The 71095-nt window shown below is 52.8% G+C and overlaps 1 protein-coding gene across 1 annotated transcript; it reads right to left on the bottom strand.

Annotated features, from left to right (window-relative positions):
- Positions 1 to 53075: 53075 nt before the first annotated feature.
- On the bottom strand, positions 53076 to 63453 carry Ackr3 (atypical chemokine receptor 3). Its single transcript, XM_010626121.3, has 2 exons — positions 63362 to 63453; positions 53076 to 54614 (listed from the first exon to the last, which is right to left on the bottom strand). The coding sequence occupies exon 2, from the start codon at positions 54563 to 54565 to the stop codon at positions 53477 to 53479; it is 1089 nt and encodes a 362-aa protein (XP_010624423.1). The 5' UTR covers positions 54566 to 54614; positions 63362 to 63453; the 3' UTR covers positions 53076 to 53476.
- Positions 63454 to 71095: the final 7642 nt, after the last annotated feature.

Genomic DNA, 71095 nt, shown 5'->3' with positions numbered 1-71095 from the left:
CAAGAGACAGAGGCCCAGGCTCCGCTCAGCTCAATGCAGGATGCGCGGTGTTTTTGTTGCAGGGTGATCCAGAGTTTCTGGGAGAGTGAGCGATATCCGCCAACCCTCCCCACAGGCACCGTCCTAAACGTCTCTTAATGGCCTCCTGCTCCTTCCCCAATCAGGAGGATTCAGTGGTTTGGCTGCAATCGCTTGTCCCCTGGCCGGACCTAACGCTGATCAACCTGGAGCAGAGCCAGAAGGCCGAGGTCTTGGGCTCACGGGTCTAGGGCTGCTCCTGGAACCCCAGCCCTCACCACCCCCAGTACTCCTCCCAGCCCAGTGAGAACTGCCCTGGGGCCAAACATCAGCCACCCCACAAGAAGAGTGAGCAGGAGGCTGGAGACAGGAAGAAGAGAAGAGTGTGTACAAATGAAACCTCGGGTTTTCTTTTTGTAAATGCAATAATATATGTTATTTATTCAGTATGTCCAAAAATTATCATTTTTGGCATATAATCAAAGAAAAATTATGAATGTGGGATTATAGGTGTTTCATGTTACTTTATTATCAATTTTATAGTATTTGTTTTGGACTAGAAATGATGATTTATTTATGGGGTACAAAGTGTTTGGCTGTATGTATTTTGATTAAATGAAGCTAGTGAACACCTCCATTACCCCACTTATGAGTTCTGGAGCTGAGACATTTGAAATTTACTCTCAGATCTTTGGCAGTGCCTGTCATTGCTGACCGTAGTCTCCTGGGCTGGCGGCTGTGCAGCTGGGATCAACACTTGCTCTTCCTGTCTGGCTGAAGTTTAACCAGCAGCCCCCACCCCACCCCGTCCACCTCAATCAACCATTACTGGCACTCTCCTGCTGTGAGTTGGTCTTTTTTGCATTATGGGATGTCTTAGCCACATCTTGCCTTCCACCCGCAGGATGACAGGAGAACCCCTCCTAGCAATGACCACAATGTCTCCAGTCATTGCCAACTGTCCCCAGGTAAGAAAAGTCACCCCAACCAAAAACACCAGGTGGAATGTATGACTAGGGTCCCCTCTGATGGGAAGTTCTGACCGGTACTGATTCTGTGAATTTCTCAACTTTTCCCAAATCAGTGGCTGAATCCAGAATGTGAAACCACTAAGATCAGAGAGCCGGTTTAAAAATAAAAAAGACCCAGTATTTGGAAATTCCCTGTGAGTAAATACAAAGGTTAGGATGGTGAAGATGAAATCCCAAAGATGCCCCTTGAAATGGTGGAGTTGGAGGGGTGCACAGATAGGGAGGATTTACGAAGGGCAGTAATTCCTTGTGGAGTTCCCTTTTTGGCCAGGACTGTTCTTAGCAGACGGCTTAGTAAATGAACTTTACAAAATGTTCTTTCCACCTGCAAATGATGATTTCCTATAATTGCAGCTGGCAAAAAGAGAAAACGTAAGAGCCAATATTTAAATGAAATGCAATAGGATATGTGGTGCTTAGGTGCACCAAATAAAGAGCTAGTTGGCCGAAGCAAAGCAAGTTTATAAAAACCTCAGAGCCTCCCCATAATGAGTCATAATGCAGCCAGAACTATGAGCTGGTAAAGGGTGCAGGGGAAAGCCAGCCTTGGGATTTCCAAGCATCTGAGTCTGATTTGTAATTGACTCAGAAATCCACAGCAAAAACACTACTCACACCACGAACCCAAGTCTCATGCTTTGTGAAATTTTATTCTTGGCGTCCAGTGTGGCTGTAAACCCAAGGAGATGATTTGCTTTCCTCCTGCCCACTGGAGTCCTCTCAAAAACATCCCTTCTGCTTGATTTTCTTTTAGTTAGGTAAAATCAGTGCTAGAATGAAAATGTGAGTCTTTTTATTTCCTTGCAATACTAGGGATTGAACCCAGAGCTCCATGCAAAGCCCTTTCTTATTCTGAGTCAGGGTCCTGCTAAGTTTCCAAGTTGCCCTAGCTGGGCTCAAACTCAAAATCATTCTGCAAAACTGAAGCTTTAAAACAAGCTTCCAGCTGCTTTTATTCCTCACATCTTCCTACCTGGACCTCAATGCAAGGGCTGCACTGGTCTGGGCAGCAAGAATGGATGCAAGCTAAGTTCTGCACCCCAACCTCCCGGGGCTTCCAATTGTCCTGGGGCACGTGTCCCGGTCTCAGTGCCAAATGCAAGGTGACACTGAGCACACAAGAGTCACTTGGAGCATGGAGGCTTCTCTGGCCCCAGAATGCAGCAGGATCCTGGGTCCAAATGTAATGCCCAAACCACCCCAATCGGCCCCTCCACACAGTGTTCACCAGTGCATTTTCTCAGGGTTAGCCTCTGAGACACTAGGAACCGGGAAGGGCTCTGGATCAAGGACGCGGTCTTCTCTCACCAGGCGGCCATGTGCCAGGCTAACTGCCTCAAGCGTGGCTGGGGAAGGGGCCCTGATGGGCAGCAGTCACCAGTTTCCACAGTGAAAATACTCCCGTGATGGCCAGTTTCAGGGCTTCAGGCCATCAGCGAGAAGTCAGGCAGCTCTCATGGCCTGAGAACGTGCTGATCAACCCTCTCCAGTGATGCAAACCAGCTCCGGCCAACTTCAGGTCTGGGGCTCTCTCCTACACCACCTTCTCTGTCATACCTTATTTACCCTTGTCTCATAAATGCCAAAGACTTGAAAACATTTTTGGCCTGAGAACCAGACAAGCTGGCTCTGTAAAAAGGCAAAAGGGGGTTGAGTATATTTGAAGGGTTGTTGTTTTTTGTTTTTGTTTTTTTTTTAAATAAGAGAAAAAGTAACTGCAAAATGGTGCAGGAAACTCAAACCCTGTCTACAATAAAGAAAACACACCATGCCCAACATCAGACATCGCTAGATTTTTATCTCCCTCAAGAGAAACTAATGATTTATTTTTCTTCAACATTTCTCAACCAGGCAATGTCCTGCCTCATAAAATGAGTCTAATCTTTATTACTTATCAGGGTTGCTTTTACCCATTAATTTTTTATTATAGTTGAATATTGTTAATGTCCCACTCCAAAAAAAAAAAAAACTGATTCTACTTTACCTGCCTTCATGAAATGCTTTCTTATAAGTTTAAATTTATCTTTAGTGACAAGAAGGACAAAAATAATAAGTAGCTTTGTAGCTTGACTGAAAGCATTAGTATCTCTGCTTCCCTAGCATTTTAAAAAATGACTAATTTGATGAAGTTATGGTCACAGGTTTCCAGTGTATGCGCCAGGAGAATTCCCAGGGGCAAAGAGAGAAACTGAGCAAATGGAAAACCCAGGACTAACCATCAGGAAGAGAAATGGCTTAATAAACATGAAAGAAACTCAGCAAAAACCTAGTAAGCCTCAGAAACGGTCTTCAGTGTGACACATCAAATAGCTTAAAACAAACATTCAATTCAACTCAGCTGCCATCTCATTCAAGTTCCATCCTGGTGCGCAGTCCAGATGAGAAACAGCTGGAAAGGGAGGAGACAGAGAGAGAGAAAGAGAGGGTGGGGGAGAAAGAAAGAGAATGTGCATCCATTCTCCAGTGCTTCTGAGAAGACCACGCACATGGCTTTGTCCTGATGGTCAGTGGGGCAGAACTGGGTTAGGTTTTCATCTGTTCACTCAGCCCGGGACTCCAGGTCAGGCAACAGATGACTTCAGAGTTGATTGCTGGACTCCCTCTCCTGCATCCTCTCTGAATGCTCAGAACTTGGAACCCATTCAGGTCTCTGCACATCACTAGAAGTATCCGATATTATCCATAGCTTAACGAACGAAGGCCATGCCAGAGCCAGGACAGCCGGGCGGTGCCCGGACTGGATCCCCATCAGCGCACAGGAAGGTCAGGGGCTGCACGGTTCGGCAGCCCACGCCGTGATGTGTGATCATCTCACATAGCCCGGACTCCCCACGACAGCACATAAAGCCCTCACAACAGGGCTGCTTAGGAAGGTTAAGCGGAGAGCAGTGATTACTGCCGCAGAGTTGACACACGTGATTAGGTTAGGAAAGCTCTCTGAGTGAAACTGAAGACGGAGCCTTACAGAAGCAGATGCTTATCCAGCTAAGGCCATTGGCTGAGTGCCGCTTGGTCCCTTCATGCTCCCTGCGCCTTCCTGCCCCAGAGACTCTGCCTGGTATAAGAGCACAGCATTGCTCCACACCCTCCTCCTCATGCCTCTTCTGCAGCCCGGGCAAGGGACAGACTGGAGTCACCTGCAGATGGGACTCCGGTGGTCCTGCCGTGCCGTGCCGTGCCACCCACCCACCCACCGAGGAACAGCCACGTGGCAGTCACTGCAGAGCTCAGCTAAAGTGCCACTTCCTACTGTGTGACAAGGGACAGGTCAGGGGACAGCACACAGGCTGCGCTCCCCTTCTGTCCTCACATCAAGAAGGAAAAGAAAGGAGGGTTCCACAGCATGCAGCCAACGCCTGCCCACCTCCTGCCACCAAGTGCACTCGTCTTGGGTCCCAGGGGACAGAGGACACCTACCCTCCCTCCAGCTGCTGACGGGTGCCTGATGGGACATCAGTTCAGCACGCATCCGTGCTCTCCCAGAGAAGCGCGAGCGCCTTCCCCTTCTGGTCTACCTTCTTCCTTTCTCTGCAGTTTCACAGATGGTACTTTGGTATTTTCTCATAAAAGGGGGCACCTGGGCCTTTCCCTCCTCCCCTCAGCTACCCAAACTTCCTCCCTGTGCTGCATTCTCTTCCCTCTTTACTAGCCAGTTGCCAGCAGCTGATCCCTGGACACATCCTCCACTGCCCGCTAGCCCAGGCCTCTGCCACCGTCCTGCGCTGGCTCTCTCCCCAGTTCTACCCCCACTCTGCTCCATCCCCCATGGGACATGGGATGGCCAGGATGATCTGGTCGAAGTCCTCTTCCCTGCAGTCTTCTCTCCACCTCGCCCCTTTACGACCTCCTGCTGCCCTGTGGAGAAAATCCAAAATCCCTTCCACGAGGACAGAGAGCAAATTCGTTCTTAGGTGGTGAAGACATCAGAGCCTCTAAAGAAACGGGGAGCCAGCCACTGGGGACCCTGCAGAGGATGCAGGGTGGGGCCCGCACAGGAGAAGGACAGGCTCAGGGGGAAACAGACCTTGTGAAAGAGCATCGAGAGCTCCCTGAGAGCACGGGTCAGTGCAGCCCAGATAGGCACCTACTTCAAATTCTTAGAGAAGGAAGGCCAGCCACAGGAGACAGAATGTGTGCCCCTGACTCACAGGAGAACCTCAGGCTGGGAAGGCTTTGCCACTGTTACAAAAGCACAGGAAAGACTGGGGCGTCATGGCCCTGGGGACTGTCAGTCACATCAAGGGGACTGTCGTATCCTCAACCTGCACCAAGGAGCCTGAAGAATGCCCAGCAGAATCCTGATCAGGGACGAGGCCCTGCCAGGGCAGAGGAAGGCACAGAGCAAGACACTGAGGAACAAAAGCCTGAGTCCCTCTGGAGGCTGAGAAGGGGCCTGGCTGGCATCGAAGGCCTCTTACCTCCCTGGGGCAAAGCTCCTGGGAGTGGGCTGGGAGCACTTTTGTCCTAAACCACTGCCCGGTTTGAGGAAAGAGAACACACAGAGATGCACTGTGGAGGAGTGATGTGAGGATCTCCAGAGTGTGCTGGTGCCCTGCTGCTCATATGGGCACCTGGCCTGGCTGGCAGGATGGCAGGAGCACTGGGCAGGTGGAACCCAGGGTCCAAGACACTCAGAGCTAGGAGTGAGGGTCTCCTCAGGTCCCCAGCCCAGTGCAGTGGCTGCACCAAAGCACAAACTGTCCCTGCTGCTTCCACACATCAGGCTACCCTGATCCAACACTGCCACCAGATCACAGTGCCACCAGGGTCACTGTGATACAACTGCACCACAGGATGGTGATGCCACGGAGGCCACTTTTATCCAGCCTTGCCTGGCTCCATTTTCTCCTTGCCCTCTGTCAGGCACCAGAGTGACCCCATAGGACCTGGGACACAAGGGAATCTGGTCTGTCTTCTGATCCCAGATGAGGAGGTAGGCAACGCCTCGGAGGCTCCCCAAGGATCCCTGCCCACACCCGAGGGTCGAAGGAGTCCTCCATCTACACCAAGGGCTGGCCACACACCTGACCCCAGCGAGAGTCACCAAGACACCCACCCACCAACCAGCAAGCCTACTTATGCATTCTGGGGCCACAGCAAGTCACTTTCTCTCTACTAAAATAATTCTGATTTTTCTTCTTCATTTTCTTGCTGTTTATTTTTATTGGTGCTAACGAAGACTTGACGAGCTTCCCTTATTCCCATTTTATAACTCGTTATAAAGAAATAATGAATGTAACTCATACAAACCAATTGATTTCTCTGTACATAATGGGATGACAGTGTCTCTATTGTGCTTAACAAGTCCACTCAAACAATCCAAAACCACAAGAAGTTTATTCATCTTCCTTCTAAAATACTGGTGGCGAAATTTTAATTTGGGGGATTTACCCATATTATTTAAGTAGTTACACAACACTGTAAGTGGAGACTTGCTAAGATGAAAACGTGAGGCAGCAGCTTACAGATGGACGCCCCAGAAATGTGAACTTGGAGGCCAGAATCTCTGTCTTGTCTGACTTCTAGGTGGCACAATCCCAGTTTTGTTATGACGGATAGCAGTGCTTTCTATGGGCCCAGGAACAGTGCATTTTGCTCTCTTCGGATGTAATTTTGAGTTTTCTCTCATTTGATTTCGATGGTATTGTTGAGTGATTATTCAAACATACCAGTGGAGGCTCAGTAGAACTGTAATCCTCAGGGTGGTGTTCTACAAGTACAGCTTACTTGGAAGCAGATTTCCTGGGGACACCACTTCCTCTCCCACTTCTGGCTGGTATGAGGATCACATTCCAGCCTTGCTCTTCCCAAAGCCCCAGAGCATGCATTCAGGTGAGAATGTCATGTGAACTGTGGCACAAATGAAAGTACTTAAAACTCCAGGTTTATTTCCATTTGCCATAGACAGAATGTACTCAAGATACAAAATTATCCCAATGAATTTTAATCTCAAAAATGTATTTTTGCAAACACTAGATAGGTCCAAAGACCCCTCGCTTCAGTATTCCTTATGAGTGTTAGAGTGTTCACACGTCATGGGGTGAAGCGAGAGTCAGGCTAGGAGGGAATTTACAGCTGTAAGTGCATGCGTCAGAAAAGAAATATATTGAAATTGATAGTCTCAGCTTTCACTATGGGGAAGTAAAGGAAGAAGAAAAAAATTAAACCTAAAGCACCAGCCAAAAGAAATAATAGTTGGGGCAGAAACCAACGAAATTTAAAGTATGAAAACAGTGAAGAAAATCAATGAAAGCAAGAGCTGTGAAAAGCTTCTAAAATTGATAAAGATCTAATCAAGAAATAAGAGAAAAGGTACAAATTATCAGTGTTGGGAATGAAAGTGGTGATTGCTACTGATCCCAAGGACACTAGAGGGCTAAGAAGAGAGTACCGTGAGAAAACCCACTCTCTCGGGGTTGGTGATTTAAATGAAATAGACAGATTTCTTGAAAAAGTATGCATTACTAATGCTCACTCTTGGAGCCATAGGTAGACTTTTAAAAATAAAAATAGATATAGGGCTACGTCCAAAAAAGAAAGTAGCAGGGTCGGATGGTTCCACTGCTGAATTTTATCAACCATTTGAAAAAAAAAAAAAAAAAACCACCAATTTGAGGACTGTTGGACGACACAGATTTTGCAGTCTCCCAGCAGGGAGATGATGGACTTGGTCTCTGTTCTCTAAACCCCCTCTCCAGGGCAGTTGTTGGCAAAGCACAACATGCAGCCCAAGTCCTGCCCAACACCTGATTTTTGCACAAGATTTTATTGGGATGCAGTCAGACCTGTCCCTCTAGACATGAAGCGTTGTCATGGAGACCTTGTCATGCAGGCCAAATCTAACACGTGTACTACCTGGCGCCATACAGAAAATCTTTGCCAATTCCTACTGTGAGTCTCAAGCTTTATTTTTCCCAAAATATCTTTGCACGGACTATTAAAGTCATGCTCTGCCCAGAAGCTTTAATGGGGTAGGTGTGGGACAGGCCAACAGTCTGCAAATTCCTGCGTGATCCCAATGTAAACCACGCTGGCCCATACTTGGGTAAAATCGTCCCAGAAATGCAGGCATTCGGCAAAGACTCACAAGTGAGTGAGTTTTGTAAACTACAATTCATGCATTAAACTCTGGCTTGACAGCCTAGGCCCTTTAGCAGTTGCTTCAAGTATTTAAAGGCGGCACCCACTGGGTAAAACAATATTTGGAGAACAGATACTTCAGAAGAATTATGGGCCAGGGGTTATTTTACTCACCTTATCTCCCATTATGAATGCTTATAAAACCCTTGCAGAGGTTGGTAATTAAACCACACATTATTCTAGTTTCCACCCCAGTCCAGCCCAGCCAGGGTTCAATGGCAAGACAGTCAGCGCTCCTCTGTGAGGAAGCTGCTGGTCACCTACACTGTGATCCTGAAGGGCAGGTGGAGGACAGGGCACTTTGAAGAGAAGATCTAGAGGTACAAAGAATGGCTTCCATCTTGTAGATCTCTCCCCAGAAACCCACTCTGCCCCAAGCTCGTCATCCAAACTTCCCCTGCTTCACTCCTTGGGAGGATAAGGGCTAAGTCCTAGATGGCCCTGGTGTTCCCAGGAGCAGCCATTAAAGACCACAGCACAAGAGACATCACCTTAATGCAGCAGGGGAAACTGAGGCAAAGAAATTACCACCCACAAACCCCGAATCTGGCTGCATTTCCTAAAAGCTAGAGAGTTAAGTTAATAATCAAATCTCAAGTGTGAATATTAGAAAATGCCCTGAGTGTAAAAGAAGAGTGAGTCAGAGAACGGGGAAGGGGTGGCAGGAGAGGTAGGGAGCGCTTTTCTGTTGTCCAAGCTCCTGCCTCAGCCAACCCCCAGGGAGTCCGCCCGCCATTGTTGACAGCCGTCTGCCTCCTGTGGCAATTTTGGCTGTCTATCAGAACATGCTGTCAACCCAGAGTAATCCAAGGAATTCATCGGCTTTGGGGTTCCAATAATAGCTTCTCTAGAACACTGCAAGATGAGGGTATAATTGTTTTAATTAGTAATTAAATGACATCATGGCTGGGAAGATTTTATTTTGAGACTGACGCTTCCCATGATGTAAAGTGGAATTATTTTGGGCTCTTATGGCACCTCCTTGACAGCCCACAGTCCTGAACCCGAATAGAACACGAACTGTTTCTGACACCCAGGCGCAAACGCTCCCTTTTAAAAATACTGCTTTGCTTCCAAATAGGCTTAGCTTAAACTCCACATCTGAAGCCAAGATGGCCCTACTCTGTAATTAGGAATGGATTGCCATCTTCCCTCTTTCAATTAGTTTCTCCCTGGTTATTTTTTGACAAAAGAGGTATGTCCAACAGGTGTCCCATCTGACCTCCCGCATCAGGGCTGGCCAAGGGAGCATTCCTCCATGATGGATGGGCAGGGAGATGAAGAGGATTCAGAAAGCCAGAAGATGAATTTCTAGCTGGAATGAAAAGAATCCCCACTGCCCTGTGGACGGTAAGGGCATAATGAGGCCAGTGCTGATTCATCCTGCCGCAAATACAACTCCACACAACATCACAAAGACACAGAAAGGGTGGGAACTCCAGACTTCTCTCTCCAGGAAAGGCTATGAACAAGTTAACATGGAAATTAAAAAAGAGAAGAGGTAACCATGGGTCATCTGCCACTTGGGACAATGTGCATTACTTACTGGCCTCTTTAAAGATCTTTAGAAATGTTTGTTTCATATGGGACTGTTATCAAACACTAAATAAAAAGAAAATGCCATTTTAGGGAGTGTCTATGGGTTAACAGATAAAATAGTGACAAAAATACGAGAATTGTGTATTTCTGAAGAGTATAACTATATACCCGACACATTTATAGCCACTGTAAAAATTTACTTACACAGAATGAATTTGGAGTTTTTACCCCAGAGCTATGTGAATAATGTATTGCTAGCAGGGTTTGCGTGCCAAAAGCCTTTGTGTGAAGAGGGACACACCTGCTCCAGGTTCACCCCTGCTCACATGGGGAAGGACCCTGAGAACTCAGAATAGCTTGGGTCATCTCCAGTATCCAGCAGGGACAAGAGGGTTCACAGACGCAGAGTATTTCAAAGAGGGGAAGTAAGAAGTCTTAGTTTGGGGGCTTGTGGCAGGGGTGTGGTAGACTCTGAGGTATGCCCAGAAGTGGGGTGGGCTGAGCTGGATGGCTTGGGCAGCCTGGATGGCATGGGGCAGACAGCAGAGGCAGCCTGCAGCCTCGAGTAAGGAGCGAGTCACCCCAGGAGGCAGATGTGTGACCCCATGGTCTGCAGGGAGCACAGAACACTGCTACCTGGAGACAGAGGGTTGGGTACGGGGATGACATCGGTGACATCAGCTGACAGCCCTGTTCAGTGCAGGTACGGGGGTGTAGAACTAAGAATGTAGTGTTCAGGGCAGAGGCTGGTGGCCAGGGCTGGATGGCAGAGAACTGCTGGGCAGAGACCCAGGGCCAAGTGGCATCATGTGGGCACAGAAGGTGGGCGTGATTCCTGGAGTTCTGAGAACTGTGCTGCAGCCAGCAGAATCCTACTCCATGGCTTCCCTCTGCCTCCTTCAAGAGTCCGGCCTGTATGCTGACAGCTCGTCCTGGGCAAGGGTGCACATGTGCGTGTGTGTGTGTGTGTGTGTGTGTGTGTGTGTGTGTGTGTGTATGTGTGTGCATGAGCGCTTGTGTGCATTTGTGTTGGCAACACACATTGATTGGTGTGTTAGTCAGCTTCTGTCCTTGGGACAAAACACCTGAGAAAATCAGCAGGAAAGATGCCCTTCGGATCACAGTTTCAGAGGTTTTGGTCTGCAGCTCCCTGGCTCCATCTCTATGGGCCTGTATGAGGCAGAAACATGGTGGCAGAGGCATGTAGCCCAGCAAAGCTCTAACCCTCATGGTGGCCAGAAGTGGAAAAGAAGAAAAAGAAGGGGGCCAGAGACCCCTCCTAGTGACTCACTTCCCGAACTGGGCTCCACCTCCTAACAGCCCATCCACCTGTGAGCCCATCCATAAAGCATGGGTGACATCAGGACCTCAAGAGCCCATCTCCTCCTCATCTTCGAATATTGCTGCACAAGGAATCAAGCCCTGGATCCATGAGTCTTCATACTGAAACCGCAACACAACAGAGTCCGTAGTCTAAGGGGCTAGATGCCTGCAGCCCAGGTGCACTGGCAGCACCCTTCCTGCTTCCCCAGCTTCTGAGAACTCCCAGACTCTCTTCGTCCCGTGGTCACGTGGTCTCACTGTCTGTCCCCTCTTCTGTGTGTCTGTAAGGAGGACATTTGTCACCGTTATTAATTATGCCTGCATTGACCTTTTACCTGAATCAGGTAATAGTCACAGGACCTAGGGGCCAGGACATGGACCTGTCTTTTAGGCAGCCACCACCTTGCCCACTACACATGCATGGTTACTGTTCTAGTGAAACATTTTGCTCTGTTCCCTCCCAGAGGTGCACACAGCACACACTCTGGGGGAGGCCCAGTCAGGACGCATGATGGAGAGAAATGGCACTTGGGGACCAGGGGCTGTTGGTGTTAGTTAGCAGATGGAGTGGCCAGACAGATACCCCTGTGGAAGCTGGGGCAGCCAGCGATGGTCAGGGGATGGTCAAAGCAACAGGAAAGCTGATTCCCACAGGGGACTTTGGCAATATCCTGGAGCCTCCTGGGCCCCTTCACCTGGGATCCTCCAAAGAGGCAATATGGGCATTGCCCAGGGACACTGGGTGCTCTGTGGCAGTAAACTGTCTGGGCCACAATGGACCATGGAAAAAACAGAGTCCAAATTCCAGAGAATTCCTAGGAAAACCAGCCTGGGACCCGGCTAGGCTGTCAGTGCTCATTTGTTGAACAGAATCAGCTTTATGTTTGAAGCTAGTTGCCAGGTCCAGCCTGGGCTGCTTCTTGGAAAGGGTGTGACTCGGACAAACCCAGAGAGTGGTTAGGAAACATGGGTGGGCAGGCCCGTGACTCAGCACCCTGGAGCACAGGAGGGCAGCAAGTGGCCCTTCCTCCTTCTGCAAACAGGCTTCTCTGAGACCCAGCTCCTTCGTCATTCCCCTAGTTGCTTCCCCCTCACTGTCCTGTTTGGGTTCAGATGACCCCTGGCAAGGCACAGCCCAGCCCTGGATCAGGGGACCTCCCTTCCTGGGTTAGGATGGGCATCCCACAGGTGGGAGCTGAGGCAGGGGCCATGGAGGGGCCGCTGCCACTCAGCCTCACACAGGAAGAATGTGCCTGACCCCAGCGATGAGTCAGCTTCTTCAGTTGTTTTCCTGAACCTCAGAGATATTTTGGAAGCCACCTAGGGCCCCTCCTCTGGAAGGAGGCCCATGGGGCTGTGGTTCTCCAACCAGCAAGTGCGTCAGGACCATCTGCAGACTCAGGGGTCCGCCCCACCCAGACTGCTGAGTAAGAATTTGGGTTTCTGCCCCATTTTCATGTTCCATGGGTGACTCGGGTGTTTGCCACTCGCTGAGTTCACTGACCTTGGGTGACTATCAGGACACAGAGGCCCAGGAGGCCAAATGCAAGGTTCCAGAGAGAGAGAGCCCCAGCCTAGCCACTGCCTAGAGTCAGCTCCTCTCACACACCCAAGCCTTTGAGGGGCAGATCAACCCAACTCAGAACACCCAACCCGATTCACCCCATCCAGCTCCGGCCAAGACAGCCACCACGAGATGGTAGTGAGGAAAACATGGCCCACGTTGACCCTAAGGTCATTTGTGCACTGCAGGCCACCAGCTCAGGAAATAGCTGTGGTCTGGCCAGGAGGACTCAGAGACACCCTCCACTTTTCCCGAAACAAATCAAGTCCTTGTCCATAGAAATGGGGAATTTGAGGGGCGCAAGCTGAAGGAAAAGGGAATTGAGTGATGGACCCTTCCAATATGACCACTCCCAGCACCCTTCCTCACCTGAGCTTCATCAGCAACAGGCCAGCTTGGAAATGCTGTGAGTTCCGGACTCCCCATGGTGGGGTTCCTCTTCTCTGTCCCAGGACCTTGCAGCTAGGGGAGAAGGAAGAAGCCACGGGCCTCCAGGGTCATGGAGGGAGGGCACTGACAGCACACTCTGAGGACTAGAGGTGGCCGCAGTGTGTGAGGCTATAGGCGAGTTCCCTGGTCCCACCCCCTCCACTATGCTAGAAGGCGACTTCTGCCCAGCGGTCCCATTGTGCTTTTGTAACCACTTCAGGTCTGACCAGGATCCAGCTAGGCTTCTCTCATGGCATTTGGCTATCTTTTATTTTTATTGTTTTACTTTATAACAGCTGTCCATCCATCCTCTGTCTGCTTCTCATGCCTTGGGCAGAGCCTGGGCCACCATCATATACAGCACCCACAGTCCGGGCTTGCCCCAGTGTTTCCCTCCACTAACAGTCCAGGGAGGAACCTCGGGGAGGTGGGCTTGGCCATCAAGCAAGTCCTCGTTCCGATGGACAGTGTGCCCGTTGGAAGCCCCTGCCGGCCACTCTGTGTCACTGTGCGTATCCCGTGAGGCCATTAGGAGGTGGCTCTGTACCCGCACAGCTCGCTCGACTACCACTTTCCAGGGGTGGGGGTGGGAAGCCACAGCTCTGGAGCTGCCATGTTGGTTGGTGAGGAAACTGAGGTTCAAAGCCACCAGCATCTCATTCCAGAGGCTTCACACTGTGGCCTGGCACTTAGCCACTTCTCACCAGACTGCTAATGTGTCTCCTATGGTCATGAGTGCCATCTCTGGGGACAACTCCGGGCTGAGTGGCCGAGGCCACCAAGTCAGGACTCACCAGCTCCTCTGGCAGAAAGCAGCTGTCCTCTGCCCTCTCCTTCTAGCTCTCCATTGGCCATGAGGCCCAGCAGCACAGGACGGCCCTCCCCCAGCTCCTCTGTCCAGCTTGGGCTCCAGCTCCTCCTGCGGCCCCATCACCGCTTGGAGCCTGGGTCTACCACATGGGCCTGGCTCTGTTTTTTTCTCTTGCCCGCCCTTCTTCCCTCAGAGCCCACCCAGATGCATTCACTTCCAGGAACTTGCTTCCAGCTTCTTCACCACCTGCCCTGCTTCCCAGAGGGTCACCAGTGCTTGCCCTCCAGCTGATTGTGCCAGACCACCCTGCCCTCTGGACGCATCACATCCTTTTCCAGGTGGCCGTTCCTCCCAGACCTCCAGCTGCATCTGCTCATTCCCAGAGCAGCTGCAAATATGTCCCCCACTGGAAACTTGTTCCACAAAGGCTGCAAAGTGAGCTGTTCTTACGGAAAGGCTCCATGCTCGTCATCAAGGCAGTGGTTCCAAAAGCCAATTTGGATTTGCATTGTAGTGTGCAGACAATAAACTTCCTCCATCCTGTGCAGCACAGACGGACTGGCATCCTGGGCATTGCAAAACTGCCCAGCAGGTTCAGAGCCTCTCATGTCCATGCTGCTTGGCAAAAAAAAAAAATTGCTAGTGATACTAAGGTGTCCAGTGGGAATATAATTAAGAATGAATGGAAAGAATCCGCTCATTTGAAATTATAGCAAAATGCTGTAATCCGGCTTTCATTTGACTGCGCTTTGATGCAATTGGGCTTTGTCCACAGCTTCTCTCTCGAGGAAGGCTGAGAATATTTTCCAACATTTAATAAGGAATCATCTCCTTTTTAAGGACATCCTTGTGTTTCAAATCTGGAGCTTGGCTTCAGATGAACAGATGGGATTTTCCATTAGGTCCTTTTAGAGAAAACTTGGATTCTGTGTGTCTGTAATCAATCCTGAAACCCTACCTCCACCGATAATGCTGCTCCTGAGTTCATTAGTGAGCAAATCTGCAGCACTCACTGCATGCCAAGCCCGTCCCCAACGGGAGACTTTCGCCCCTGGGGTGCTACTTTTGCCGGACCCTGCCGTGCACGGGGACATTCCCGTTCCCTCTGTCACACTAGGCTTGGCCACATTACCTAAAATGCACAAGAAGGGAAGGATGTTTTGTATGCTCTCTCTGCCAAAGCAGGATGTGTACCTCTCTATGTGTACCACGTGAGAAGGCAGCGGAGTGGGACGGGGTAGGTGAGGAGGGGCTGAGTGTGGGCCGAGGTGGGAAGAATATTCTGTGGTGATTAAAGTGATGATTTTTGCACAATTTTGAGCATATAGAAAATGACAGAATAATTAAGAGTAATTTTACAAAATGTGAGCATTAAAAAGTGAACAAGGAAAGCAAAAATTCTCATTCCTTCTCATGTTCCAGTTTACACACTCATGCACACACATCCATACACACACAACACACACACCCAGCCCTGGCCCTGACTTCTTCCCCTTTGCCAGACTGGGAGGGAGAAGAGACAATACCATTGAAGAGAGACACACAGGAGGCATGGTGGCCCAGTGAGTGTGACAAGAGCCTGTGTCACCACCCTCGCTGGCCTGACTCCCTGTGCCAGTAGCATTTACCCAGTGGCCACCAGCATGGGCCCGGCCCAGCTTCCTGGGCTCTGGAGTGAGAGGGCTGCGGTGGGGGGCACAGTGGGGGGCATGGGTCCCCATGGCCTAGGCTGACACCACCTGCAGGAGGAGAATCATGAGAGTGTAGGAGAACCACAGCCAGAGGGCATCTTGGATTCTGTGGGGGCTCAAGAAAGCTTCTCAAAGCAGAGATCATAGGGCACCAGAATGGGGTCTTGAGGGATGATTAGAAGTTCACCAAGAGGCAGATGGGCCCAGGAAGAAGGGTGCCCTGCAGAACCCAGGTCAGGAACGACTGCATGTTCAGAGCAGTGGGGCATAAGTGGGTTATGAGGGGAGGGGAGGCACAAACCCAGGGGCCCTGAAGCCAAGCTGAGGGGCTGGCAGGTAACCACACTCCAACTCTGGTCTTGGGCACCCACGGAATAGGCTTAGCTATCACAGCTTCCAATTCTTTTTGCAGTAGGATGGTAAATAATCGGGCACTGAAGACAGTGCTCTCCTTCCTGCCTGGGAGGATCTGTAGCTGAGTGAACTTGCTACAGAGTCTGCAGGGTCAGAGGATGCCAGGAAGGCCCAGTCCAGCTCCCATCCATAACACCCCAGGAAGAAGCTGGCACTGTCTGGGCAGAGAGGGCCAAGAGGAGTAACGGTCACCAGGAAAGGACACTGGCCATGGCCGGGCATCAAGGCAGGGGCCTCCCTGTCCTCACGCTGTCCCACTGTGCCAGGGGAGTGGGAATGAGCTTCCAGGGCTTCTGTCTTGGGGGCCAAGGACCAGGGCTCACTCCCTGACAGTTCAGGAGGCTGGGCTGACACAGGGGCCAGCTGGTGGCAGGCCGTGGCCACCCCCCAGGGCTCCAGGGCAGAATATCCCCGGCTTCTGGTGGCTCACATGAGTGGCCACATCCCTTGACGTATAGCACATACTTGTATCTCTGCCTCCAGCATCACAGGGCCTCCCTCTCTGGCCCCCAGCATCCTCTCCTCTTCTACTCATCGCATTTAGAGCCCACCCGAGTCCAGGATGAGCCTGTCTCAGGACCCACAGCTAATTCCACCTGCAAAGACCGATTTCCAAATAAGATCTCATTTGGATACCAGTGGCCAGGATACAGATGTGTCTCCTTTCTGGGGTGTGAGGCACTTTAACCCACCTGGGGGGTGTGATCATATTCCTGTTTCCAAAATGAAGTTCAGTTACTGATGGGGAGAAGGGGTGTGTGACTGGCCAAAAGCCAAGCCCAGAGCTGTGATGCAAACACCCACGTGTGTGTGTGTGTGTGTGTGTGTGTGTGTGTGTGTGTGTGCTGGAGAGAAGGGGAGAAACAGGAACACAGAGGAGCGGTCATAGGTTTCTGACACAGCCTCACCCCAAAGCAAGATTTCATATACTGAGTTTGGACCCTACTTGAACAGGGTTCTTGAGTCAATGTTGGGCACCCAGGAATGTGGAATGAGGGCCACCTGCCCACACCAGCACCTGTCCATGGCGGCAGGACACCAAGAGGAAGACACAGTCTCCACCCCACACTCATGCCTGCCCAGGAGAAGCAAGGATGCTCCTCACACTAATTGAGAATGAGATGCCGGCACCAGCCTCACCTGGGTGTAGGAAGCAGCCCTAATGTATGAGGACTGATCATAAATCCTCATTTAGTGCAAATCATTCCGAACTCCTGTGGAATATGTCAGCTGTCACAGCACCCAGGGGCTGCGCTTCGCTGCCTCTGTAAGTTGAGCCCCATGCTTGGAGGGAAGACACAGGAACCGACCTCCGGAAAAATTACAGGAGCCAGGAAGAGACGTCGAGATCCCCGCACCACTGGCCCAAAACCGAAGGAATTGCGATAGAAAATGTGACACGCGAAGGACAGATGAATCCTAGGTAACTGTCAGCTACTGAGAGGGAGAGAGAAGTATGAGAGAAAAGAAAATACAGAAAGTTAATTAACCTGCCAGATTTTTAATCCTCCTGTATTTCAAAGCTGGGAAGAGAATGACAGAGAAACAAAGAAAGATAGGAACTCCTGGAGTCCGGGGAGCGCTGAGCAGCATCTCTCCACCCTGAACTGGACAGGACACGAGACCTGAGGCCGGGACACGTGCCCGAAGTCACCCACTCGCTCGCCCTCCTCTGGGTTGCTGACCCCTCCCAGAGATGGTAATCCCAGTCCCTCCAACCGCAGAGCACCTCCGCTGAGACCCCGACCAGGTTCCAGCACGTCCATCTGGGTCTCAGCAGGTGGTAGCCAACTAACCCTAAGCTGGCTCCGTGTTGACATGTTAAGGATGGGGTGATGGGGTTTCAGCAGAATAACTGAGGGCTGCTGTGTGTGCTTCTAGATTCCTGATCCTTCCTGGGGCTCGGCTCTGACCACCTCTGGTGGTCCTGCTGGGGAAAACCCCACACTGTGTACACCGCGTGGACCTGACTCTCACTGCTCCATCCTCCTCCCCATCCCCACTGAACTGACTGACCTGTTTGCCCCTCCTCAAAGAGTCCACTCCCCAGCTGTGCTTCCTGATGGGGGCACTGCACCCTCCATCCAGGTTGCCTGGAGGAGGCGGACTGCTACCTCTGAGTCTCACCCCCATGTGAGCCCGAACCCCAGTGTTCTGTTCATTCACTCTTCCTCCCATTGCCTCCACCCCTGCAGGCCCTGGTCATCTCCCTTTCAAGGACCTTCACTGAGCTCCTAGTTGGTCCCTCTGCCCCATCAAGCCCACCTCCACCTGTGTCCAGGCTTAATGGGCCTGCCTGCATCCTTACAAAGCCTCTGGGTCCTGCATGAGAAGTTCTGGTCCTTGGTCACATTCCGCCCTGGGCATGGAAGCCGCCACATTTCGCCCCTGCCCTGGCCTGTTCAGGCTTCAGCTCGAACTGTCCTCACTCCTGCCCTCCCATCTTCTACTCATCCTTAGAAGCCCCACATAAGCCCACAGGGAGCACTTCAGCCCCTGCCCCTTTTACATCGGCCCCACCCCCAGGCCTACTGCTCTTCTTGGCACCTAATGATCTCAGCATAGACTTTGGGTGCCAAAGGGCCCCCTCATCCTCTGGACATGTCCTGCTGGGAACATTGCCCTTGGTGAGTGGTGAGAAGGAGACACTTCACTCCCAAACCCCCAGCTGTGGCCACCCCAGGACCTCACAGCAGCCCGAGCCCTCAGCCACAGCCCAGCCAGGGTGGCATGGTAGTGGAGCTTTGCAGAGGAGAAACAGTCATGGCAGGGCAGGCAGGCGGTGGCACTGAACCTCCCTTCTTTCCCTTTATATTCCACCAGGCTATGAGCCTATTGCCACCCAAATCCAGGGTGAGGCTTCCATTATCCACACCCAGAATCCACTTTTGAATACCCACGATCCAGCCACTTCTGAAAAGCCCTACCTATGACTGTGTGAGGTTTGGGGGGACGTCCAGACACAGGTCCTGACGCCGCCTCACATATGCATCCCGGCCCAGTCTCCAGCTGCTTATTCCAAACATACTTCTCTTCCTCTTGCATGACTTCTTGCTTATGCCTGCCACCCTGCTGCTCTCTGAGGGCAGGCACCCTTAGCACTTTCCCAGTGGGTGAGGAGCTAAGGGGAGATGCTGGCCACAGATCAGCACCACAGGAACACTGCATCGACTCTGCTGCCAGACTGCTGGGGTCAAAACGCAGCTCTGCTGCAGACAGAAGCAGCCCCTCAGTCACAGGGATTAAGTGAGATAGTGTATTCTGAGATTGTGTATTCAAGGGCCCAGAGCAGTGTCTGGCATGGAGAAGATGCTCACTATCCCCTCATTTTCTCCAGATGTGACTCATGCACTGTTTCAATCCTTCCGAGCCCTGCCCCATGGCTATCACCCCAAAGGGACCTCTACCTGCTGCACTGTTGCCTCTACTGTTCCCTGGGTCTTGGATTCCAGGGAGAATGTGAGCAACCCATTTTTCCTCAGCTCACAGAAAATAAAAGGCAAATTTAAAAAGGAACCTAGTCCTGGCATTGAACTACTCCTCACATGGAGCTACTTCCCCAGGCCTTTTTCTATTTTTCACCTTGAGTCAAGACTTGCTGCATTACTCTGCCACCCCAGCTGGGCTTGAACTTCTGATGCTCCCACCTCAGCCCTCAGTGTCCTGGGATTGCAGGCTTGAAGGTGAATCTGGGAACTCCACCAGGAGGCAAAGGGCAGGGTCCCGCATGTCTGAGTGTTCGTGCTCTAGTCACCATGGAGACGAATCTGAGTAGAAAAGCAAAAGAGAGAAAATGTGACAGTGGGACTCAGCCCTCACCCCCATCTGTGCTTTTAAACTTCTCTGCTCAAATTTGGAAAGAAAAAAAAAATCCCTTCTCAGTGATATAACACTCAGGGAAACAAATAAAATGGCGAAAAGTGGGGACTCGTTGTAGTAAAGACAGATGTCTGTCGAGGAAAACAAAATGCATCATGGCGAAGAAAGACGGAAACCTCAACAACGGGCCTCCGAGGCGAGGGCTTGGACAGGACCCGGGGCCTGGCATGGGAATCCGATGGAATCGCGCAGCTGTTTGCCCCCAGCAGGAGGCATGGAAGTGGTGAGGATGCAGCCCTGCGGCAGAGACGGGGCACAGACTGTGGTGAGTGGGGGTCCTCGATGGACGGACTGACAGGACTGAGAGAGATGAAGAGAGAGACATCGGGGGACCATCCCCCTCCGACACAGGCCCTGGCCCATCGGAACCCACCCCACCTGTCCTCTGCCCTGAGCAGAGGTCTGCACCCTCCTGCTCAGTGCCCCCTGCCTGCATAGGACGGGGTGGCTGAGGACACCAGAGCTGCGTCCCCTGTCAGCCTGCTCCCGGTTCTGGGTCTCCAGTCTCACAGTGCTGACTCCCGGGAGACTCAGTCACCAGGAACCCCACAGTTGGGCGGGCTGTGGGGACCACAGGGCCCCAGGGGGTGCAGAGGAGACAGGTGGGGCCATCGCCTCCCTCTGGACACTGCTCGGTGGCACTGACCTTTCTGAGGCTGAGCTGTGGGTGCAACCCGTGGATGCTTCCTCTGACCTCCGAGGAGGAAGCTGCCATCACCACCCTTCTGAAGCCTTTGCCTGTTCCTGGCAGTGGGAGCCTCTCACTGATCCCAACCCAACGTGGCCTCTGACTCGCCCAGTGGAGAAGGACCTCAGCTCCTGAAGGTGCCCTGGGAAGCTCCGGGGCGCAGGAGAAAGGCATAGCCGCGACACCCAGAGTGGATGATCAGTTGGTCACACCATTCCTTCCTATGCCATTAGCGCAAACTCCAGGAGAAAACCACATTTGCACCATTCAGGGACTCTTGGAGCCCCAGGCCATGTTTCCTGCTGCTTTGCCCATTTTGCCAAAAAAGCTGTGCTCCAAGACACGAAATCTTTTCTCAAGATTCCGGAGGGGCCTGGGTTTGCCCCTGGGCCTCCTAACTCCCACTCCCTCTCTTGGCTCATGCGGTGAACAAATATTTTTCAGGGTTGACAGGAGCCAGGCACAGCTTTGGGTGGGGCTCCCTGAGCAAAGGAAAGAGCAAAAGCACCTGCCCTTGATGTGTCCATCCTGGGGAGGACAGGCACTGGACGGATGCCAGTGAGATGGACCCCAGCAGCCCCAGGAAGTGGCAGCCCTTTCCGTGCCCCAAACAGCTGACCAGGAGATCCATTAATCTGACAGGAAAAGGAGGGGGCCCTGCTGGGGTTCTCACACCCCACCCCTGCCCCACGTGTATACCTTCCGGTCTGTGGGCCCCAGAGGGAATTCAGGGAAAAGTCAAAACTCCCTCCGATGGGCTAAGCTGTTCTACCCAGTCTGCCCAGCACTGCCAGCTGCTCTCTCTCTCTCTCTCCCTCTTCCCCAGAGCCTTGAATGTTGCCTCCTCAGAGCCTAGCCAGGCTGAGCCAGCGGCTGCCAGGGCCCAGACCTGCCAAGGGTGGGGCACACCGGATTTGCCACTGACACCAGGGGGCTGGTGCTCACTTCCCTGGAGACCACACTGACAGGAGACGCTGAGAATTTGGCCCGGCTGTGAGGGAGGACCCTTCCAGGGTGCTTTCCTGGGGTCCCACGACGGTGACAAATGGCCCAGCTGTCTACCATGTGAGCACCCGGGCCATGCTGCATTAGTGGGGTCCTGAGAAAAGGAGGCCACCCAGGCCCACTTCCTAGGGCCTTTATTCCCATGTCTGGGCTCCTTCCGCAGTGGACACAGGGCCCAGTCAAGGGCAACGATGAGGTGGGCGAGCTTGGTTTTTGCACAGGGGACATTGGCTCACTGGGGACTGAGTCTTTGATTCTAGAAAGGCCTTAAGCCCAAGATGTGGCATAGAATAGGGAAGCAGGGTGCAGCTGCAGGCTGGGGCTGAGCCAGAAGCCGAGTGCACTCTCTCCTCCCGCCTGCCCATCACCAGGAAGCAACCCAGACCCACCAGGGCCTCACCGATGCCTGTGGCTGTGTCTGCTCCAGGCTTGTCCCCGTGCATCCTTGGAGGGCTCCCCTCCATGTCCTTGTCCTCCGACCCCCCTCTCACTTGTGTGAACCTTGCCAGCTCTTTCCTTGCACCTCATTAAACACTCGCTCCAGGATGGCTGATGAATTGGATTAAAAAGCTGGAAATTATTAGAGGGAAATCAACATCGGGGAGGCCTGGCCCCATTTGTACCCAGTCTCTCCGTCATTAACAAACAGCTGGGGCACTGTTGACAGGACTCAGGGCCAGGAAGCAGACAAAACACAGGAAATGGCATCCCATCTCGCTGCCTGCACAGTGGATTCTGGTGCCCGTGGCTGGGGCTCTCATTGCCCACCTGCAGACAGGGTGTGGCCTCCTCTTTGAGACTCCATGCAGCTCGCAGTCCTCACTGTGTCACTCTAGATCTTTGTTCCAAGCACCCCAGCTCCCCGACCACAGGAGCTTCTCGTGGCCCTGCTGTGGGGCACCCAGCCGATCTGGCACGGTGGTCCTGGAGGTGCCCGTCTGCAGCGCACAGGCTGCCTTCCCCTTAGCTGGTAGGTTTGCTTCTGGCAGTGCTCCAAGTCCTGCCCCTTAGCCCCTGGCACTGTAGAGCCTTGAGCACCTTTGCAAGCCCATGTCTACCTGGCTTCTCACAGGATGGGAGCGCGGCTGTCTCCTCTGTCCTTGTACCCAACACAAGGCCTCCCACCGTTACTGCCCCCCTCAGAGACCCTGCCTCCCGAGGACCAGGACACAGGATTTCCTTAACTCGAGCTCTGAGGCTTTCTGGGCTTTGAATTTTAAGAGCTCAAGCAACATCTGTGAAGTTGAACCGCTGAAAGCCTGGAAGACATCGTGGGGTGCACCCCGGCCTCTCACCCCAAACACAGTGGCCAGGAAGCAAAGTCACCAATGTGGGCCAAAATGTGATGAAAACAGGGGTCTTTCCGAGGCCAAACCCATCCAAAAGAAAATGAGGGAACAGAGTGAGGACAGGTGGAAGGCTCCACTCCAGGACCTCGCTTCTGGCAGACGTGACTGCTGAGTCGAGGGGCCTCAGCCTCAGAAAAAGGTGCCAACACAGCCTCCCTCCCAAGGCCTCGTCCAACCGGCTGTCTTTGCCTCCCTCCTGGATCCCCCTCCACACAGATAAGCAGCAGGTGCGGGGCCCGGTGTGAATTCCTGGAAAGGGAGAGCTTAGGAGGACGGGCAACCGGGGATCTGTAAGTGTCCCTGTGACCTGCTGAGAGTCCCGGCCTTGTGTACAAAACCCCGCACCTCATCCCCGCGCAGTGCTGAATGCTCCCTCTGGGATGCCTCTGTCCCCAGGGAGCTCATCCCCACCGATTCATGCTGGCTGCCTATCACCATGAGTCGGCACACCGGCCACCTCCTGCCCTTCGCCCCACAGGCCCCATCTGGAGGTCAGCGGAAGCTGTCGAAGCCGCAGCTACTCTGCCCCCACAGAAATGAACCCTTGCCAGCCGGAACACCTGGCCGTCCCTGCCCTCTTGAGGGCAGCCTTGGACCCTGTGTCCTGCTCCGTGCATGACCTGCTGGAGCCGGAACCCTCCTCAGCCTCCATCAGGTCAGCTATTTCTGTCCCAGCCCCGGCAAGGTGCAGCCAACACTGCAGGGCAGAGAGTGGCCTGCCTGTCCCTGACACTGGACAGATGATCATCAGTGTGAGCAAGTTTTCACACAATTCACAGGAGGTTGTGCAAAGGGGTATGTGACAGGTATGCACAGATTGGTCAAAGGTCACAGAGAGGGCATCTCTCCAGTGGTTTTGGGGGCCTTGCTGTGCTCATTCCAGGGGCTCAGACGGCTCTGTGGTGACCCCGCTCCAAGATATCAGGAAGACCACATGATCAGCCATGGCGCCCCTTTCCCATGGGCCCAGAATTGTTCACAGGAAGCTGTACGTTTAGCTCGGTCTCGAGTCATTTGCGGGTCTGTTCTGCAGGTCCTGTGTGGCTGCGTCCGAGGAGGCAGAGGGCTGCTCTGAGCAGGGCCCTGCACCTCATGATTCCCACAAAGTGCTGGAGACGGGAGCATTAATAAACAATGTCCGAAAAATCGGAAACAGCATTGGGTTGGAACAGAAGAGAAGGGGCTGGAGACAGATGTGGACACACCACCGCCTCCCACTTGGGAGGAAGGAAAAGAAGCCCCGTGGTGACAGCAGAGGCACTGCGTGCAGGTGGTAGGGGACAGCCATGGGCTGGCCCCATGGGTGGCCCAGGCCCCACCTTTCAGCAGGCCCTGCCCTCCATCTGCCACCTCCAGAGTTCCAGCCCTTCTTGGGGAACAAGGTTGCACACCTGCTCCAGCACCCACAGCCTCCACCCTGTCCTGGCACTGCCATCGGGGCACACTACCACTCCCCAGAGAGGTGCAGATGGCTCTGTCCTTTTCCCTCTCCCCTCCACACTTCCTGCCCTTTGCCTTGGCCTGTTCTCTGCCCTCTTCCCAGGACCTTGGGCGCTCTGTGTCTTGGACCTCCTGGGTCCCTACCCAGACTGCTCCCCCTCCCAGTGTGCCTGAGGTAAAGGAGTGCTCTCACCTGTCACCTTTCATCTGTCTGCATGAATCCGCAGGAAGTTTCTAGCCAGTCACCCCAGTTTCCTCCTCCAGCCTCCCAAATGGGCTTCTGGAAAGGCTGCCTCCTCCGTCCCCTCCACTGAGCCTCCGTGGAGCTAGGACCCTCACACACTGGGCCACCCTCCTTCTGCCTGCCAGCCTCTCTGGGCACTCAGCTCCCTATGGCTCCTGCCACCGTCCCCAGCCGCCAAGCTGCTCTTTTGTTTGAATGTCTTTGCTGTTACCCTCTTACTTGCAAGAAATAAGACCTCCCCATCTGTAGTCACTGATTCTCCGGCAGTACGTGGGTATGGCTCCGCCCGCTCACTGCACTCAGTATTCATCCCTTACTTCTGTACCTGCTCCTTTTCCTTCCAAACCCCACCAAATGTCACTCCTTGCCCTGCACTCCCCCAGCTTGCTGGTCACTCGTCCCATGCAGACCTCATCTTCTGCACTGTGCCTAGGGACTGGAGGTGGCTGTTTGCATGCTCGGCACCCACTGGCCTGCCAGCATGAGCATTCCTTGGAAGCTGCCAGAGGCCGGGCCCTTTTCATTCTTGAATTCATAGTGCCTGGCACACAGCAGACACCCCTGGTTCTGCATAAACGAATAAATGATGGATTGGGCCAGCCAACAGTCTGGGGTCTCTGTGACGAAGAATAAACACAGAGCCAGACAGAGCCTTCATTCTGCACTGACTTGCAAACTCTGAAAAGTAAATAACTTCCTCTGGACTCTAAGAAATCCAGGATCAAAGGTTTTTGTGGGAATCCAACATATGCATGTGACCAGCGGGCCGATCATTCAAGCAGCTCAGGGCTTTGCACTGTCCCTTGCTCTGTGCACATTTGAAGGCCAGAAACTTCCCCAGAGACAGCAGCATCTCCACCCTGCCTGCCAAAGCATCAGCTCCCGGCTGCTGGGGTTCCACTGCCCAGTCACGCTGCAGGTGAACGTAATTAAACATGAAGGCTCCAGCAGCCCCGAAACCCTAAGCCAGGAGAGCCATCCACTGTCTGCTGGGTGGAGTGAGCAGGGAGATGGTTTGGAAAATAACTAACTCAGCATGTGAGTTTCCATGCCTGCCCTTTAATCAGCTGTGAGGATTGGGTTACAGCTGGAAAGCATGGACAGCTTGGTTCTGCTTCAGAAGCTGGAAAGAGTAGGAGGGGGAAAGTTCCTGAATCTTAAGCAGTTTGCCCGCTGGAGTGGAATTTGCACCACCGCCTTATGGAAATGATGTTCTCTGAGTCCCACTGCACCTCTTGTGAAAAGCACCAAACCCAGAGCCTCGGACCCACACAGTTCCCACTCTTTCCACATGTGGCAGCACTTCACCCAGGCGCCTTCTCCTTTGTCTGGGGTCTGGGCAACCTCACACAGAGAAGGAGCAGGAAAAGACCCTGCCCCATCTGATCCCAGTCCTCCTTCACACAGCCATGCCAGCCAGTGCCTCAGTTTCCCTCAGGGATTTAAAGGACCCACCTGGGAGGTCGCTCACCATGGACCAAGGCCACTGTCACAGCAAATAACATCACTCCTGTGTCCATTCATCCGTGGGTCCTTAATGAGCACCTGCTGTATGCCAGGCACTGTCCTGGGTACTGAGGAGGCCAAGCCTTGAGCCTCCCCACCCTGGCCGCCCTCCCCTCCCAGCTCTTCACACACCTTGTGGGCAGGCATCCTCTGAGTTCTGGGCTTCTTTCCTTCTTCCTCCCCAGCTCTTTCCTTTCTGTTCCTCAGCATGGCTGAGACTCCACTCACCTGTTTCTAGCCTTACTCTCTTTTGCTCTGAGTTAAGCTTAATAGCGCCCTGTCCTGCACCAAGAAAAACAGGCCCCCATCCCAATCCCTAGAACTTGTGAACATTTCCTTCCCTGCTACAGGGACTTTGTAGATGTGATTCAGGGAAGTGTTTTAAGACAGGGCAATGATCTGGGATGGCCTAGGTGTGCGTGTCCTCATAACAGAGGCAGAGAGACAGATGGAAGGGCAGTCCTGTGGGGATTTTTCCATTTTCTTGGTGTCCCAGGCAAAGCACCAGATAAGACACACAGAAATGAAGTAAAGGTGTGCACTTGTTGAAGGTAGGAAAGAAGTAAACTCTGCAGAGATAGAGAGAGGGCCAGTGGAAAGGCTCCCAGCTGCCCTAAGAATAAGGGAGAGGGGCCTTTTGCATCTAAAACTCCCAGGTTCTCTCTCTCATGCAAACAAGGCATTGGGACAGCCCTCCTGTGAAATAGGCACTGGACACACCCTGTATAAAGTCCGGTCAAGAAACTCATTCGCCTTCCTGTTATATGTAAATGAGGCATTGGGAATGGTGTCTCTTGATTGGTCGTGGCCACATGCAAATGAAGGATTGAAGAGAACATCTTCTGATTTGTCCTGTAAACAGCCAAATTTAAATGAAGGACTGAAAATAGCTTGTTTCTCATTGGTCCAAAACCATGTTTTTCTGATTGGCTCTGCATACAGCAGCGACCCTCCCTCTCCCTGTTGCTCCATCCTGACCATGGAGGAGGAGATGGCGATGAGCAGGAAACAGCAGAGCCTGGGGATGCCCTGGAGAGTGGGAGGAAGGGACCACAGGCTGAGGAATACAGAAGGCCTCTAGACACTGAAAAGGACAAGGAAAGATTCTCCCCTTGAAGGCACTGGAAGGAAGTGCTCTGTCAGTAGCTTGACTTCAGCCCAGGGGGACTACTTTCAGACCTGTGGCTGGAAGAGAGGATGAGTGAGTTACTCTACCCCACTGAGCTTTTGGGAATTTGTTACAGGAACTCATTATCCTCTCAGGTGAGGACCTCAGGGTCCAGACCGGGAAGGAACATTCAGGCCGCTGACATTTCTCCAAATTTATAATATCCATGTATTCACAGATCAGGTTAACAGCATGGAGCTCATCTCTGGGTCCCACATGCATCGCTGCTGGGGCTGGTCCTGGCCTTGGAAGGGAGCTCACCCCGTATCATGGAGGTTGGCAGTCACGTCAGTGACAGGAAGCTCACTCGGATCCGGGGGCTGACTGTTTCTCAGACCCCACTGGCTTTGGAAATGACTTTTTCCAACCGGTTCTGAGAGCGTGAACTGTCCAGAGAGGAAAAGGGTGGCCCAGGATCTGCTATTCCTGCCTATCATCCTACGCATCCACAGACTTCCCAGGATTCTGTCTTCAACGAAGCGTTCCCGTCTGGGGAAAACACAAGTTTCCACGCAATCCTCTGCAGGCCCTTGTTGTGTCTCTGACCCGCAGGCCCCAGGTCCTGCAGTCAAGGTCTGGGGACTACCTCCTGGCCTTTGCTTTCCAGGCAGTGCAGTCTCTGGCTGGGCAAGTAGAGATCAAGGCTAAAGCGACCCTCGGCGCCATCCTGCTGAGCCTGGACAGGCGCTGGATGTGCACTTTCCTCTGGTAACAGGATACCGGGCCAAACACTCATAGAGGATCCCACCAGGATGCACAAGAGTCAAGACCCAGGCCTCCGTGGAGATTGCTGGGGCCTTGTTCATTGGTCCCGGAACCGCAGCCAGCTGCCCAGAGCACACCCTAACCCTCCCAGAACAGAGCAGATACCAGTAATTAGGCCCCGCCATTCATTAGAGGCAAAGAGCAGGGTGAGGAGAAAGATAAGTTTGGAAGCGTACAATGGGCCTCATGATTCAGCAGGGGCTGGGAATTCACATCCTGGGCTGGATGCTTCCACCCTCCCGAGAAAAAACCCCAGAGAAGCAGCTGCCCTTGAGCTCACACCACATTTTCTCACACTCTGCTTTCAGTTCAAGGAACAGAGATGCCTGTGATCTTTACCAGGAGATAAGTGAAGTTCCCAGCTTGTGCTCCTATAATCCTCCAACTGCTCAGACATAGCCACCACTGACAGTTTGTGTTTTGTCCCTCCAGCTCCTTCCCTGAGCACATCCTCATAAAGCTCCGGTGGAGATTACCTGCACTCGGGTAGCTTCACATAGCTCTCGGTGTCTCTTCTCAGCATGCCTGTGTCTCACAAGTCACGCACTGCTTGGCAACTGGCTCATTTGGGTCAGCAGTAGGGGGTGGATTTCCCTCCCCGCCTGCACATGCCAACATGGTGCTTCATTCTTCCCTTTTGTTGCGTGGACACTCCACGTGTCAGTCCCACTCTGTGGTACGTGTTTTGTTTGGTTCCCACTTCTTCCGTCGCTAGGAGCGCTTCCTGAAGTCTTTGTTAACCAGCTTCCTCCGGGATCCTGCTGCTCGCTCTGCCACTCCCTGCCCCTCCACATGCAGAGCCCGAGGTGCTCACCTCCTTGGGGTGGCTCTGCACAGCCTCTAGGCTGCCCCCCAGGATATGCCTCCTCTGTCTCCCACTCTGCTACCTTGGCCTGCTATTGAGGCTTCTGGGACCCCAGACAGGCAGAGTCTGCTGGTCCCACCCTTGGGTACTTCCGGCTTCCTCAAACTCAATTTGCACCCCGCACCCCCATGGCGTGGAGCCTAACAGGTGCTCCAGTCTCACCTTGGACACTTCCTCCATGCCGAGAAACCCCTTCCAAGTCATGCGAATGGTTAATGCTGTCATCGTGACATTCTCTTTTCTAAAAGGCGCCATTTCTGGTTTTCACTTGGAAGAGAAGCATGTGCGTCTCACAGAATCGCTTCTACTGCCAAGTAAACTGTGCCTTTGCCAGCAAGATGTTCATTTTGGTGGCCTTGGCAAACGCCAAGCCTGGAGAGGCTTCCAGAGAAAAATCAAGCACAGCAGATGGCAGGGTGGAGCCCAGACCTCGCAGCCTGGTGTGGAGGAGCTGCAGAGCTGAGCAGGTGGGGACGAGACATTGGCTCGAAGACCTTGTGTGGCCACGGGGAGCCCCCAGAGGCAGGGAAGTCAGTGACTGCTATCCTGCCTCCAAGCTGGCCCTGATCCAAGCCACCAGAGCCAGCAGGTGCCCTGGGGTCCCTCAGCCTCTACATCTGACAACAGGGTGAAGAAAGTTAAGAGAACAAATATTAACAAGAAAGGGCCCAATGCTGCTCTGGGAGCAGACCTCCAAGATGACCTGCTTCCCTCCTCTGGCTCAGCTGGCCCAGCATGGTCCACACACTCACTTGCACAGAGCCATCCTGCAGGTGTTTTGGGCCCTCAGGATAAGGGGACAGATTATCAGAAAGCTCATCAAGGACTGCCCTACAGCTCCGTCTCTTGACACCTCAGTAATCCCCAGGGCAGGGGACAGAAGGAGCAGCTGCCCTCTGGGTCTGGGTGACTTTAGCTCACCACTCGATCAGTCACATGTGGTGCTGTGTGTCTGTAATCCTAGTACCCGGGAAGCCAAGCCAGGAGGATCACAGCTTTGAGTCTAGGCTTTGAGTCTTAGCCATTAAGTGAGAGCCTGTCTTGATTGTTTTTCTAAGGGGCTGGGGACACAGCTCAGTGTGAAGGTCCCAGTTCAATCCCCAGTATTGTAAAAACAAAAACAAGAAGACATGGTGCCGTGGGAGCCTGTCTATGACCTTGGGTCTGCCCACTCTTCTGTCCCACTGCCCCAGGGGTGCCAGTGTGGAGGACAGGGAGGCAGCTGCCCCCCTGCTGGCACTGACAGAGACTGCAGGGCAGCCACCGACCTTCAGACAGCCCCAGTCACTTGGGACTTGCCGTAGACAGGTGGCCAGGGGCCCCGTGTCCTGTGAGACCAGCAATAGCCAAGAGCCAGAGCCCACCTGTGTCTCCCACCCTGCACACAGAGTGGGAGGAGCTGGGCCTCTGTCCCTGAGACCTGAAAGCTGGGACAATTGTTTTGTAGCTTGCGATCTGGGGCAGCCATACGAAGAGAGGTGGCCAGGGACAATAGAGGATGGAGACAAGTGTCAACCAGTGATCTTCCAGGTCAAACACATCAGCTCCAACAAAGGTCAAGGAGCAAGTCCAGGGAGAGTGACAGCAGGTCGTATGCAGGCCCTGGGACTCCCGTGTGAGTCAGTATTGGACAAGCACGAGTGGTCCTCCTAAAATTTAGCTGGGGGGAATACTCAGAGGAGTAGCACTTTGAGGCTTTTTCCATCTGTGAACTGAGCCAAGACCTGGAGGCTTCCAAGAATGCTTTGGCCAGAGCTTGGCTGCTCCTGGGCCCTGAAGCAGTGCCCTGCAGGCTTCCCTGGTGCCACTGGGAGAGGACTTCACAGGGACGGCACCTGGGAAAGGAGGCAAGAGAGCCTCTCCTAGCTCCTTGCACAGGGCTGCTGGTAGCAGAAGCCAATCACCATCCCCAGCTCACCACCAGGGAAAAGAGAACCTGAACCCCGTTGGGTGAATACAGACAGACCGTTTGTTGCTTTTCAGCTGTCTGTCCAGCTGCCCTCTTGGGGCCCCTCATTCTGAGCAGCCGTAGGACAAGCACCTCCTGGGATTCTGCACCATGTGGGACCCGTGGAGGCTGTGGAGGGAGGTGCATGAGGAGTAGATCCTGCTTGGGTGACTGTGACTTCTCATATGGAAGACCACAGCATGGGCCATGGTCAGACACAGTTAAATAGCAGCAAGCTCTGATCCCAAGACTGAGCTCCTACACACCCAGCAGGCAATGAGTGGCCACCTGCCTGGTCCCCACACCCACATCTGACCCAGGGGGGAGCCCCGCAGCTGCAGTCTGTGAACCAAGCTGTCTCCACGAGTGTCCTCTGCTCGGCCAACCCCAGCTGACTGGCAGTGGCCCTGTGAGGCATGGATATGAAGGATTTTGAGCCAAATCTGCTGGTGGGGAAGAGAACTGTGGCATAGGAGTCATGCTGCCACTGCCACCAGTGATGTTGGGGACACAACACACTTTTAACCTGGACCTGTAGAAAGGTCTGCTCAGCTGGTTTCATTCCACAGATGAGCCAACTTCTCAGGGGCTCTTCTAAGTCCTGGTCACGATTCTTCGTGACTTCCCCATGCGACCTCCATCCCTCCAGCTGTGCTTCGGGTCTGAGCTCACCCTGGGAAGCCTGCTCAGTCCCAGAGCACAGACCGTCTGAGGTCTGAGATAGTTAGCAAAATAAACTTGGGCTTGATTAGTTCACCCCAGCCATCCAGCACCACGGAGCAGGCTGGGTCTGGGCTGATTGAGAATTGTTACTGTGATTCGTTGTATACTTCTCAGCAGCTGAGCTCTAATTCCTCTCGGCTGACATCACAAGCTTGAAGCTTCAGTGCAGATGCTTTAGAAAGGCTGGTGGGTGGGACCATGCACCCCATGTGCCTTTTCGGCTTAAACCGTCTGGCGCAGAGGTTTCTCCGCTGTCAACGCCACACTGCCATAAAAGAACCAGTAAGGAGGAGGAGCCCTTTCCTGAGAAACTCCAGTGCCCTCTCCTCTCAGAACCCCACAGCACCTGCTCCTGGTGGCACATGTGTGCCAGATGTCCCTGCCCCCTGCCCCGTGAGGCACTCTGGTAGCAGCTGTCCCTGATGCTCTCTTGTCCACCACTCCTGGAGCTTGGCTGTCCTCCTGTGTCTGTACTGTCACTGGGCTTTTTCCCCAAGTGCCACTGCAGCTGTGCTGACCTGAGGAGACCCCCATGACCGCCCCTTCCCACGGCTGCCCTCAAACTGCCTCCCTTGGGTGGCCAGCGGATTCCTCTCCGGGCACAGTCTGTTCACAGGCCCTGAGTCTGCCCCTGGGTGCGCATTTCTGTTTAGAAGTCTCTACGGCGTGTGGCTGACCTCCAAGTCCTGATTGAAGCCACATGGGTTAAGTGGGGTTCCCCATGGGGGGGCAGTGCATGTAGTGTATTAGGAGAGGGCCGGCTGTGGTGATCGCTCATCAGCTGGTCACTGACCTCCCTCTAATTCAGCCTGAAGTGTGGTCACAGAAAGAGGGACGCTGTGCTGTCACACCACGCCTGGAGCAGTGTGTGGGCTTCCCTGCGTGCAAGAGGAGAGAAAGGCAGGCTTCATTCTGCTGATTTCTACCTGAGCCACAGAAGCCTCACTTCTTCCACTTTTGTTGTGTTTACTTTCACCACAAGCAAAGGTCAACGCACCCGGAAGCTGCTATAGTTACTGCGTCTACAGACGAGAGGACTGCGGGGCTCCTGCACCATCCTACCTCAAACTCCCCGCCAAGCCCGGGACCCCACCTCACTCCTCCCCTGGAGATTCTCAGTATAGCGGCAGAAAACCACCCCAAATGCAAACACCCTCGGTGTCTGTGATCCACTGGTCTGTTCCTCACGCTCCCATGTGGTGGACACCGTGCTCTAAGGGACCAGGTGTTTTTATTATACCCGATGTCCGGTAGAATCACGCATCGCAGACCTGGCATTTTCCCCATAGGAGTGGATGAAAAATGGAGATGTTGCATCTTCTGAGGTTACTCCAGGAAGCGAAGTGCAGGACAAGTGAGCGCAAGGCCGCGGAGCAGCCCCTCCAGATGCACTGGCTCGCTGTTGCTGCTAGAAAACTTGGCAGTGTGTCAGAAGCCGGCAAGGCCAGCGACGTGTTAGCAGGAGTTAGGATGCTCTTCGTGCAGAGGTTAAGACCTGGGCTTTTGTCTCCTGTGAAGTTTGCAGGGCGCACGGCCTGGCCCAGCACAGTGCTCACCTGGTAATCATTAGGGGGTGGGGACACGATTAAGCTTCTAGTCACATAGGGAAACAGAACAGCATTCACTGGGAACGGGAAAGTATTTGAATGTCAGCAAACAGACCCCACCTCTACGGAGGAGGTTTTCCCCAAAGAAATGTTATTGCAGCAACAAATCTGCTTCCCTGGCGCTTGCACCCGATTTCCATATTGTTGTCATCAAAGTTCCCTTTCAGACAGGATGCAGGATATGTGGCGATTCTTCCCACGGGCAGGACACGCCACTTACTGCTCACTGAACCTCATCTTCTGCCCTGTGACCACAGCCTGTGAGGTCAGCAGGCTACATGCTGGAGGTCACACAGACTCGGGGCCTTCCAAGCTCAGCATCTCTGAGCTCCCCAGACTCCTGATGCAGTGCACTGCCCTGTGTCCCCTGAACATGATCCCTGAGCATCCCAATACAGCCACTGTGGGCTGGGTTGCAGCCCCCTCAAATGTCACTTGTTGCTGCCCTAACCCCCAAAGGTATGGCATTTGGAGACATGGGGAAATAAAATTAAATAGAGGCGCAAAGGTGAGCCCGTTAGACAGTACTGGTGGCCTCATAAGAAGGGGACAGGACACCAAATGCCTGTCTCACCCTCCCATGTGCAGACTCAGCAGGAAGGTGGCCAGCTACAGTCAGGACAAGGCCCTTGCCAGAAGCTGGTGCTACCAGCACCTTGACCATGGACGTCCAGCCTCCAAACTGGGAGAAAATCCGTCCTCACTGTGGTATTTTGTTACGACAGCCTGAGCTGCTGAGGCAGTCTCCTTAGCCCAAGTCTTGCAATGAGAGATGAAGATCTGAGAGAGCTACTAGAAGAGTCTTCCATAGGAAAAGGTCCAGGAAGCAAGGGCTTGGGGTCATTTTCTAAGAAAGAGCACAGAAGAGGTACGCAGGCTTTGAGGCCAAGGGACAGAGACGGGCTCTGGCTGCTCACTGCTCCACAGAGAAGCCCGCCACAGTAAAAGCAGGTGGATGCATGCGTCCCAGATGGGGGCTGAGTCCTCTGTGGGTTCAGGGCCACATTTAAGGAGGCCCAGTCAAGGACACAGACTGTGAGTGCCCTTTCCTGCCCAAGGAAGCAGAGTGCTAGAGACCTGGGACTCACCCAGGGGCTTGATGCTGAGCTTGGCCAGAGCCCAGACCAGAGCCCAGTGAAGATTTGATGCGATCCTGGAAGGGACACACAGGAGCACAGATGATGCCCTGGCCAGTCAGTCCCAGAAAAAAAGGTTCCTTGGTACCAGAAGTTCCCATCCCTCTTCTTCCAACCAGTGTAGGTAGGAAGTCCAAGAGAAAGATTTCAACTTGGTGGGCTGGCAGCAAATGAGGATGGCACCTGAAGTCCATGACAAGGCTGAGGCCCTGTGGATCCAGAGTGAGGATGGAAGGTCCTACCTGACAGGGCAAGGCGGGCCATGGTTTACCAAACATCTGCTGGGCACAGACTACATGGCAGTACCTGCTGGTGACCCCAGAGGGGACAGACTCCAGGGCATGGCAGAAGTTGCTAGAAGTTCAGTACAGGAGTTTCTGAGCCAAGGTGGGGGCAGTGGAGATGGAGAAAGGACTGGCAATGGGCACCTTGTGATGGCTACATGCAGGATGAAGGTTCCTGCCTGGGCGACTCAGGATGAGGGAGCAGATAATATAGCAACAGAAGGGAAGTGGAGGTCAGCACAGGCAAGCTGGTTTGCTTGGGCTCCTGAGAAGCCACCATGAAGCTGTCCAGATAACTGGTGCGGCTGCTGGAGCTGCAGCTCAGGCAAGAGATCTGGAGCCCATTAGCCAGGGGACCACACTGACAAGATCACCTATTACGGGCTGAATTGTGTCCCTCAAAATTGTGTGTTGAAGCCTAGACCCCCAGTTTCTCAGGACGCAACTGTGAGTAGAGACAGGGTCTTTACAGAGGTAATTGCTGTCAAATAAGGTCCTAGAGGTGAGGCTGCCATCTGCAAGTCAAGGAGAAAGGCCTAGCCTCGGTCTTGGACCTCCAGCCTCTTGTCTGAGCTTTCAGCCTGTAATGCTCTGTCAGTGTAGCCCTAGCAAAGTACTGACCCAAAGACAGCCAAGGAAGTGGGCCAGCAAAAACAACATGGAGGGAGAGAGAAGAAGGTGCAAATCAAGGCTAAGAGAAGGGCCTGGTGGTGGGGAAGCAAGGAAACAAAAGCAGTGTCCACAGAGCACCGTGGCAAGAAGCCGCTCGCAGGGAGGGCATGAGGCCTGGCCACTCACAAGCAGAGGCAAGGGCTGGAGTGATCAGGACAAAGCCAGTGTGAGCAGCTAAAAGGGCTCACAAGAGATCAAACTGTGGACAGAGCAAGGGTGCAGGTCCTTCTAAGGCTTGGAGTAAAGGGCAGAAACCACTGGCAGCAGGGAAGACCCGTATATTTTGTTCTGTTTTCATGTTTGATAAACACCACATGTGCTACACAAACCCCAGGCTTCCCGGATGGAGGAGGCAGCACACACATCCGGTGAGGTCCCCACACCAGGCTGAGGAGGTGGGAAGCACTCAAATGGAACTATGGAGAAAATCGTGGGCAGCCTCAGGTGAACCAAAAGGACACTGAGATGCCCAAGAGCAAGGTCATTAATATGAACGGGAACCGTGGGAAGGAAGGTGCCCAACAGAGACCTTCACCGGGATGCAGAGCTGCACCATAGTGAAGAAGAGGGTGGAGAGAATCACCCCATGCTTGTCCTGCCACCTTCAGATCTTCTGGGAGCTCCCATAGCCAAAACCCATCTAGGGCCACAGGGATGACACCCATGGTCCCTGTGCTGGGTTACACAGCAGAGTGGGTCACAGGCCTGGGGAGTCCTAGGAGTGGAACTGTGTTTCTCCACCCCTTGAAGATATGCTGAAGCCCCAAACCCAGTACCTCAGAATGTGGTCTTACTTGAGAACAGAAACCTTAGATGAGGTCATTCTGGAGTAAGGCAGCCCCCACCCAACAACAGGACTACTGGCCTGAGAGAACACAGAAAACCAAGGATCTGACTGTTAATTAAGTAACTATAGGGGGCGCTTGGCTACCATATTGGATTTGACCTGCAATACAGATGAGGCAAAATGAGGTGAGCTGGAGCCAAGGCACACATGCTGAGGTGCTAGGAGCAACGAGACACAAGGTTATCTGGGCCAAGGGCCCATCTAAAATCATTACATTCTCTCTCTCAGCTGCACTGATCGATGCTAGAAGGAAAATGGCCTCTCGCCTAAAGTCAGTGAGTGAGACTCCAGGCGCCTTCAGGGTCCAAGCTGTACTGAGACACACACCCTAAGGTATGGTTTGCTTCTAACATTATGTTTCCTCTCTGCTGGCAGAGGTCACTGTGCCCTCTGGGTTTCTTGTGCTCCATTACGAGCAAGCAGCTTTTCTGAAATCTTTAAAAGCTTCCCAGATGCATCCTGGAGAAGTTGCAGGTGTGGGATTTTCATGGTGTTTTATCACATCATTGGATCCTCCTTCCTGTGTTTTAAAGAAATCCCTCAGGGGGGATAAGACGCCTGTTGATTAATTAAGGCGGTAATTAAGCCCATTTGCCCCCTCCAGGGATTTATTAGGCTTCAGATTTTTCATACCAGAACCCCTGAAGAAAGAGCAGTCTTCAGGAAGGTATCAATGGCACCAGCATCATCCTGAGTTTTCTTGATGACAAATGCATTTGGGGAAACAGTGGTTTTCCTCTATGCCCAGGATGAACCCTGTCTCTGTTGAATCTTGGGCTCCTTGGTGGGGCAGCTGTGATTCCACCCATATACAGAAAAAGCACGTCAGAACGCCGGCGCACACCCGAGCCCAGACACTGGGAGCCAGCCCAGACCCCATGTCATCTCACAAATATCTTTGATCCAGGACAAAAGAGAAATACGAAGCAGCTGGGCCTGCTTCTTAAAGTTCTGTGGCATCTACTTCAGAGATGCACAGTCAGATGCTGAGCGGGGCAACAGATTGTCTCTCAATGGCCACACAAACGAGCTCAAGGGGTGGAGACAAAGCAATGTAGGACATTGCTCTTCGGGTAGCAATCAAAGGATCTGCTTGTCCTTTAGAGCCACGGAATCTCAGCCACAGGACCTGGGAGCTGTGGCCCCCACTGGACAGGGGGATGCTCTGCTCCCAAATGCAGGGGCCACTGGTCATCGTAAACCTCCATGAGCAAGGAGCCCGGGTGGCCTGCCACACTTTTCTGAATAATCATACTAACAGGATTAACAAGACCCACCTTGCACAATGTTTTTCCTGGACCGACAAAAACTCTGTGTTCCGGCTGGCTGTGTTCATGGCTCAGGGTGCCATGGCGGGGCCCGCAAGGTTCCACTCCAGCTAGGCCAACTGTGGCCTGGGGGAGCCACCCCCCGCAGCCCATGACATCTGGTCCCCTGGGAGTTTTCATACATAATTCCTTGTTGTTCTAGTTTTGATTTTTCTCTTTTATTCCAACCTGACCAACCAAACAGTCATGCAGAGAAACCTTACTGAATAGTGTCAGTACAGAAGAGTTCGCATTTGAATATCCCAGTTAGGAAGGCATTTGGGAATTTTGAAAAGCAAACTTTCTTCCTAAATCTATGCAGTTAAATTAACCTCTTGAAGTCTGTGTTATCCCAGGAAAATGAGCATCCCAGACCATGTCCTTGGAGGGGAGGAGCTGTCCTCCCAGGCAAAGATGACCAACACAGCAACAGTTCTCTCCAGCCCATCACGAGAGCCGTCACTTAACTAAAGCAGCCTCCGCAGCCTGCCTTTGGCTCATGCTGCTAAACTCAATTAGGACATCAACATGGAGAGCACGTTGGATAAAAAATGAGGTCCTTCAGGACCAAGTATTTGGGAACCTAGTGAAAGTCCCTCGTGAGCTGCAGGGCCAGACAAAAATATTTCGGACTTGTGAGCTTTGTTCTCAGTGTGTGACAACAACAAAAACATCATTCCAAGTAATGTTTTGTGTTTATGAATGCTGAAAGTCAGCAAGCTGTTTGTATACGAGGGTAAGGGGTGGAGGTGGGGGAGTAGTCTGGAAGTGACCCAGTTGGCCCTGTGGCCCACAGGACTCGGGAAGTCTCCTCATGGTGACTGATGCTATTTACACATCAACCCACCATCGGCACCACGCGGGCCCTGCGCGAGGCAGGTAATTAGAGAGAAGCCCGGCTTCCCCGGGGCTGTCGCTGTGTGGCTTGGCACGATTTATGTTGTTTGGTTTTCATTAAAGAAACCCGAAGATAGTTCTTTCAAAAGCCTGGCCTGCCCTAGGATAGATGTGGTAAGTGTTGGCCGTGTTACGGGAGTTTTTGAGAAAGCGCACACTTTGATCAGCTGGGCCGGGTGAGTGAAGTCTCTTTGTGGCCACAAAGAAGCGTGAGTCTTGTCCACAAAGGAGCGTGAGTCTCATTCATTCATCCCTTAATTCGGCAGGGTTGGTGGATCCCCTGCACTGTGGATCTCCAGGGGACCTGAGGGAGCAAGATGTCGGGACATAGCTTTTTTGTTATTGTCTGCTGTCTCCACTCCCGTTCCTTCCAGGTAAAAAGCACCATGGTCCTTCCCTTACAATGTGACTTCATCCTGAGAAACCCTTCGGAAGCTAAGACTACCCTAAGTGCCTCACACTGCAGTGCTGTTCTCACCCTTGGGACCCCGGGGCCCACTTAAGGCTGCTACCCAGCATCTGGAAAACAAGATCTAAAAAGCTGGGCATGGTGGCTCCTCCCACAATCTCAGCACCCTGGGAGCTAAGGCAGGACAATCACAAACTCAGGCCCAGCCTGGGAAACTTAGCTAACCATGTCTCAAAATAGAAAATAAAAAATGGCTGAGAATGTAGCTCAGTGTGAAGGCCTGGGTCCAATCCCCAGTACCACAAAAAGAAGAAAGCAAAGAGCAAAGCCAAAGGAAAGGAAGGGAAACCATAGCACATGTTATTAGCCAGGGAAACAACCAACATGCAAAGTTCAAGGCACAGTTCCTAGTGACATTGCTTTCCTACCACAGTACAAATAAAAACACAGTTAGCCATCTGCAAAATGGAGGCTTGCAGAGACACAAGTAAGGCAAACCCAGGCGACTCTTTCACGTGTGAGTGCTCACAGAGGGAGGAGTTCTACTCTTCCCACCCCTTCCCAGCCTTGCCTGGAAAGGCAGACCAACAGGGAACGTCCAGACCACTGGGGCTTAGGGCCTCAGCTCAGGGACCACCCAGAGAGCATCTTGAGTGGCCTTGGAGGAATTCCTCCTCCTGCAGGCTGCCCTTGGAGCCCAAGGAAGTTGGAGGAGTACTCCCTGAGTTAGCTGGCCCTAGGGACTGCTGCTTAATACCTGCTGACTCAGCGCTGGTTGGAAGGGGTAGTCTGAGTCACTGCAGGTGGGGCCAGAAACTTGTTTTGTTATTTCCTCCACTGTTACCAATTTTTTGAAATATGTAAATTTCTCAAATAGCTGCAGGATGAGGCATTAGAAACTCATCCCAGAGGGCTATTAAAATAGCACAGAGCTTCTCCTTGGACAGGTAAGAACGAGCCCTACAACAAATCTGCAGGACCAGAAGGGATTGTGTAAGATGATCACAAGGATTGCCACTCAGGGCTGCTTCCAGAGGGAGCTGAATCTACATCTGGGGCATGGTGAGCTTGAGATAACTGGCTGATTCATTTGTAGTCTCCTCGGAGCTTCCTAGTGGGCAGGGCCTGTGGCTGATGGAAGGCACTCGGCAATGCATGTAAGGAAGATGTTTTCACACGTCCTCACGAATGCCCTTTTACCAAAACATCAAACACTGCAGCAAGGCAGGGAGAGAAAAAGGCAGCCAGGTGAGGAGCCAGGGAGTGAGGCTGATTGATGGGCAGGTGCCTTGTGCACCATGGTATGGTGGGGCTGCCCTGGTCCCAGTGGCTTCTGCAGTGTCCTTTGAGAGGGACACCAGGACAGAGCCCATAGTTTAGAGAATGGAACTGCGGCTCAGAGAGGCTGAACCATTTGAGCAGAGCAAGAATCTGAGGCTAGGTGGGTCTGACTTCCAAGCCATTTCCCGGTCTCTGCTCTGGGATGTAAAGCAGCCCGCCCTTGGCAGGCAGAGCAGCCCAGCTTTCTGGGACGTGCAGTGCTTGATGGGCTCTTGGAAGCCACCCTCAGGAAGTCTGGAATGAAGTCTGGGCCCAGTGAGGTCCTGGCTGCACAGTCCTAAGCTGGCTTACCACAGGAGCATGGCTCTGTTGGTGGTTTCCCATCCACGATCCAGCCAGGGAAGGCGGAGGACAAGGTCCCCAGGTAGAATGAGGCACTTTATCCAGAGCCCAAGACCTGACTTGGCCAGTTCTTAGAGCCAAATGAAGACCCAAATGGGTCTGCTCCATCTGCCTGTTTTCTGATTGAAGGAAGGGTTGTCAGAAAGAGCAGTCATCCCTTGCATTCCTGACTTGTTCAGTTAATGAGGCTCTGCTCAGCCTGTCGTGCAGCCAGGCCTGTGCTAGATCTCAGAGCCACAGGATGTGGAAGGCAGCTCCCTAGGAGAATAGAATGAATAAGATGCACACAGAACTCTCCCTGAGCTGAGTGCTCAGATCTAGAAATATTTTCTAGATCAAATAACCAAAAGCAGCATCCAGACCTAGAGAATAGCTCTATTCAAAAAGGGCCCCCTTTTGGAAAGGCAGAGCAGCACCTGGAGATCAGAAATGCAGCATAGAGCTGGGCCTCCTCTGGAAGGAGCTCCCCAAGCCTGCACAACTCTGTTTGGTCCCTCTTGAAAGCAACAGCCAGTTTCCAACATTTCAGGCTTTAGCACCTAAAGTCAGCCACATGGTTTGGCTTTCCCAGCCCTCTTCACTTACTGGGTCTTCAGCCTGGGATCCAGCATCTGAGATCTAGCTCTTTATCCATAATAGTTTATGTCCTGTCATGAAAAAGAATAAATCATAAGCTTGACGACCTCCGGGTAATCTTATAAGACCAAAAACACAGCGATCAGAGACAAAGGAAGGGAGAATGAACCTTGAAGCTAAAAGTTAGTGTCTTTGTCTCAATTTTAAACCCATTTTTTCATCTCCTGTCCACATTAAATGTGACACATCGAAGAAGGTTCTATTTTCTATTTCCACACAACACTCCAGGCATGCAATCTTATTTGGCCTCTGGATGACTTCTGTTTTTAGAGAACTCTGCAAAACAAATCTGTATTTCACCAGGTGTATCCACTCCTGAACCAACAGCTTGGGGACTTATGCCCAAACTTGCATCTTGGAAAAGAGGAAGGAAAAAGAAAATCTCTCCTCTGTGAGTTGGACTTGGGTTTCTGACAGGGCTGTGACTGCTCTGGGCAGCTGGAATCACCATTTTCAAGGCCACTGGTCTCGTGATGTTGGCACTAGCCTCGCCCACTCTCTTCTTCTGGAGGGGCCTCGGGGAGTGGCTGCAGAAACAGCCAGCCTTGGGTTCAGATCAGGAACTCCTGGTGAAGCATTTCCGTGGGCCACATTCATGGTGTTGCTGGGGCTGCCAAAACACCCCAGCTTGAGCCAAAATGCCAAGGGTGCGTGCTTCTGTATCCCAAGAGCACAGTAGATTTTTGTTTCTTCTATGCAATCTGTGGGCTTGATTCCACTTTCTAAGTCCAATCCCAGAGAAGTGTTTCTTGTTTCTTCTTACAGAGAGAAGAAAATACATGGGAAACCATGTGACTAGCTGGGAAGGTGACTCCTAGGACTTGCTCTGGTGAGACAGTGCTGGCAGACCGCTCCTTACCTGGGTGATTTCAGAGCTGTCTACTACTCCAGGACAAGTTGTTTCATTGGCTGAAGTCAATCACGTTTCCCTTGCATAGAGTTTCTCTGCACCATGTTCACTCTGAAGACAGCAGAAGAGGTGCAGAGAGCCCAGGGTGGGGAGGTAGGAGCTCTGGACATGGGTCACACTCATTTATTCATTCAACAACTGTGCACTGAGTATTTGGCACAGGGCATGGCCTCTAGAAGATGCCCACAGGACCCTGGGCCCTGGGTGACATACACAGAAAAGTGGACATCCGTTTCCTGCAGGGCCCTCTGTCCTCCATGGCGACAGGAGCCAGCCAAGCCGAGCTCAGAGGCGACCGGTCCCCACCTCTCACACTGCGGTGGGGCCTCGTGTGTGTGAGGCCGCATCACCTGCACTCCTAAGGGCGCCCCGCACATCAGTGCTGATACATGACCTCAGGCTCTTCCTGCTGCACTGTGCCAGGGTCCACACACATTTCACACAGCTCCAGGACTTGATTTTCCAGGTAAGGTCGAACACATTTCTCAGGATGGGTGCAAATGCACTAAAAACATTTGCCTGGATGTAGACTATGTCCGCCCTTTTCCCCCAAGGAAGGTCTGCTTGCCTGTAAAGCACTCCTGCGTGTCTTCCCTCGTTCCCAGGAAGATGCAAGCATCTTCCCCCTGCCATCTCTCCACTCTGCCTGAGCGAGGCAGGATTGCCTCATGGAGCTATCTCCCCCATAGGGTGGGTGACAGGGTCGGCCCCACCAGCGACCTCCACTCCATCTGCCTGTGAGAGCACAATGAGGGGAGGCTCTCCTCCAGGCCCCTGGCACCCCTGTGCACATTCTGACCAGAGAGATGGTCACAGCAGTCACCTGCAGAATTTATAAAGAGTGGATTGCAGGGCCCACCCTGAAATTGTTAAGCCAAAATGCTCATGATGCACCACCCCACAAGAACCACTTTAGTTTCTCAACCTTCCTGGCTGTGTCTCCTGCTGGGAAAAGCTTCGAGTTCCCCATTGGAATTGCAGGCTGAACAAGCTCTGCAGGCCTGTGACCCAGAGTCTACACAGGCAGGTCCTCCATAGAGCTCAGAGCCTGGCTCTTGCTCGGGATGCAGTGGGAATTTCCCACAGTGCAGTTCACTCTTTCCTAAGCACCCTTGGCTACAGAGCACACTTATCCACGGAGTGCGACTCAGAGCTGAACTTCCCCCAAGGCCACCTCAGCCGAGCCATTCACCCCATGCATCTGTTTGTGGGCCATTAAACGGGGCGCTGGCCTCTGCCCCAAAAGCCGGGCATCTGGGAACAAGTCTGGAACTGTGACCTGAGGGCGAGGAGCCTGGGCTTCCAGGTCTGGTCTAAAGGGACCTGGTGAGCAGCTGGCTCGGAGCAGGCTCCACCTAGGAAAATAAATGTGCAGGGCCTGAATGGCAAGTGGAGCCTGCACAGCACGGACCTGATGCACAGATGGATCCAGCAGCGATGGGCCCGAGCTCCCACCGCACCTAACTACTCAGCGCCTGACTGTGGCTTCCACTCCTGAGGCCCTGCCCTCCCTGACCCCTAGAGTGTTGCCTCTTGGGGACCCTGTGCCTCCTGTGGGCCGGTTCCCTCTGAGCACCACTGGGAGGGGAGGTCGGGTGCAAGGTGGCCCTAGGGAGCAGTAGGAGTAACGGGGAGTTGGCCCACACCAGGCTGAATAGTGGGATTTATCAAAAAACAAAGGGGAGAGGAAAATGTCAAGTGGCAAAGATGGGGTGCGGAGCGGGACTCGAGTTCCCCTGGGCCCGTCTTGCCCGGCAGGCTCAGTGAGGGCTGGTCAGGTGCGAGTCCAGGCCATCCTCCTGGAGAGAGAAGGGAGTGTAGGAACCCGGTGATGGCACCAGGGCCCCGGAAGCCACTCAGAACAGAGAGGCGACCAGGGATCAGCCGTGGGGAAAGAGGAGCTTCAGGGACTTGAAGGCCTCGTCCTCTCCACTGCCAGAGAGAGCCAGGACATGCAGGCCACACCAGATATGCAGCACACAGCACATAAAACAACACTGCATCACAGATACACATACAGCACACACACACAACACATTCTCTACCACACGGTACATGCGCACAACATAGTCTAGATATCCCTCACATAGTGTACCACATACGCTCCCACATGCAGCATGCGAATAGCACATACTATACACACAGCACACACCACATCCATGTCCTACACAGAATACCACATGCACACCTTACACACACACTACACCCCAACATGCCTAAGTAGCACAAGTGTGTCACACACGTTCACAGGCCAGGCCTCACACATGCATGACACACCCCACACATGTGGCACACACACACAAAAGACACCCTGAGATGCCCAGCAGTTCCCTGGGCAGCCTCATCTCTGGCATCACTATGACTCTCAGGGCCCACACGGCCCTCTGGGTGCTGGCAGAAGCTCCCAGGCTCTATAACAACCAGAGGAGCGGTGAGGAGGGCAGTCCTGGTGGGAGTGGGCACCTCTCAGACCCCGACCTCATTGGAAAAAAGGAGTCCCATGGACAGAGACAGGTTTGGGACAGAAGGGCCAGGAACACCGGATAAGATTTGGGGAAGCAGGCCTGGGTTGGGAGGTGGCAGTGAGCAGAGTGTAGCAGATGAATGGACCCACAAGACATCTGCCAGGGCCTCCATTAGACAGAGGAACTCACCACACATCCCCACCTCACGGCCGGGTCAGGCGGGCTGTGCAGGAGACAGGAATCTGTACAGGAAGGATTAGGAAGTACCCAGGAGTGATGGACTCACCTTTCACATATCCTGCGAAAGGGCAGTGTAGAGTATTGTGCAGAAACAGAAATGCATGGACACAGATATGCGTGTGTGTGTGTGTGTGTGTGTGTGTGTGTGTGTGTGTGTGTGCGCGCACTCACCTTTCCCCTCATCCTTTGCTTTCCATCATCCAAAACTGTCATGAAACCTGAAGGCCAGCAGAGGGAGAAGCCAACAAGAAGCAGACCTATTAAGGCCATAGCCCCAAAGAGCCCTGGCACTCTAAGCCACAGGTGCCGGTGAGGGAATGAGACATGGTTAGCGCATGTGTGTGCCGGAGCCAGCTCCTGCCAGGGCCACTGGCTATGTTTCAGGGCTTCTGTCAGTCAGTTAGGAAATGCAGTGTATTTAGTCAGCTTTCTGTCACTGGGACACAAAACCCAACACCTTCAAAGAAGAAGTTCAATTGGCTCACGGTTTCAGGGGGTTCAGTCCATGGCTGACTGACTTCAAGTCGGGAGCAGTGTGGCAGAAGGGTATGACAAAGCTTCTTAGCCCTTGGTGGCAATAAAACAGAGCAGGGGAACAGAGCCAGAGACAAAAGTACTAAAGACCAGCTGGACTTCCAAAGCCCACACTTCCATGACCACCCAGACACACCCAGGAGTGTGCTCTCCCCATTCCCTTGGCCACTTCCAAGCCAAGCAACTTGACATAACTAAGCCTAAGCACCACACATCACCTTTATTAAAACTTGAGTCATATGAACATGGTTAAATAAATGATCTTAAAAGCAAAGACTAGTAGTCAGGCTCAGTGCTTCATAATTGTGTTAGTGACCCCCTGCATCACCTATGCTCTTGAGATAATTTGCATCAACAGTAACCACAGGGTGGGGACACCAGACAACGGGGAACCTCTGTGTCACCACCCAGCCCTGTATTCAGTGACCCCACATGGGAAACAGCTCTGCTGCAGATATTGACGCCAGGGGGAGCACCAGAGTCTACAAGCCAGGGCTTTCATTTTTCCTCCACAGAGCCAATTGCTAGATATTTTCCTGCACCCCACCCGATGAAACTAAAGACATCGTGGGACTAGGGATGAACTCCAGGCCTTGGCACTGAGCTATAATGCCAGGCTTTTTACATTTTCATTGTGAGACAGGGTCTTGCAAAGTTGCTAATTTTCCTAGGCTGAACATGAACTTTCATCCCTCCTGCCTCAGCCTCCCTGAGTGCTATGATTACAGGTGTGTACCACCGCACCTGGCTAAGATATTATGACTGTGGAGAAACCTGGTAAGATACAAGAGTCCCACCCCACTTCACAGCCAGAAGATGTCCCTGACCTACTGGACTAAAGGCAGGAAACTTATCATGAAGAAGCAGTGTAGACAGCACATGGATGTGTCATTTCATTTCTGGCTGAATTCCCAGAACCTAAGTGAAGGGCCAGGCACTGGACACACATCTATTTCATTCCTTACTCCCAGTCTGGTATGTCCAGCCCCTGCCCCATTCATATGTTGAATCCCCAATCCTCCAAGTGACAGCACTTGCAGATAGACTTCTATAGGAGTAATTAAGGTTAAACAAGGTAGTGAGGGTGAGGCCCTGACCCCAGGTTATAAGAAGAGGTTCTGGGTATGGAGGGGAGGGAGCGGGGGGCGACAAGGAATTGAGATGTGTTATGTGCGTGAACCAACTTCCCACAGGAAATGTGATCATTATGTACTATAAATGTGGACTGATAAAAATAAAAATTTTAAAAACATGCAAAAAAGAGAAAGAAAAAAGAAAGAGAAGGAAACCGAGGGATGGCGCTCCAGAGTGGCACTCAGTGGCCTGGGTGTCACAGATGCTGCACTGCTTCTCGGATGCTGGCCCGGAAGTCGTACCTGAGCTCTGCCTAGAGCAGAGGTGTGGCAAAGGCCTGGCTGTTGCCTAGGTCCTCATAAACAATCAGGGCTTAGGGAAAAAGGAAAGCCAACCTGACCACTGCCCCCTGCAGGTGAGCAGGGTTCACTGGGACCAGAGAGCTTCTGGCAGCTTCCTTCGCTGTGAAGAGGGGGGGGTCAAGGTCCCAGGCTGAGCCGGAAGTCATCAAGGCAGCTCTGTGCACTCCACACGCCCGACTTCCTCGTCCCGTGTTCTGTCCCAGGAGATGATGACCTCCTGTCACAGGATGATTAACCTTGCTGGTGTACAGTAACTTCTGGCACCTCTCAGAACCTTCACTTTTCCTTACAGCACCTGCTTTATGTCTCCACAGCCCAGTAGCAGAAGCCTCATAGTCTCATGCTCTGTCCCCTGGGCCTGCCTTGGGTCCTGCCCATCCTGGCCATGGCAGGAGGGCCCCTTCTATGTAAGCCTTCCCATTCCCTCTGCCCCCAGGGCCCTGTCCTTCCTCTGAGCCCTGTTGTCCAGCACCCCTCTCCCCTGCTGCCCTAGGTGATCCCCCCCCCCGGTCTTGTTGCCCATCTCCCTTCCAGGCGAGAAGTGTCCGACAGGGAAGACACCAGGGCCCGCCTTCTCCGAGTTTTAATGACAAGCATGGTGCGTGGCACACAGTGGGCGCCTTGAGGAACTGTCCAATCAGTGACTGAGTGAGCGATGTATGGATGGGTGAATAAATGAACGGGAACGAGTGCAGAATCAATTATGAGAAAGGCATTCATTGCTGCACAGCTGCGCAATGGCGACTTTTCTTTTACACTTTGGACTCCGCACAGAATTCAGGTTCTGTTAGAGTAGGGCCCAGAACACACCTCGTGCTCCTACCGAGGGTCCCGAGGAATGGGGAGACCCCTAATGTGACCCCTTCTTCCTATGGATCTGGGCCCTGTGCAAGGGGCTGAAAAGATCAGCTTCAGACGCTTTCATGTGAAAGGCGGAAAGGCAGCAAATTCTGCACGGCCTGCTGAAGCCAAGCCTTTCGGATGTGGCCGCTGCCCGCCACATGGCGCGTTGCCGGGCCAACACACATTCTGAGTCACCCAAGCAGATGTAATGCCGTCACCCCCACGGCCTTCTCTCTGCCTCTGCTCCTGAAACCATTAAAGGAAAATTCCGACCCACCTAAGAGATGGTGTTGATCAGTTTTGTTCCGGAAACAACTGTGGAAATTCGGAGGCTCCCCCTCTGCTGCACCGCACGTTGTGACAGACGGCTTGCGGGGCCTCGGCTTTCCCGGCCCTGGGGAGAAATGGGTGATTGGCAGCCGCTCCGCGCGCCACACAGCCGGGTCTGAGCATAAGCATATGAAAAGCCCACAGAACCGATGCTGCGCAAATAAGAAATCTCCAGACTGGAGCCTCCCTCCTCGTGGCCACGCATCTTCCTTTTTGGGGGCTTCTGACCCTGCACCTGTTAATCTCAGAGCTCAAGGAGCTCACCCTTGGGGAAGTAGGCAAGGTCACGCAGACGGTGTCCTGTGGCCACAACCGGGAGGACAGATACAACTTGGAGACATCAACAAGCCCGGAGGTGATGAAGGTGTAAGCAATAGTGGGTCAGTTCAGCAGGAGACAAGGAGTCCCAGCAGACTCTTGTAGAAATTTACATGCCCTATTTGGGTTTCACAGCGTGTCACAGTCATCCCTTTGTCTCTGTACTCAGCTACTCTTATTCACACGTGTGTCCTCTCTTAATCCCTGCAGTAGTCCTTTACAGAAGGTGGAGAAGTCACTTCAAGGGTGCAGAGGCAGAGATCCATGGCAGAAATTTTGCCAAGCTCGCCACACCAACAAGAAGCAAAGTATGTCTCTCGCTCTGGCCTGCTGCTGTCCTGCCCATAGCTCTGTCCAGTTCCTCCCAGGACCTATGCAGTGAAATATCTTAAATACTACCGTGACTTTTAAAACCTCTAAAGTGCACATAAAATGTCAACTGGCATTTAATGTGTGTGCAAATTCCTTTTCCACCAGTTTTTCACAAGTCTCATAAGTTGTTCTCCACCTCTTTTCAACAAGTTGAACTTTTATATAATCTGCAGTTGCAACAAATTCATTGCACTGAAATATCCTTGGGCACAGTGGGATCTAGCATAAGCCTGCATCTGGGCCCACTGCATGGGCTGCCCCGGCCTGCTAGCTCCAGCCTGCAGAGCCAAGCGGTAAGGAGAAGGAGCAGAGCCCTGAGGAGCGCTGGGACATGGGATGCTGTTCCGAGTGCCCCGGGATTGCCAGAGGCCCCTGCTCAGGCAATGACTGGCATTCAGAAGACTTGAGGGGTGTGTGTGTGTGTGTGTGTGTGTGTGTGTGTGTGTGTGTGTGTTGCTGAGCACTGTACCCAGGGCCTTCACACTGAGCTACATCCTGAGTCCTTTTTTTAATTTGTATCTGAGATGGGGTTTTGTCAAGTCATTCCATGACCCAGGCTTCACTTTAACTTGTGATCCTCCTGCTTCAGCCTTCCAGAGAGCTGGGATCACAGGTGTGCACCACCACGCCTGGCCTTTCAAATTTATCCTGATCAAGGTATCTCCACCTCTCCTACATTGACACCTGAGGACATGGGCTGCCCCGCCCTGTGCCCTGGCCTCCACCCACTACATGCCAGTCACACCCTGGCGGTGACAGCTATAAATGCCTCCCTCAAGACACAGCCAAGTGGTTCATGGCCCAGGTCACCCCAGGCGAGGACCTCTGTCTGGGGCAGAGTGCCAACCTTATTAGTCACCCCTGGGGGCAAGTACACCTGCTTCCCCCTGTCACTCTGGAACGCATTGTTTGTTCTGAGGAATTTAGACTCTGCCCGGGCACACACAACATGAGCCCCAGGCCTGCCATGGGCCCTTTGCTGCACAGTGGGATTTTCCCCTTCTGGCCATTCCACAGAGCAGGAACTGTCCAGAGCTGAGAGTAGTTGCAGCCAGCCAGAGCCTCTCCCTGTTCCCAGGAAGGGAGGGGCAGGGATGGCCCTCTGGGCTGCACCCCTGCTGCTCACACCCCACTGCCTCAGCTGTCTAGAGATGGCCCACATTGGGGGATAGCAGGAGCTTTCCTGGGGAGCCCCAGAATGAATGTTTTATAATCCTGGCCACCCTGCCTGAAGCCATGCATCTCAGAGGGCTCAGACCAGGAGGAAAATGTTCATGGACACCAGGGCTCCAAAGCTAAACTTGGCCCTCAGGGAGGGAGCCGCGAAGCCTCTCAGCTCTCGCTATGGCTCTTTCAGACTGGTTTACACCTCCATGTGTTTCCCCTGTCCTTTGAGATACCTGTGACACCTGCACAGGAGGTCTCCGGGGCCCACTCACCACGGCGGCGGGCATCCTCATCCTCCAGAAGCAGCCCAGCAGGGTGGAACTCCCTGTGCTTGAAAGGCAGGGCCACACCCCTGTGCAGCCGCCTCCCAGAGTGACTCCGAGAAGCCAGGCAAAGGTGCAGTGATCTGAGGTTTCCTGCTGCTTGGCCTGATGTGAGCACTCATGTCCCGGGGCCTTGTGCCTGGTCCCTGGGTGCCCCTGGGAGGCTGCTGGAGGTCCAAAGGCCACACAGCAGCCTGTGTATTTGACTCCTTGGTGCTCAGAGGACACCACGTCTGGGACTCCCTGTGCTGTCACCTTCTTTCCTCACGAGTAGGGCACCCTGGGTGTAAGAGAGTAAGGTGCTTGCTTATACATCAAGCCAGGTGGAAAACATTGCACTGATCCCCAGCAGCTAGAGGGCCACACAGGCCACTGTGCCTGGGACTCCTGACCCTGATGAAGGACTTCAGGGCCTGGGGTGGGGTAAGGCTCCAGACAGTGGCGTCAAGAAAGAAGCAAGAGCACAGCTCCAAGGCCCTGCCTTGCACCTGGGCTTCAGACCTCCCTCCCAGAGTCCTGGACACTGTCAATGGCTGATGCACTAGGGGATCTTTGCACCTCGGCAGGCAGGTGCTGTTAAAGTTCTGTCCACCAAAACAAGGCCAAAAGCACAGACCTGGAATGGGAGAACTTCAGCCTCTGGTTTCAGGACTCCAGAAGGGTGAGGGGTCTAGCACTGTTTGTTTCTTCCTCCCAAGCCACACCCCATACTTACACCTTGCCCTCAAGTCCTTCAGCCTCTTCCACATCCACATCCATAGCACAGGACAGAAGTCTTCCCTACTAAGGGATGTGCTCTCTCCCTGCCACGCATTCTGCACTCCTGGCTTGGGCCTCTGTTCTCACCCATTGCTCCCAGACAACATGCTTCAGGCAAAATCAGAGGAAAGCCTTGGGCTGCAGATCTCGAGGGCCCAGTCAGCAGGTCTTAGAGTCCAGGTGGGCAAGGAAAAGGGTGCTGAAAGCAGCAGAGAGCTCTTAGGTGATGAGGGCAAGTGGCTGCACCTTGAGACAGCAGACTCCAGAGGCACCTCGAGTGCTCTGGACAGTGGAGACTCTATGCCCTGAGCCTGTGGGGAAACTGGAAAAGCCCCCCAAAGATTCAGGCTGCTAAACCTAGATAATCTGTGCAGTGTCCATGCTCCCCTGCACCATCTGCACCCCAGTGTGGGAGGAAGCAGTTGGGGGACCACCATGGTGACAGAGTGGTAAGAAAACAGAAAGGGCCGGAGCCAGCACCCCACAGGCCCATGTCACTGGGAGAGCAGCTGGAGCCACGTGAACTGGGCTGGCCCAGGAGACCTGGGTGAGAGCCAGCAGTTAGTAGCATCGGGGTGGACAGGTGACCACCAGGGACCCCCCCTCCCTATGCTGTGGGTGACTCAACTGGAAGCCGTGGGGATGAGGGGACCCCGCGATGACTACACGGGGACCTCAGAGTGGGAACGTGCATCAGCTGCACGCCGGGGCCTGGAGACTGGGCTCACACTGCCCAACCCCTGCCCTGCTTGCCTGGCACGTCAGGGAGTGCATTTTCATCGGACCTCGGGCCACCATGAGCCTCAGAGCGCACAAAGGGATCACTATCAGAAGCACACACTGGGTCCTGATCTTCCCAGCTTCTACTTCCGCGCTCGTGTCCCCATCTTGATGTTCTTGCCCATCATTACACTAGTATTCTACTTCCGGCACCACTGTCTCCTGAGCACAGTGCCATCAGTCAAGGTACACAGGTGCACAGACTCCTGAGGACAGGTCTGATCAGGCATAAGCTACAGCCTGGGGCTGAAACACCAGGTTGTGCAGCTCCTCACAGGACTCAGGCACTGTCCTGCAGCCCGCACGGCCTGTGGGGGCCACCACCCATGGGTCTGCGGCTGAACTCAAGTGCATGGGGCTTTCCTGTAGGACAGCAGCTCGGAGGATCTCGGGTGAGACCAGGGCATTGGCCCAGAGGTGGGGCTCATCAGAGCTGGGCAGGTAAGGGCAGAACTGAGAGCTGACCCTGTCTGGCCTGCCCAGGGGCCCTGCACTCTGGCCAGAGCCCTTCCCCACGTAGTCTTTGAGGGCTGGAGCCAGCCGCTCCGGAGGGCTCTTCCAAACTCCTAGTGAGGATGCAGGTTTATCGGGAAACATGCAGACCTGGAAAGGCCTCATTGTGTGGCCTGGAGAGGCTTCTGGGGACCTCCTGTGTCCACAGTTTCATTTTCTGTGGCTTCAGTTACCCACAGTCTGAAAATACTACCTGGGAAATTCTAGAAATAATTCATAAATTTTAAATAATATCCTATGTTCCATGTTAGTATTAGCAATCACTGATCTCTTACTGTGCCTAATTTATAAACTAAACCTCTATACAGAACAAATCGTACATAAGGGTCGGGACATGTCCTGGAAGCCTTGAGACATGTCCACGGTGGACAGGTGGGACCATTCCTAATGTCCTGGCCCATCCTAACTGAGAAGTTTGCACAGGAAGTGTTGTCTTGGAGAAAGCAAGGGAGAGCAGGCAAACCACAGGCCCTTGGCCCACACAGTTCCAGGGCTGCGATGCAGGGTCCTGGAAGCACTTAGGTGTTACAGACTCCCCTGGATGGCCACCCTGCAGCACCTGTACCTGCCACCATTGCTGTCCCCAGATATGTCAGTGCCTGGGAAGCTTCTCCCTCGCACCGCTCCGGCCGTGCCAAGGTCAGCTTTAAGGTCATTCTCTTCTTCACACGGGTCCACCCACAGCCAGCATGTGCCTGTGTGGCTGCCTGTTGTCACCATGCCTCCCGAAACAGGACAGACACCGTTTTAGGAAACAAAACAATCTTTATTAAAAAATAATAATAATAACTTACAAATTGAGAGAACTCTCTGTTCGTTTGGGGGCACAGATTTGCAGTCTGGAACAGTCTTATTTAAAGGTAGCTTCAATACTATTAATGTTACAAACTGCACTACAGAGCAGTTTTCGTTCCATACCCTATGTCGGTACAAAGCACCGCACAGATATAAAACTACTGTAAATAGAACATTTGTGCCAACACTGGCATATACTTATATATATTTATATTTATATATATATATATATATATATATATCTTTTCAGATCTGCTAACAATTAATGTTGTCATCCTTAGTCAAGACTGAAGTCAAACTAACCCTAAAACTACAGCGATCTGTATATGTCAGCATTATACCTCCCAGACAATATTTAAAATATATTTTCACTTTCAAATACACTTATAAGGTACACCAAGAGTGAGAAAAGAAAGTCTTAAAACTTAAATACATGTCACCATATAAAAGCCGCCAGGACACGGAAGGCCCTTCGGTACAGAGGCCAGGCTGAGCCCGTCCTGATGCCAGCGGTGTCTGCTTCCTGCCCCTCGCCAGACTGTCAGAGCGACCAGCTTGGCTAGCGAGGACGCACAAGGTCACGCCTCTTCTCTGGGCTGGGCCTGAGGGTCAAACCCAAAGTGACTCTGTTCTCCTAGCACACGTGCAATTCCCCAAGCCTCTGCAGGGCAGCTCACTTGGTGCTCGGCTCCAGCGCCGAGTACTCCGTCTCTGACACCCGGGAGGCGTCGATGAGCTTGGTGAGACCGGTTTTGGCCGAGTACTTGAAAATGAAGGCCTTCATCAGCTCGTACCTGTAATTGCGGTTGATGAAGCTGTAGAGCACAGGGTTGACGCAGCAGTGCACCAGCGACAGGCACTGTGTGACGTGCAGGGCGGTGAAGAGCACGTTCTCCAGCTGGCAGGAGAAGGGGATGTAGTGCAAGATGGAGAAGATGTCCAGGAGCACCACAGCGTGGTAAGGCAGCCAGCACACGAGGAAGACCACCACGTAGGAGAAGATGATCTTCCGGCTGCTGTGCTTCTCCTGGTCGCCAGGCGCTGAGATGGCTCTGGCAAGCAGGAAATAGAAGACAGCGATGATGGAGAAAGGAATGGCGAAGCCCAGAATGACAGAGACCAGCTCCATGCCGATGAGCCACTCCTTGACGCTATGCTCAGGGTAGAAGGAGCGGCAGTAGGTCTCATTGCTGGATGCAGACGTGACAGTCTTCAGGTAGTAGGTGTCGGGCAGGGACACGCAGAAGGCCAGCAGCCATACCAGGACGCAGGCCACACGCCGCACCAGCTGCTTCCTGCAGCTCGCAGTGTGGGCAAAGTAGGTGACGGAGAGGTAGCGGTCCACGCTCATGCACGCAAGGAAGAAGATGCTGCCGAAGAGGTTGATGGAGAAGATGAGGTGTGTGACCTTGCATGTGAGCTCGCCCATGGGCCACTGGTTGTGCTGCACGAGGCTGACCACCCACACCGGGATGGTGATGACCACCCACAGGTCCGCGATGGCCAGGTTCAAGATGTAGCAGTGCGTGTCGTAGCCCGTGGTCTTGGCCTGGATGTTCACCCACACCACCACCGAGTTGGCGATCATGCCGATGACGAAGATGAAAATGTAGAGGAAAGAGAGCGTGTAGAGCAGCACGCTCTTGTGGGGCATGACAGGGCACTGCACGGTGTCCACCACGATGCAGTCGCTGCTGTTGCATGGCCAGCTGATGTCCGAGTAGTTCCCTGGCTCCGAGTAGTCAAAGAGATGCAGGTCCATGGTCCCGAGGGGGCAGCTGAGCAACCCGCAGCAAAACCAAACGGGAAAGCTGGAAGAGAAAAAGCACCTCATCAGAAAAAGTCCCAGCCAAATGCTCCTGCGAGGCCCCGTGGGGCGCAGCGTGTGGCGTTAGTTCTGTGGTGTCTTCACAAAGCGAGGGGTGAGAAAACAGGCCAAACAGAACCAGGCGGTACAAGACAAAACCCACCCAGAGCCTCATCCACGTGGTGCTGGCTGCCTGCTGAGAGAAGTGGTGTTTGTTTTCTGCATCTCCTCATGGCTGACTTCACAGCCCGGCTGTGCCCCGGTGTGAAATCAGCACAACGCTGGGGCCAAAGAAACATTAGACAGTGGAGCGGCTGGCACAGTGTCCCAGGGTCCTGCTATGCTGTCTTCACCAGAGCATCCCAAGCCTTCTTCTAACCCACGTTTAAACGCCACCACACCATCTACCATTGCACAGGATTTGCTCGCAAACCTGAGTCTTTTGCTTCCCTGGGGGCCACCAGGCATCTCAAAATAGGGCCGAGTGTGGAATGCCCTTCTGCCTGAGTGCACCCCAAACCTGCAGACCCAAGGTTTGCATGCGATTTTCTGCTGAAGCCAACCAGCCATCTGTCCCCGGCTCTGGGTCCTCACCTAGTTTTCCATCCCTTTATTTGCTCAAGAATAAAGAGTGCCAAGACCCAAAGCACAGAAGGAGCCAGAAGTGCTGGAGGGCTCGTGAGCCTACCGACTGTCTCCCTGCAGACCCGGTGTGAGGCCTACACACTCAACTCTCACCAGTTCACACCCTACCAGGGTTCAGCCACAGGTGCCACGGGACTGGGGAGAGGCTTCTCCACACTCAGGAGCTTCCAGGACCCATCTGCCACTGCCCCTTGTCCACTAGATGGCCCTGAAGACCCTCCATTCTCCTGTCAGCTGCCACCCCTGGCCAGACGCCCGGCGCGACTCTGTCAGCCGTCATCGGGGATCCACAGGTGGCTGGTGTCACAATGACACAAGAGCTTATTTGCCGAGGTCCCCAAAAGTGGACGCCAGCTTCCTTCTGAAGAATGCTTTGGAGGTCCTTGGGCCAGAGTCCAGACAGCCATGCCACCAGTGCAAGAAACCACAGCGAGAAAAGCATCAGTCACAAGCCCAGACATTCCTGGATCCTATCCTGGCTCCTGTCCTCGTTAGTGTTTAACTCGAGACTAGCTAGTTAACCCTCAGGATCTGCTGCCGGGACAGCAGTGTCTCTCAGACTTGCCTTGGAACAAAGGGCACAACACGGAATCTGCTGGGCAGATAGCAGAACTCTGCCTGCCAGCCCCAGGCCAAGCCAGGCTGAAAGAACGCTGGGCATTCTCCAGCCAGAAATGATCAGTTTTCCCCTGCAGCAAAAAAAAAGCTCCTCCCAGGAATCTGCCACACTGAAGTCTGCTGGATGGACTCCTGTGACCTTACTGGTTTTGGTGCTGGTCCTCTGGGGCTGAGGAAATTCCAGCCTCACCTCACAGCTCCGAAAGCCTCCAGTGGTGGGTGTTTGCCTCACAGTGAGGAAGCCATGCTGTCCTGTCACCCAGCCAGAGGACTCCAAACACGTGGCCACGATCTGTGCCACATTCCCCAGCAGCCCAGGAGGGCACCAGGGAGGGGCAGGCTGGAGTGTGGGGATGAGGACCCATCTGATACACAGCTCTGAGGGCTCTGCAGAATGCAGGTCCATCCGACAGGCTGCAGAGACGCTTCCAGAACTCGGCCTCCCTGACAGCCAGGCCGGCCCTGGGCTGACCACCAACCCAGGCTGCCCAGCAGTTGCCGCTGCTACCACATTGGCCACTAAGCAGCCTGGTGCTTCCTTCCACTCACACCGGGGCCTCAGCATCTGCCCTGCTGCATGGATCAGTGTACAGAGCACTTTCTCCTCGTGACCCATGGAAACTCGAACCCACGGGGCAGCAGAGGTGCTCAGACGGGAGTCAAGCCACCGCCCTGCAGCCCAGCAGCAGAGGTCAGTGCCAGGAACAGAGATGACCATAGATCCTGGGCCCAAAAGCCAGAAATGATCCTTCAACAGCCTGGACTTGGATTCAAAACCTCCCCACCACACTCTCCGCACCTGGGAGACCCTTCTGGCTCAGCCTCGCTTGCTCCAGACTCTCTGCCTCTGAGTGCAGGGGTACAGAGTGAGTGGATGTGAAAGCATCCTGCTAGGTCCTTCACCATCCCCACAGAACCAACTCTGACTCTTACTAAGCTGGCCAGGCTGCTAGGAGGCAGTGAGCACCAGGGAGGACCTGTGGACCCGATTCAGCCTTGGCTTCTGTCGCTGGGACCTGGACAAAGAACGTTTGATTTCCTGACTCCTGTCCCCAGAGTCACAGACAGACAGGCCATGCCCCACACCCTTCTTTCCCCTGGGAGGCACCCTAGGAAATGCCCAGCAGGGAAAGGCTGTTCCTGCCCAAGGTTGCAGGAAGGACAGAGCCGGGAGGCCCCAGGCGGTCACTGACCCTGTGTACCAGTCAGCAGATGAGGCCAGCTGGCTACACCCAGGCCCTCGCCTTCCTCCCAGGCCTGGGTGGACCACACCCTTCGTCCCTGCAGAGGGCATCCACAGACAGAACCAGACCCTCCATGACCATGCCTTCTACCCAGGAAGGAGCTCAGGAAAACAAAACAGCAGGCGACTCAGCCCTTAGTTGCCTGGGTATTTTTCATGCACTACACCGTGGATACAAAGGAGGGATCTTTCCAGAAAGGACTGTGCTACTGGATGGCCCATCCCCAGTTCAACTCAGGAGGTGCCCTGTCCTATGGCTGTACAGCCTGTGCAGGACATCTGGGTGCCAGGGACTGCTGTCACCTAGAGCCACTCCCTCCCAGCACTGAAGCAAAGACCATCCCCAACCCCCTGCTTGGACACCTCTGAGGTCCTGGCAGGAGCCAAAGTGTGACCGGGCAAGCAGGGAATCTACCCAGGTCCCTGCTGTCTGACAGCCTGGTACTGAGCCTCCAGTGTAACTGAGTGGAGTTGAGGAGCCTAGGGGGCCCCAGCCTCAGCAGATGCGACTCGCACCTCGATCACCTCCTCCGGCCACAGAGAGGCGCTGCTTCCCACATCCGCCCGCCTCCTCCCCATGTGTGCAGACAGCAGTCAGGCTGGAGACCACAGGAGGCTCCCAACTGCAGCTCCATGCAGCCCTGTGAGCTCCCAGGAGAGGATGGATGTAACCCTGCGCACAATCGCACACCTCAGGGAGGAGCTGCCACTGAGGTAGAAGGCCTCTGCACAAGGCATTCTGGGAGCAGGCAAAGGGGGCTCGGAATGAAGGGTTTTTCTAGTCCTGGGAGCTCTCAAGTCCACACATTCCTGCTGGAATTCACATGTGTCCCAATGTACGTACAAGATGTTCACTGAAGTAGGGTCTGTGAGCAGCAGAACTGCAATGACACAAATGCCCGTGGGTGGGGGAATAACCTGATAAAGTGTGGGGGGTCCACTGTCCAGAATAACAGAGCTGTAAAGAGAGAGGGAGAACCACTTTTGTGAACAAGGAAAGTCAGGACACACTATGAGGTGGGCAGTGCAGCACACACACACACACACACACACACCATCCAGCCCCTCAGGCCTGCTGTAAAGAGAGAGGGAGAACCACTTTTGTGAACAAGGAAAGTCAGGACACACTATGAGGTGGGCAGTGCAGCACACACACACACACACACACACACACACACACACACACACTCCAGCCCCACTGAGGCAGGACAAAGAGCAAAACTGTGTGCAGTTTCCTATGCAGACACTCGTGCAAAAAGACACAGTAAAGGACCTCCAGTAAGTGTGACAGTTTAGTCAGGGAAGTCGAACAAGGGTGCACAGGGAGAGCTGTGGTTCAACTCCATGATCCTCTGTGGTGTTTGGAGTTTGACGTCAAGAGTTACGAAAATCTTAAGAGGGCAGAGTAACCCACAAAACAATAAAGCCACATGCTCTGCTTATCTGAGACGGAAGGCAGTGGAGGCCGCTTTGTCTCCCTCGCCCCTTCCCTTGCTCTCTGACCCATGAGCCCTATCTAACAGCTCCACTTGTTTCCTTGTCATTGTTGCTGCATTGCTTGGGATTGAACTCAGGGCCTTCCCACTGAGCTGCATCCCCAACCCTTTTCTAAATTTGTACTTTGAAGCAGTTTCCCTAAATTGCTGAGTTGCCCAGATTGCACTCAAACTTGAAATCCTCCTGCCTCAGCCACCCAGAGTGCAGGATTACAGGTGTGCACCACCATGCTTGACACAGGACTCACTTTTTACACCACCTCATCCCCCATCCACATCTGCCGTGACAGGAGGCGGTGCTGCTGTGGTCCGGAGTAACACAGCCGCTCTCCAGCCCTCCTATGGCCCTGGTCTGTTACTCTCCATTGCATTGGTGCTGGGCCCCTGGTATCACGGAGAGGACACTGGAAGCCACACCTCCCACTCTGGAGACTTCCCTTTCAGGGACCAAGCGTCTTTAACAACCCAGGACCTGGCCACGTGGGGAATTCAACTGCACCCGGGGGTCCGCCAGAGCTCACAGCACCCAGGGAGCAGTGTAGAGTCCAAAGTCACTCAGTGCAGCGGCTCCGGGCAGCGGCTTGGCCTGCAGTCCCCACGTGTCCACCCAGTTCACTCCTTGGAGAGCTGAGAACTGCCAGGCCAGAGTCACCAGCACTGCCACCCCCTCCCATCTCAGAGGAGGAAGGCTCCGCCCACCATGTGCCCCCCACAGTCCCATCTTTCCCCCCTTTCTCCTTAGATGCCCCCAAATCCCCACTCCTAGGTCTCTGCAGTCTCTGCGGACGTCACTCTGCTGCTTCCCACCCACACCTCCCACTACCTGGTCTCATTTACTTATTTATTTATCTTGAGGTGCTGGGGATTGAATCTAGGGTCTCAAGTATGTTAGGCAAGTGCTCTACCAGTGGCTACACTCTGCCCCTTTTCATTTTATTTTGCAGCAGCATCTCACAGTGTAGCCAAGAATGCCCTCGAATGTAGGATCTTCCTACCTCAGCCTTCCCAGTAGCTGAAGTTGCAGTCAACCCCCCATGTACTCAGCTCCCACTCATCCTGGTGAAGTCAGCCCAGCAAAGTGACCTGGCCCAGGGGAGGCACTAGATGAATCAGTGGCCCATGGAGGCTAGGGACCTGGCCACGGAAGAGGCCCTTGGGGATCCTCCCTCAGCTGGTGTTGGGCCCTGCCCTGGGGCAGGTGAGGAGGGCCAACCAGGGTCACCGGGCTAGGAGTCAGGGTGCACGAAGGCCCACACCCTGCTGGGCCTCCAAAGCCGAGGAGGGGAGGAACTTCCACCATGGAGGCCCAGGGAGGGTGTCTGAGGGTTTCTGAGGCTGGAGGACAGCCTGGCCCTGTCTGTGCAGGAGCCATGGGGGTGCAGACCGAGGCCATGGCTCTAGGCAGAGGGTGCACTGAGGACAGAGGTGACAGGCACCCAGAAGGCCTGGCTGGGGGCTCTGGGCTGAGAGGAGGCCTGACTGCTGCTCTAAGAAAGCAGATAAGATAACAGCCAGGCCTGGGGTGCTGGAGTCATCTCCAAAGCCCGGGGCCCTCACTTCCTTCCCTAGCATCTGCACCTTGTCACCTGTGTCCCACAGTGGAACTTCCCAGGGAGACTCAGTACGTTCCTGAGACAGGAGCTGACTGCGTGCTCAGCCACCTTCCCTGCTGCACACCTGGAACCCAAGGCAGGGTGGGTGTGGGCACAGTGACTATGGATGGAGCCCTATGCGTCCTTAGCTTCCCGAGAGACCTTGGCTGGCAGAGTCTATGCTCTGCTTCCTTGGTGACCACCAGGCAGGACAACTGCACATCATGGAGCTTTCTGTCGTTGTTTGTTGTTTAATCAACTCTGCATTTCATCTAGTTGGGACCCAGCCAGCAGGGTGAGAAGCCCAGGTAAGGAGCCCAAGGACCTAAACCAGCAGGCTCTCAGAGGCCACCACTAGGTGTGACAGCAGAGCAGCAATCTGTCCCCAAATATTTTATGCATGTTTGGGACACTTTTGAATTACTTGAGAACTTAAAGCATGATAAGCCAATAGAGAGAAAAATGCACACTCCAATTCTGAACCAGGCTGCCCATTCCCACGGCCCTGGTGGGTTAAAGTAATGGTACCTCCAGAAATCCGATCCCCCATTGTGCTCAACCACCCTGCAGAAGCCAGGCTGTGCAGAGCGGATCCAGGGCTCCTGGTTACAAAGACGGCTGTCTGGGCGGCCCATTCCCACCCACCTCCAGACCAGGACAAGGCAGGCGGAGGTGGGCCAGCAAGGAGAGAGCTTCACTTTTGCTCTGTGGTTCCCACAATGACTCGGGCTCCTCCCACGAAACTGAAGACAAATCCTCAAAGCTGCCTGGGAAAGGAGATGCCAGCTATCTGTCTGGGCGACACAGCCTTTGTTCAAATCGCAATCTCTACACTGCCCAGGGCTCCTTATCTGTCCCTGCACCCACAGTGGTTCAAGGCCACCTAAGATAGACACAGTCCCGTCCACCCTCGGAGTATCTGGGACAGGACACACACCTACAGACTTGGCAGAGTGAAATTACACCGCCCTGGGCAGCTCTGATAACCAAACAGCAACAGCTGGTTGAGGTGTTTGTTTTGGTTTGGTTTGGTTTGAATTCATTCCAAATCAGGAGTAGTAAGAAAAGCATCAAATATTCCCTGCAGAAAAGCACGAAGCATTCACAATCTGGGACACACCCCCCAGTCCTGATAGGTCCCTTTTTCTTTCTTTTGTCTGATTATGTTCATTAGAATAGAGAACAGTGCTATACTTTTCTTTTGTGGACTTTTAAAACACTTGTCACGAGACAGTCTTTGGTGTCCTTCTAAATTACACCTACATGCATAGGATCCATCTTCATGCTATTCCTGTTCTCAAGAGGAAAAGTACAGATCTCAGTTGCCTGATTTAAAAGCACAAATGCCTTCAGGCCCCAAATTCCAGCCATGGGCTATAAAATCCCTGCTGAAAAAATCTAAAGATCTGAAACCTTCCAGGGCCTTTTCTCTCCCCACAGCTGCTCTGAAGGTTTACAAAGTGCTGGCCCAAGAGCCACGGGTTTGAGTAACTTCCAGCGACTTCCCCAGTGTCGACTTGAAAACAGGAGCTCCCTGCCCAAAGCCATCACACAAAAAGCCACTGTTCTAATTAAGTAGGGATTTTTTTGTGGGTTTTTTTTTTCTTTCATCCAGAAAGCCTATACTTGGCCTGTTCTGGGCTTGATTAGAAACCATAATACCTTCTCAACTCTCCAAGGACTTGCTGTTCATACTGGATAAGCTTGCTTCCAAAGCCCTCGCTCAGTTAAGCATGTGCTTAAAGTTTTTGGAACTTCTGAGAAACGAAGACTGCAAAAAGATGTCAAAGCGTCCTCAGTCCTCAGTGTCCCTCCCTGCCAGCTCCTGGCGGCTGTGGCTGAGTTGGGCAGGCGGTATGCAATCAAGTGTTTATGGCACAGCCAGGAAAAGAGCAAAACGCTCAGGACGAGCCCCCAGTGCAGCTTAGCTCTGGAGCAAGGCTTGGCCTGGAGCTGAGCCCGCACTGACGGGAGGAAGACCCGCCGCCTCCCATTCAAACCCACAAAGGCCAGGCACAGAACCCAGCAGCCCTGCACGCCTTGCTAGGGCGCTCTGCACTTTCCTGAACTAAATAGAGGGACACAAAGACGGCATCTGTGTTTTCAGAGAAAAGGAGAAAGTCACCACACTGTGGCTCTGCAGACTGAGTTTCAGAGGATGACACTGCCCAGCTACCTTCAAAGGGCTGTAGACCGCTGAAGGAGGAGACGCACTCCTGCTTCAGAAAAACTAATTAGTCCTGTTGTGAGCAATGAGAGAAAGAAAGAAAAAGAGAGTAGGAAAAGAGATGGAGGAAAGGAACAAGGGGAACAGGGAAAGAGACAGCCAGTCTGACTTTTACAGCTTCTCATTCTCCCTGGAAGTTACAAGTCCTGGCAATCCACCCACTCCTGACCTCACCCCTTACTTCCAGGCACCCTCTGACTCTTCCTGCCTGATAACAAAACTGACCAGTATTCTCCTTTTACCTGAACGGTTTACTTCAGTATACTCAAATTCCAAAATACTAGTGTGTGCCTACCCTCTACAGAAGTTGAACCTAACACCTTCTAAGAGAATAAATACTCCAGTTAGATTCACAAGGATGCAATCAGGGGACCCAAGGCTGGGCTTGTATTTAACATTCACAGTTACAGCTTCCCTGCTACAGGCTCCAGTAGGCCCCCAAAGTGCTGATTTCAGACACATTCTGGATTCACAAGAGTCAGAGACCAGTTTTCTGGACTTAAGGAAGCCTCTGGAATCAGGCATGTACATCCCATTCGTTTCCTAGTTGATGTACCAAAAGCGGCTCAGGCAGGCAGCAGCGCCAAGCTCACCCCTGTGCCAGTGTGGGGCGAGCAGAACAGTCTGCTCCCCCGAATTCTTGCAAAGTTGCCCCACTTTCCAGACAGCCAGAGAACTCATAGCAGCAAATACACACAGGCTCCTAAATACAACAGATCACGCAGAAATCGCCCTCCAGGAGTGATTTAAGAAAACTTTGCCTCTGCTTTCTGCAGAGAGGTGAAGCCCTGGGATCCGTAGAAGCATTTTGCAAAGACAGGCAATGCACCATGCAGCCTCTCGCGCACCCGTCCGAGAGATGGATCGGAAAGGGTTGGGGCCAGGAGCCGCCTCGCTGTCTCCGCAGGGCTGTTGTGCAAGCTTCCTTACCTCGGCAGGCGGACGGGGGGGGCGGCAGCGCCTTCCCAGCTGGGAGCTCGCTCCGGGAGCGCAGAGCGGTTGGGAGCAACTGAGCGCCTCCGGCTGCGGTCCTGCGTTTTATACACTGCAGGAAGTGGCCGCTAGGTGGCAGCTTTGTCGCCCTCTGGTCTCCCCTCCCTGCACCGCCCTTCCCCCACACGCGGCGGGGACTCGCGCGCCCACACGGAGCCCGCCTGCAGCCTCCGGGGAGCGCTCCAGGGAGATGCCGTCTCCCCTGCTCTGCGGTCTCATGAAAACCGCGAGGTCTAGACCCCATGGGGGGAGATGTCAGCAGAAGAAAAACTGAAAGAAATCCCAGTGCTTTGCAAAATCATCAAATATTGATCTGGTCTCAGGTGTATCTTTAATAATCCCATTAAGGCCAGGACTTCCTTTGAAGGTCTCTAGCTCTGGGCAGGACTTTGCCCGAGACAAATTACCCTGAACTTCTGAACTTCGGTGTGGATTTATTAAATCTGCATCTTCTTTCCTAATTTCTCCAAAGCAGAGGTTCCTGTTTTGGTATAAGCCATTAATCTGTGCAACACCATATAACCCAGGGGAGGTCATCTTATACGAGATGCTAACCAATTTTATCTGAATACTTTTAATTTGCAAAGGTCTTTAGGAACAAAACCCTTGAGAATCTATCAAAATGGTGTCTGCAGCAATGCCTGGGGCCAGACACGGGTCAGGGGGCCAATCAGTGTCTTTGACGGTGCTCTCTGGGGTGCGTTTAGCAAACGCTCATTTATTATTATTAGTAGTAGTAGTCTACATGCTCATCTGGAAGGACACTGCCACAGGCCTGTTCAGTAGGGAAATCAACCTTCATCTGATATTCATCTCCTAACTCTCCACCCAGTAAAATCAGCCATAAAACCTGACCCAGACTCTCACTTTTCAGCCCCAGCTATTGACCCCAGCCCTGTGCAACGCTGACTTTCCTTTTGCTGCCCCCCTCCCCCGATTTGGGGACATTCAGAGTGGCTTGGAGACACTGCAGCCTGCACACTTTCTCCTGCCCTGAAGCTTTCTGAGAGTCTCTTGTTACCCTAGCAGGGACAGCGGAACGCTGCATCGGGAGGGTGGGGTCAGAGCCTCGCGTGGCTGGAAAGCTTCGGGTGGAGAAAAGCCCTTAACAAAAGAAATATTTTGTTTAGTAAAGGCTTTGCATTTTTCTCCAGGCCTCCAAGCAGAATCCTCACGCTGGCGGCTGTGAAAGGCACCTGTTTTCCCGAGGCCGCCAGAAGGGTCCCAGGGGCTGGCTCGCTGGGCCAGCAGGCTGAACCACATCGCCAAGCAGAACTGCCGCTGCAGGCTTCCGGTGTTTGGTGTTTCTACCCCGGAGACGGGCTTTTGAGCTGAGAAGTGCTGGGAGCTCCGCAGGAGCCTGCCCATGTCCACTCTTATGGATGCTGGGGTGCAAGGTCCTAACCCCAGGAGTGTGGATCGGCTCGGAGAGAGGTGCACTATCACTGAAAGAAAAGCTGCATCGAAGGAAAATCTGTGACGGGCTGCAGTTGCTAGTGTGGAGGAAGGAAAACGGCTAAGCGGTTTAAAAATAAAAAATAACACTTCTCTTTGGATGTCTGCAGCCCGCACTTGCCACAGGTCCTTAAGGCCCGCGGTGGCCTCACACAGCAGCAGCCCTCACCTCACCTGCCCTGCACCCCGGCTGCCTCCCGCCACCTTAATAAGAGCACTGCCTGGCTGGCAAGTGATCCTAACGCTGACCCCGCCCTGCAGCACATCCACCCCGCCCCACTCCGCTCCTCCCTGCCCCAGCCCCGGCTCTGCTGCAAGCCCAGCCCCGATGGGATAAAGTCTGCCTTCACCCCATCCGCCTCAAGATTCTACCTCAGGGTCATCACCCTCGGAGGGCACACAAAGGTGTTGCAGAGAAACCCCCCCCCCGCCCTACGGGACCCCTGGCCTGGGGCTGCTTCCAGGGGAGGGGCTGCGTGCCCTGGCCTGGGCCTCCCCAGTTCCCAGAAACTAGTCTTGGGGAGAAGAGGAGAAGCAGAAACCTCCCCGTAAGCACACAAGGTGCCACTGCCCTTAGAAACCGCATGGTCTGGTGCGCAGGGCAGGAGCCTCGGCAGCCAGGCGGTCGGTGCCCCTGAAGGGTGGGCCCTGAGCTCCTTTAGGAAGGAGGGACCTGGACGCCAGGCCAGGGCCCACCCGGAAGGGACCCAGATCCGGCCTGGGCTCAGTCCAGGACGAGCGCCTGCATACGTTGTCTCCTCCCGCAGCTCAGCTCCTGGAGAGTTAGCTTCCGGTCTGTAACACTCCCGGTAGGACCCCCATTCTGCCCAGCTGTCCATCGGGATTGAGGAAGACGGTACACAGGGAGAGCACCTCAACCCTGAGCAGCTCCTCCCTCCACCTCTGGGTCCCAGCTCATGACACCAAGCACTTTTTAAAGAACATACGATGACATAACCTGTGGCTTGCAACGTTTTATGAACTCTGGTGTCTTGGAGAGGCCCCGTAACTACAGGAAACCATGGCCGCAGGTGAGCGTTCACTGCTAGCCGTCTCTGTGAAGCCTCCTTTCTGTCACTTCATCTCACAGCAGCCTTAACAGGTAGCACTGTTTTTGTCCCACTGTTGTAAAGAGGACATGAAGGCCCAGAGAGAGCGGGATACGGATCCAAGGATAACTCAGCTGTTTACATGTATCTCTATGCTCCCGCCTGACCGTGGGACAGGAAAACACAGAAGAGAAAAAGAAAATGAATCTGAGGTCAGGAATGTGGTTCAGTGGTAGAGCACTTGCCTAGCGTGCTGCAGGCCTTGGGTTCTGCCGAATGCGGGTGCACGCGCATGCATGTGCACGCACACGCACTGCATTGTGTTCTTAGGTTGCTTCCAAGAAGCAGACCTGACAGTAAGAATTCTGGGCACCTGGTTGAGGAAGGGCGGGCTTCCAGGAAGAGGGAGAGAAGGCAATCCAGAGTGGCTGTCTGGCGAAGTCTTCACTGCGGCCGGCTCCACCTTGGCTCTCCGGAGCTGCGGGGAGCCCAGGCTTCCTAATCCTGCATCCTTCAATGATCCAAGAGGGCTATAGGCAGTGGGCAGCGGATGCAACCTCTCACCTGCTGCATGATCTCAGCTCAGTGTGCAAGGCAACTCCAGGAACCTAGGTCAGTCCAAGGCCCCCAAGAGCAGTAACCACACTGTGCTGGTGCCAGGCTCCTATGGCATTGTGTGTCCATTTTGACCCAAAGAAGAGGCCCTCCAATATGCAGACCAACTTGTTCCCACCACCAGGCCTTTGCACCTGACATTCTCTCACCCTGGAACACCCCTCCCAGTGACTGCTGGCTGTCTGCCTTCCTGTTATCCTGATGCAGGATAAAGTATAATCACTTTAGGAAAAATGACTTAATATCCCAGCCAAAGTGTCCTCCCCTCCCAGCCCCACGGTCACTATTACTTTCTCCTCGGTGCTTATCAGCATCCAGAGCTGTCATCGATCTGGCTTCTCCCCACTGTGGTTCCCTGCAGGCAGAGCATTGCTACCGTGCTCAGTGCAGTGCCCACAGTGCACTGTGCCTGCCAAGGGTCATAAATGTGATCTCAATGAATCAAATTAGACAAATCTTGCTTCTGAATCAGGTCCCCAAACCCCACATTTCTCCCAGGATCTTCATCCTGGAAACCGGCCGGGAGACAGTTACAAAAGGACCTGAAGTAAACATTCTAGGAAATCTCACAACACCCACGTTGAAAATGTTCAGAATGCTTCACACAGAGGGCCACTCAGATGGCGATTGTGCACATGAGAAGGTGCACAACCTACTTAGTCATTGGCAAAACACAGGTCACAAGGCTGGACCCTGTATACCCTTCAGAAAGATGGCAATGACAGCGCTGAAGGTCAGCACAGAAAAGAGACAGCCAGTGCTTCTCAAGCTGTGTGTAGTGAAGGACAGCCACTGCTTTTTTTTGGGGGGGGGTTGAGACAGGGTCTCACTATGTAGTTAAGACTGACCTGGAACTCACTATGTAGCCCAGTGTGGTCTTGAACTCACAGTGATCCTCCTGCCTCAGCTTCCAGAGTGCTGGGATTGCAGTGATGAGACACCATGCCTGGCAGCCATTTCTTTTTCTTTATAAATTCCCAGTTATCATGGTCCAATATACAGTTTCCTTGCATAGGCCTCGCTGAAGCCTGGAGCATGTAAGGAGCTAGCTCACAACCCACACTTCAGTGAACGGAGGTACCTGTCAGTGGAGGTGTAAATCGCCACAACCTCTTTGAGATTACAAAGACTGCCTACTTAAGGACCATCTGCTTACTGACTGTTTGGACGTACAACCAATCAAGGGCGCTGTTTGGATTTACAATCCACCACAAGAACTTGCAACCTGTCCTTTATTTTTTCCTTTTGTACAATTCTGTACATCTTATTTCTAGAGTCTCAGTGTCTTTTTTTTTACAGTACCCCTTGTTTATATAGTGATTTCTGCTGACTGCATCGTACAGTACAATGTTGTAGTTTTATGTTCTGTTCTACATTTCAGTACTGCATGTGAGGCTTATACAAATGAAAGTAAAGTCACTAGGCTAGACTCTCCTTTGACCATTTCTTTATTCTGAATATTGTAATTTACATAGTATCCACAGTGCCTCATTCAGCAACCAATTCACTTAACAGCCTGGTCGCAGGAACGGATCCGGGTGTTTGACTGGGTGATGGGTCACTAAACTCAGCATGCACCTGCCCTATGACCCAGAAATTTCACTGCAAGGTGAAGTTACCCAACTTCAAGGCATCACACGGCACCAAGAGAAATATTCTGAAATATATATGGCATGACTGTGTATGACAGCCCCAAACTGACTTCGATGTATCCCCTCCATCTGTTGAAGGAAGGGTATGCATAAAAGACTTGGAGCTGCCATGCTTAGCGGAGAAAAACTGAACTCTTCTGAAATTCAGGAAAAGCAAGGATATCCATCACACCAGCCCCTTTCAGCACTGCATCAGAAGTCCCAGCTCGCACAATAAGGAAGGAGAAAAATGCTACACATATGTGGACTGGCAATCTGTGAAACCGCTTTTATTAGCAGTCGACAGGTCAGGTATGCAGAGAACCCTGATGAATCTACACCCTGCTTCGGAAGTAGTGCGTGGATTCAGAAAGCCCACAGAATCCAAAGTCAAAAATACAAGAAGTCCACTGTGTTTCTGTATGCCAGAGACAATTAGAAAGTAAACTTTTGAAATTTCTTTCCATTAGCATCAAAACATGTAAAATGTGTACGAATAGATTTAAAAGCTACCTGAGACCTCTATGTGGAAAACAATGAAACAGCCCAGAGGTAAATGAAAGACCAAAAAAATAAAGAGACATTTCATGCTCAGTGGATTAATTGGGTGACTCAGTGTTGTCCTGGTATTGTTCAGTTTTTCTTTCTATAATCTTTTTTTTTTTTTTCCTGTACCAGGGATCGAACTCGGGTCCTTGCCTTTGCGAGGTAGGCGGCAGCACCACTGAGCTAAATCCCAGCCCTCTTTCTGTAATCCTTTAATTTTACTTTGCTGTGGTAAGAATACAACATTAGGCTATGCTCTTAAATTTTTGCATGCAAAATACACGATTGCTGACGAGGTGCAATGGTACATATCAGATTTCTAGAGCTCGATCAAGTTGCTTGACGAAAGTGCACACTGGTTGATTAGTGACTCCCTGGCCCCCCAGTGAGTCACTCTCAGTGACTCTAATGACCATCATTCTCTGGTAGGCACCTCAGACTGGTGGCTTCAAGCAGTATTCATCTTTCTGGGACAGGCTCATTTCCCTTAGCATACGATCTTCAAGGTTCATCCACTCATTGGTGAATACTGCAGGATTTTCTTTTTTTAGGACAGAGTAATACGCCATTGTACATATACACAATACACTTTTTCTTCTTTCTGTACATTCTCCTGTGTGTGAATGTGAGCCTGTGTGTGCGCGCACACTACTAGGGATGGAGATGGAACCCAGGGCTACTGCTCTGCTGAGCTACATCTTCAGGCCTTTTCAATATGTTTTTTTATTTTGAGACAGAGTCTCATTGAGTCACCAAGTTGCCTGGTCTGGGTTTGAACTCATGCTCCTCCTGCCTGCACCTGCTAGAACACTGAGATTACAGGCATCAGCCAGGGTGTCTAGGTGGCCCCCACATCTTGGCCAGAGCAAATAGTGGTACCAGAAACTGCAAGCATTAGTAACTCTTCAGAATCCTGATTTCTATTCTTTTGGATAAATACTCCGACCTAAAACTGTCAAGTCTCTAAGAGAGAGCATAGGGAGGATGCTTCACATTGGAGGTCTTGGCAATGATGGGTACAATAGCAGAAGCACAGGCAACAAAAAGCAACATGAGGGAGATTGTGCCAAACTGAAAAGCTTCTGCGTAGCAGGAGAAAGACTCACAAAGTAAAAAGGCAACCTGCTGAACAGGAGGGAATATTTGCAACCTATGTATCTGACCGAAGATGAATCTACAGAACAGAAATATAACTTCCATAATTTAAAGGCTAAAAAGCAATCCCAGTTGTAAGCGAGGCTGAGGACTTGAACAGACATTTCTCCAAAGAAGACACACAGGTAGCCAACAGGTACATGGAAAAGAAAAGTCACTCGTGACTAACAGATCAGTGTCACTTCTCCCAGGAAGTACAAATCAAAACCACAATGAAATAACATCTCGTATTCATCAGCAGGGCCATTCTCAAAACAAAACAAAGAAATTGGAAGTATGTGAAGAAAGTGGGGCCCTTTCTTGTACATTCTCAGCAGAAGTACAAAGCAAGGCAACTACTATGGAAAATAGTATGAAGGCTCCTAAAAAACTTACAAAGAGACCTGACATGTGATACAGCAAACTGGTGTGTGTGGGGGGGTGGTATTGTTCCAGCAGATTTGAACTCAGTATTTAAAGGTCTTAGCTTTCTCCCAAATTTGTCTGTAAATTCAATGTAAGCCAACTGAAATCCCAAATGTTTATTTTGACCCGGGCAAGGTGACTTTCAAATGTTCATGGAAAGACAGAGGGCCTGAAAATGGCTCAGACTATCTTCAAAGAGAAGAATGTTGGAGGGCTCATGTTTTGTGACCTCACAATGCACCCAGAAGCTACAATATTGGACCTGTGTGGAACTGATGTTAGGATAGACAAACAGAGCAGGGGAACACATAGCCTGAAGAGGGACTCACACATACAGCAAACTGGTGTTTGACAAAAGCACTGTAGTATTAAGCAAGTCTGAGAACAGTGCATCAATCCATGGTAACAGGAATCAAAGAGTCATCCACCTCATTTCTCAGCAGTTATAAAAATCAGCTCTAAATGAATTAAAGATTGTGCATAAAGCCTGGAGCTATGACACTCTTAGAAGAAAATGTAGGGGAAACACTTGTACTGTTCAATAAATTTTGCCTCGATAAAAGAGCAAGTTGTACCTATAAAGTTATACTCTTCACATAAATATATTTTGTTTGTTTGTTTGTTTTTTGAGACAGGGTCTCACTATGTAGTTGAGACTGACCTGGAACTCACTATATAGCCCAGGCTGGTCTCAAACTCACAGCGATCCTCCTGCCTCAGCCTCCCAAGTACTGGGATGATGGGTGTGTGCCACCACGCCCAGCATGTAAATCTTAAATTGCCCAAAGCTGTGTACATATTGTTTGTAGAAACAT

The sequence above is a fragment of the Fukomys damarensis genome, unplaced genomic scaffold (genome assembly GCF_012274545.1).
Source record: "Fukomys damarensis isolate Sample0158 unplaced genomic scaffold, DMR_v1.0_HiC HiC_scaffold_16, whole genome shotgun sequence".
NCBI lineage: Eukaryota > Metazoa > Chordata > Mammalia > Rodentia > Bathyergidae > Fukomys > Fukomys damarensis.
Note: the sequence above shows the minus strand (reverse complement) of the source record. Positions and strands in the feature narration are given on the sequence as shown.

Bases quoted from the DNA above. Each gene is read 5' to 3' on its own strand.
- Ackr3 (XM_010626121.3), bottom strand. From the start codon at position 54,565: ATGGACCTGCATCTCTTTGACTACTCGGAGCCAGGGAACTACTCGGAC.